Here is a 72,089-nt window from a genome sequence, read left to right as displayed (position 1 = left end):
GATAATCGCATAGTCAAAATACAAGCGCAAACGAAGCAACAATTTCAGAAATTGCGAACAGAGTTGTTGCAGCCCGCATCTCGTGGTCGTGTGGTAGCGTTCTCGCTTCCCACGCCCGGGTTCCCGGGTTCGATTCCCGGCGGGGTCAGGGATTTTCTCTGCCTCGTGATGGCTGGGTGTTGTGTGCTGTCCTTAGGTTAGTTAGGTTTAAGTAGTTCTAAGTTCTAGGGGACTGATGACCATAGGTGTTAAGTCCCATAGTGCTCAGAGCCATTTGAACCATTTAGAGTTGTTGCAAACCATTGAAGAGGGTAGTGAACAGGATCGAACAAGCACTGAGTCTGCAAACACATCCGTATCTGTAACAGCACCGGAAAAACAAGCAATTAACGAAGATATCATGCATTTGCGATTCCAATCACAGGCGGAAAGTAACATACGTGAAATCAGACAGCCTGCACCGCAACAAACACGTTTCGAAACTCTTGATGAACAAACGGCACAACAAACACGTGCGGAACCACAAATGTATGTTTCAAGACAGTTTGGATCGTGCAATGAAGCGGCAAGGTTAGCCAGACAAGATATCGAACCAATACGTGACAATGGAAAACCAGGTCGCGAAGAGTTCACAACCGATGGAAGAAAAGTATTGCGTACCACTTCAACGATACCACGCAAGCGTAGGCGAAAGTTACTGTGGACAATATCCAATGGATCTACCACAACCGGAAAGAACGACGGGAGAAATGATCAGAAACAAAAGTGGCGAAGAATCGCGAATTTCATATGGAACCATGACGAAGTACGACAACGATAATTTCCTTACAGTCAGAAAATTTCAACACTTTCGAGAAGGAAACTCATTACATCCACGAACTTTTATTGATCAATTCCGAGTAGGGTTACCAGAACACTGGATGCTAGCACACAAATTAAACTTTATATGTGCACACATGTCAGGAACAGTCGCAGAAACCATGCAGAATGTTGCAGCGACATGCCGATCGTACGAAGATTTCAGAGAGAAGTTTCTCTCACGATAATGGTCCAGCGAAGCACAGAACTGAGTGAAGTACGAATTATTACAGTACCCACATTTTGAAAATTCAGGAGAAAAGAGTCCCGTGAAATTTTTCGAAGTAATGGCAAAGAAAAATCAATGCTTAGATGTACCACACAGTGACGGAGAGTTGATTAAATTATGCCCGATGAAGCTACCATTGAAATACCAGCAATCATTAGTAGGTCGCGGAGGCAATGACGTCGAAGCATTTAAAGGAATTCTAAGGGAACTAGAGTTTATATTTTCGGAAGATGACGCAAGAAAAAGACGTAGCGCACGTGAAAACGAAAGCAAAAAGCAGTGGAATCCACAAGACACAGTACGAAGAAACAATAATTACGAACCACGTGATAACTTCGCATCCAGAAACGACAACAGATTTCAACAAATAAACGGTTATGGATTTAGAAGAGAGTATGGCAATAACTATAATTCACCCAGGAACGGCAACAACTACACTCCTGGAAATTGAAATAAGAACACCGTGAATTCATTGTCCCAGGAAGGGGAAACTTTATTGACACATTCCTGGGGTCAGATACATCACATGATCACACTGACAGAACCACAGGCACATAGACACAGGCAACAGAGCATGCACAATGTCGGCACTAGTACAGTGTATATCCACCTTTCGCAGCAATGCAGGCTGCTATTCTCCCATGGAGACGATCGTAGAGATGCTGGATGTAGTCCTGTGGAACGGCTTGCCATGCCATTTCCACCTGGCGCCTCAGTTGGACCAGCGTTCGTGCTGGACGTGCAGACCGCGTGAGACGACGCTTCATCCAGTCCCAAACATGCTCAATGGGGGACAGATCCGGAGATCTTGCTGGCCAGGGTAGTTGACTTACACCTTCTAGAGCACGTTGGGTGGCACGGGATACATGCGGACGTGCATTGTCCTGTTGGAACAGCAAGTTCCCTTGCCGGTCTAGGAATGGTAGAACGATGGGTTCGATGACGGTTTGGATGTACCGTGCACTATTCAGTGTCCCCTCGACGATCACCAGTGGTGTACGGCCAGTGTAGGAGATCGCTCCCCACACCATGATGCCGGGTGTTGGCCCTGTGTGCCTCGGTCGTATGCAGTCCTGATTGTGGCGCTCACCTGCACGGCGCCAAACACGCATACGACCATCATTGGCACCAAGGCAGAAGCGACTCTCATCGCTGAAGACGACACGTCTCCATTCGTCCCTCCATTCACGCCTGTCGCGACACCACTGGAGACGGGCTGCACGATGTTGGGGCGTGAGCGGAAGACGGCCTAACGGTGTGCGGGACCGTAGCCCAGCTTTATGGAGACGGTTGCGAATGGTCCTCGCCGATACCCCAGGAGCAACAGTGTCCATAATTTGCTGGGAAGTGGCGGTGCGGTCCCCTACGGCACTGCGTAGGATCCTACGGTCTTGGCGTGCATCCGTGCGTCGCTGCGGTCCGGTCCCAGGTCGACGGGCACGTGCACCTTCCGCCGACCACTGGCGACAACATCGATGTACTGTGGAGACCTCACGCCCCACGTGTTGAGCAATTCGGCGGTACGTCCACCCGGCCTCCCGCATGCCCACTATACGCCCTCGCTCAAAGTCCGTCAGCTGCACATACGGTTCACGTCCACGCTGTCGCGGCATGCTACCAGTGTTAAAGACTGCGATGGAGCTCCGTATGCCACGGCAAACTGGCTGACACTGACGGCGGCGGTGCATAAATGCTGCGCAGCTAGCGCCATTCGACGGCCAACACCGCGGTTCCTGGTGTGTCCGCTGTGCCGTGCGTGTGATCATTGCTTGTACAGCCCTCTCGCAGTGTCCGGAGCAAGTATGGTGGGTCTGACACTCCGGTGTCAATGTGTTCTTTTTTCCATTTCCAGGAGTGTATTACAGAGGGAATAATGACAACCGGAACTGGTACTGGAGAACCAATAGACCGACAAATTATCAACAAAGAAATCAATATCAACAAGCTGAACAAGAAAAGAGAATACAGATAGAAGAGGTGGAGGTAAGACTACCAAACCCCGATAAACGTTCGAATTGACAGCTAAACGTCCAAGCCAAAGAGAATGACGCACCGACCCAGGATAATTGCAGCACCTTGAACAGAAAAGTAAATACCCTGCCATGAGAAGAGAAGATGGAAGAAACAAAAACGCAGGGACCAGATGAAAACGAATACAGGAAAATAACAATATCGTGTTGGGACGTAATTAAGTGGGAGAATACTGACGACGAAGATGAATTACCAGAGGCATGCATAACGAATGTAGGCGGAATGGATGAAGTAATGAGTATTGCAGAGCTATTTGAAATGGAAACCAGGGAAAGTGAATTCAATGAGGATAATGCGCAGTCGACAGAAGTTGAAAATAAGTTACTAGTGGGCACACAACCCAACGTATATAATGAAGGAAGTTATGAAGCGATAATTAGAGCATTTAGATGCGATTATGTTGAAAATAAGTTACTAGTGGGCACACAACCCAACGTATATAATGAAGGAAGTTATGAAGCGATAATTAGAGCATTTAGATGCGATTATGTGGAAGTAGCGACAAAGAAGGAGAAGATAGACGAAGATGAGGAAAAGTAGAGAATGTTGAAGAAAGCGTAAATGAAGGAAGAAATAGAGAAGAGGAAATAGAAGAGAGAGAAGTAGCAGTCGAAGCTTATCCCACAGAAAGTTCGAATTCACAGGGGAAAGTGCTGAAAAGACTCATGTATGAGTCAGTGGAGGATTCGTTGATGCAAGAAGAAGAAGAACAGAACCAACTCTTTCAAATTCAACCAGTTGTGAAGGCCATGGTAAAACAGATCCCAGTCAACATTGTAATTGATAGCGGAAGTGAACTGACCGCGATCTCAGAAAATTTATTCATGCAGTGTAATGCCAATGAGGAATTGCCAGTTCTGAAAACACGTAAGAAAAAGTAAGAGGTCCTATTAGAAACAATGCTACGGAAGTTACGAGACAAACAAGGTTAACTCTTTCGTGCCAAGGTCAAAAGATCGAAGCGAACTTCGTGATTATAACTATCCCTCCTAAAAAGTGTGTGACTTTACAGTTAATACCACCTGACTAATTCACTGGACTAATTCAGCCTCTGGATGTTTGTTTTTTCCGTTTCTGTCAAACATATTATCCCACTATCAGCAGCTACGCCTTAAGGATAGCTAGTTTCGCGATAAGCTCCATGACAAACTGTTTCGCATTGAGTTGCATGGCATCACATTCCATCAGCTCTCAACACTCCGTTACAACAATATGATTCTATATGTACTTCTTAAGAGTGCATACCTAGGTGAACGTCCCACACGGTTTGTAACTCCCAAGGAATTATCCTTCGCTCTTCATGATGCGAACCTTTGTGACCACAATGGCGCGCCATTTTAAATTTGGTGTTCATGGTCCCCCTTAGTGGTTTATTTAGTACATTTCCTGAATGTCGACGATGCCCATTTTGTGAAGTGTAGTGCATACTTCCCTTAGAAGATTGATCTCTGCACTTCCCGGACACTCATTTTATGTCGCCTCCTGATGCACATGGTGAGTCATTAGCAGCTAATATTTTTGCAGTCATAATTGTTACCACAACACTTTAAAATGAGCCCTACTAGAGGCTGCACTCGTGACCTCGCATTCAAGCGGTTCCTTGTTAGATTTTTCCATTCAAATGGTTCAAAGGGCTCTAAGCACTATGGGACTTAACAGCTGAGGTCATCAGTCCCCTAAACTTAGAACTACTTAAACCTAACTAACCTAAGGACATCACACGCACCCATTCCCGAGGCAGGATTCGAACCTGCGGCCGTAGCAGCAGCGCGGCTCCGGATTGGAGCCACTAGAACGGCACGGCCACCGCGGCCGGCGATTTTTCCGTCTCTGTTGTTTTCACTTGTCCTTCCCTAATAACGCTGCACCATTTCAGTTTCAACATGTTCGACCACCAAGAAAGAATTTCCTGAATTTGAGTAATATGCTGCATTGGCTGTCATAAAATGGATTAAAATATACTTTTATTTAGTATTCTACATTACTGCTCAGTTTCGGCTGCAAAACGCGTACCAGATGTACCATCGTTAAAGCACAGGGTGGGAGAAATAAAAGTAGCCCTGAGAACAGATTTTCAGGGTACAAAGGAGCACTGCAAGGAAATACAATACTAACCTGACTATAGCAAATGCTGAACATGACTACCATTCATCTTTTGGCACTTTTGGGCTCTGGTCATCAAGTTACTGAAGGTGGATCGAAGCTGGACTGCTGAAATTGCTGCAGTCTCATTCGAAATGTTCTGCTGCAGTTCTTGAAGACTGTCAGGGTTGTTGCGATAATCCTTAGATTTGAGGGCTGGCTCCTCACTCAAAGTAATCGCACACTGACAGATCAGGTGACCCGAGAGGCCAGTCAGGGCCGATACCAGACTGACCTCTGCTGACAACTCTGTCAGGCGCGAAGATTGCGTAAATGCGCTCCACAGTTCTGGCGGGTGTATGGGCAGTGTGTGGTCACATGCATACGTTCACACTGCACAGTCGCATCCACTCGTTCTGGCCACTTTTATTGCCGCACCCTGTACAAAGTTGCGCACAGCTAAAGATGAAATTAAATAAAAGTGAAGTATTTTTTATTCAGTTTGAGCCCTTCATTTTGCACGTTTTATAAATGAGCATTACTAATTATTTTCATGGACAGGAAAAATGATTAAAAACATTTCACTTATATTTATTGAAAATTATATTTTTTGCGACCGTAGACATCTGCAAAACTTCATGTATCTTGTCACATTTACCAACAACCCTTTAGAGCTGCGGCAATTTCTAGTAAGCAGAGCTGTCGGCAATGTTGAGAGTAACAGCAGAGAAAATATAATTTAAACTCTGTTTTGCGAATGTGCAAAACAGCGCAGTTAAGGGTTAATTTTCATTCTTTCGACTAAGGAACCAAAGCTGGTTTTGCATTTATATATCACCGTTCCCTCCCCCCCCCCCCCCCCCCCCCCCCGCCCCATGAACCATGGACCTTGCCGTTGGTGGGGAGGCTTGCGTGCCTCAGCGATACAGATAGCCGTACCGTAGGTGCAACCACAACGGAGGGGTATCTGTTGCGAGGCCACACAAACGCGTGGTTCCTGAAGAGAGGCAGCAGCCTTTTCAGTAGTTGCAGGGGCAACAGTCTGGATGATTGACTGATCTGGCCTTGTAACATTAACCAAAACGGCCTTGCTGTGCTGGTACTGCGAACGGTTGAAAGCAAGGGGAAACTACAGCCGTAATTTTTCCCGAGAGCATGCAGCTTTACTGCATCGTTAATGATGATGGCGTCCTCTTGGGTAAAATATTCCGGAGGTAAAATAGTCCCCCATTCGAATCTCCGGGCGGGGACTACTCAAGAGGACGTCGTTATCCGGAGAAAGAAAACTGGCGTTCTACGGATCGGAGCGTGGAATGTCAGATCCCTTAATCGGGCAGGTAGGTTACAAAAATTAAAAAGGGAAATGGATAGGTTAAAGTTAGATATAGCGGGAATTAGTGAAGTTCGGTGGCAGGAGGAACAAGACTTTTGGTCAGGCGAATACAGGATTATAAATACAAAGTCAAATAGGGGTAATGCAGGAGTAGGTTTAATAATGAATAAAAAAAATAGGAATGCAGGTAAGCTGCTACAAACAGCATAGTGAATGCATTATTGTGGCCAAGATAGACACGAAGCCCACACCTACTGCAGTAGTACAAGTTTATATGCCAACTAGCTCTGCAGATGACGAAGAAATTGAAGAATTGTATGATGAAATAAAAGAAATTATTCAGACACTGAAGGGAGACGAAAATTTAATAGTCATGGGTGACTGGAATTCGGTAGTAGGAAAAGGGAGAGTAGGAAGCGTAGTAGGTAAATATGGATTGGGGCTAAGAAATGAAAGAGGAAGCCGCCTGGTAGAATTTTGCACAGAGCACAACTTAATCATAGCTAACACTTGGTTCAAGAATCATGAAAGAAGGTTGTACACATGGAAGAAGCCTGGAGATACTGACAGATTTCAGATAGATTATATAATAGTAAGACACAGATTTAGAAACCAGGTTTTAAATTGTAAGACATTTCCAGGGGCAGATGTGGACTCTGACCACAATCTATTGTTTATGAACTGTAGATTAAAACTGAAGAAACTGCAAAAAGGTGGGAATTTAAGGAGATGGGACCTGGATAAACTGAAAGAACCAGAGGCTGTAGAGAGTTTCGGGAGAGCGTAAGTGAACAAATGACAGGAATGGGGAAAGAAATACAGTAGAAGATGAATGGGTAGCTCTGAGGGATGAAATAGTGAAGGCAGCAGAGGATCAAGTAGGTAAAAAGACGAGGGCTAGTAGAAATCCTTGGGCAACGGAAGAGATACTGAATTTAATTGATGTAAGGAGAAAATACAAAAATGCAGTAAATGAAGCAGGCAAAAAGGAATACAAACGTCTCAAAAATGATATCGACAGGAAGTGCCAAATGGCTAAGCAGGGATGGCTAGAGGACAAATGTAAGGATGTAGAGGCATATCTCACGAGGGGTAAGATAGATAATGCCTACAGGAAAATTAAAGAGACCCTTGGAGAAAAGAGAACCACTTGCATGAATATCAAGAGCTCAGATGGAAACCCAGTTCTAAGCAAAGAAGGGAAGGCAGGAAGGTGGAAGGAGTATATAGAGGGTTTATACAAGGGCGATGTACTTCAGGACAATATTATGGAAATAGAAGAGGATGTAGATGAAGACGAAATGGGAGGTAAGATACTGCGTGAAGAGTTTGACAGAGCACTGAAAGACCTGAGTCGAAACAAGGCCCCGGGAGTAGACAACATTCCATTAGAACTACTGATGGCCTTGGGAGAGCCAGTCATGACAAAACTCTACCATCTGGTGAGCAAGATGTATGAGACAGGCGAAATACCCACAGACTTCAAGAAGAATATAATAATTCCAATTCCAAAGAAAGCAGGTGTTGACAGATGTGAAAATTATCGAACTATCAGTTTAATAAGTCACAGTTGCAAAATACGAACGCGAATTCTTTACAGACGAATGGAAAAACTGGTAGAAGCGGACCTCGGGGAAGATCAGTTTGGATTCCGTAGAAATGTTGGAACACGTGAGGCAATACTGACCCTACGGATTATCTTAGAAGAAAGATTAAGGAAGGGCAAACATACGTGTCTAGCATTTGTAGACTTAGATAAAGCTTTTGACAATGTCGACTGGAATACTCTCTTTCAAATTCTGAAAGTGGCAGGGGTAAAATACAGAGAGCGAAAGGCTATTTACAATTTGTACAGAAACCAGATGGCAGTTATAAGAGTCGAGGGGCATGAAAGGGAAGCAGTGGTTGGGAAGGGAGTGAGACAGGGTTGTAGCCTATCCCCGATGTTATTCAATCTGTATATTGAGCAAGCAGTGAAGGAAACAAAAGAAACATTCGGAGTAGGTATTAAAATACATGGAGAAGAAATAAAAACTTTGAGGTTTGCCGATGACATTGTAATTCTGTCAGAGACAGCAAAGGACTTGGAAGAGCAGTTGAACGGAATGGATGGTGTCTTGAAAGGAGGGTATAAGATAAACATCAACAAAAGCAAAACAAGGATAATGGAATGTAGTCGAATTAAGTCGGGTGATGCTGAGGGAATTAGATTAGGAAATGAAACACTTAAAGTAATAAAGGAGTTTTGCTATTTGGGGCGCCAATTAACTGATGATGGTCGAAGTAGAGAGGATATAAAATGTAGACTGGCAATGGCAAGGAACGCGTTTCTGAAGAAGAGAAATTTGTTAACATCGTGTATTGATTTAAGTGTCAGGAAGTCGTTTCTGAAAGTATTTGTATGGAGTGTAGCCATGTATTTAAGTGAAACATGGACGATAAATAGTTAAGACAAGAAGAGAATAGAAGCTTTCGAAATGTGGTGCTACAGAAGAATGCTGAAGATTAAATGGGTAGATCACGTAACTAATGAGGAGGTATTGAATAGAATTGGGGAGAAGAGGAGTTTGTGGCACAACTTGACGAGAAGAAGGGATCGGTTGGTAGGACATGTTCTGAGGCATGCAGGTATCATCAATTTAGTATTGGAGGGCAGCGTGGAGGGTAAAAATTGTAGAGGGAGACCAAGAGATGAATACACCAAGCAGATTCAGAAGGATGTAGGTTGCAGTAGGTACTGGGAGATGAAGAAGTTTGCACAGGATAGAGAAGCATGGAGAGCTGCATCAAACCAGTCTCAGGACTGAAGACCACATCAACAACAACAACATATCGCCGTTTGTAAAACCTGCAACACATCTCATTACATTAAAATTTATTCCAGAGATTAGGAACGTGACAATGCCAAATGATTAGAACTACAGAACTGTACGTGCAGTTTAACCGTGAGAATCGACTGCAGTGTGAAGCCGGCGTGTGCTGCCATCAGAGGCATGCAACGTGGCATGGAATCAAAGAAGGACTAGATATACTGCTTTAACGTGGTTTGTAAGAGCGTCCACAAAGCATAGAAAGTGGTTGCGGGAGGACCAGCACAAACAAGCTGCTGACCGACAATATCCCGGACATTTTCCACGAGTGACAAGTCAGGCGAACGTGCAAGCCGGAGAAGCAGGGATCTTCAGCTGTCGCAATGTCCCACAGATCGACAAGAGTTGCATTCTGTATTCTATACAGAAGCGCCAAAGAAAGTGGTATAGGCATACGAATTCAAATACAGAGATATGTTAACACGCAGAATTTGGCGCTGCGGTCGGCAACGCCTATACAGGGTGTTACAAAAAGGTACGGCCAAACTTTCAGGAAACATTCCTCACACACAAATAAAGAAAAGATGTTATGCGGACATGTGTCGGGAAACGCTTAATTTCCATGTAAGAGCTCATTTTAGTTTTGTCAGTATGTTCTGTACTTCCTCGATTCACCGCCATGATTTCATACGGGATACTCTACCTGTGCTGCTAGAACATGTGCCTTTACAAGTACGACACAACATGTGGTTCATGCACGATGGAGCTCCTGCACATTTCAGTCGAAGTGTTCGTACGCTTCTCAACAACAGATTCGGTGACCAATGGATTGGTAGAGGCGGACCAATTCCAGGGCCTCCACGCTCTCCTGACCTCAACCCTCTTGACTTTCATTTATGGGAGCATTTGAAAGCTCTTGTCTACGCAACCCTGGTTCCAAATGTAGAGACTCTTCGTGCTCGTATTGTGGACGGCTGTGATACAATACGCCATTCTCCAGGGCTGCATCAGCGCATCAGAGATTCCATGCGACGGAGGGTGGATGCATGTATCCTCGCTAACGGAGGACATTTTGAACATTTCCTGTAACAAAGTGTTTGAAGTCACGCTGGTACGTTCTGTTGCTGTGTGTCTCCATTTCATGATTAATGTGATTTGAAGAGAAGTAATAAAATGAGCTCTAACATGGAAAGTAAGCGTTTCCGGACACATGTCAACATAACATATTTTATTTCTTTGTGTGTGTGAAATGTTTCCTGAAAGTTTGGCCGTACCTTTTTGTAACACCCTGTATAAGACAACTGTCTGGCACAGTTGTTAGATCGGTTACTGCTGCTACAATGGCTGGTAAGCAAGATTTAAGTGAGCTTGAACGTGGTGTAATATCTGGCGCACGAGCGACGGGACACAGCATCTCCGAGGTAGCGATGAAGTGTGGACCGTGACGTGTATCAAAAGTCATTAAAGAAAAGGAATATTTGCGTTTAAAGAAGACGGCTCGAGCAGGAAATTTTCAGTCGTGGATACTTTATTGCGTGACGAGGGACTACATTTCTGTGAATTAGTAGACTAGCTGAACATAACGCGTTCGATATGATCATGTACCTAACACCGCTACCTGAAGCCGTGTGCCACACTCAAAGTGATTAAAATGGTGAAAATGGTACTCAGATTCAGTAGCATACGGTTTCAAATCCCAGGATCGCCGATCCTGTGTTTTCCGAAATTTATGTCATTTTGACCTTTATAAGGCGTCATTGTGTACGTCGGAGAGAGAGAGAGCAAGTTATGTTACTGTTAAACAATCTTAGGTCTTGTAGTGGCACAATCATTGCCCTCTACGCAGTCTGATACATTCTTAGTTGAAGTGTAGCAGGTGATGGATGTATTCAGTAGTGCTTTGTTGACTTGTAACTGTATCTGTTAGATGAAGAAAGATTTATTATAAAGGGTAGAAAGGATGAATATGATGCATTGTGTGGTGTCACCGCCAGACACCACACTTGCTAGGTGGTAGCCTTTAAATCGGCCGCGGTCCGTTAGTATACGTCGGACCCGCGTGTCGCCACTATCAGTGATTGCAGACCGAGCGCCGCGACACGGCAGGTCTAGAGAGACTTCCTAGCACTCGCCCCAGTTGTACAGCCGACTTTGCTAGCGATGGTTCACTGACAAATTACGCTGTCATTTGCCGAGACGATAGTTAGCGAAGCCTTCAGCTACGTCATTTGCTACGACCTAGCAAGGCGCCATTATCATTTGCTATTTATCTTGTGATACATGTACCGTCAGACCGATGTTCACCAATTATGAATTGAAGTTAAGTATTCCAGTAGTTACTTACGTTCTTTGCTACTATAAATTCCCTTACCTGTTCCAGACCTCATGCCAGCCTGCGTGAGCTTAAACGCGTGCTTTTCGGCTTCCTCTCCTAGTGGCTTGGCTGTCTTGCCAAGTCACAACACATTGAAAGGCAAAAAGACAGTGCAGCTAGTTTGTCGGAATGATAATTGTCAGCTAGTTAACTTCGTTCACTTGGTCAGAGCACAGAAAGGCTACCCCACTTCCCTGATTCACGCATTAACATATCAACTGATTGAGCTGTTTGGTTTTGAGATAAATTCTCTGTTAATATTGTACCCTTTTTAAATTATTGTTCACATTGTTAATCATAGTACTGTTCAGACCAATGTTCTGTGTGAAGATCACACGAAGTTTTACTCTGCCTTTTTGAGTACATACTTCATTCTAGACTTGTTGTCTTGGAATATCATTTCATGAAAATAGTTGCTCTCCCTATCCCACTGTTTAAAGAACGTTTATCATTAAGCATTACAACATTGCAATACATAGTATGCAACAGTTTTAATACTGATTGGAAATTTTATTTAAAAATCAAAGATAGCTTAGCCGGTTGTTTGCTGGTGTGCTTTCGAGAAATCTGCGACAATGTTGTCAAGACGAGAGGTAAGTGGAAATTTTGATTAGGGCTAAATAATTGTTTTACTTCAGCTGCGCATTTGACATAAAGACAAGTTCTATTCAGTCCAGTTACAGTTCAATTCAAATTAGGCTCTGTTTAGTCAAAGGTTAGCATACGAGTTTAAGTTGGATAACAGCTACGATTCGCTGATGACATTGCTATCCTGAGTGAAAGTGAAGAAGAATTAAATGATCTGCTGAACGGAATGAACAGTCTAATGAGTACACAGTATGGATTGAGAGTAAATCGGAGGAAGACGAAGGTAATGAGAAGTAGTAGAAATGAGAACAGCGAGAAACTTAACAACAGGATTGATGGTCACGAAGTCAATGAAGTTAAGGAATTCTGCTACCTAGGCAGTAAAATAACCAATGACGGACGGAGCAAGGAGGACATCAAAAGCAGACTCGCTATGGCAAAAAAGGCATTTCTGGCCAAGAGAAGTCTACTAATATCAAATACCGGCCTTAATTTGAGGAAGAAATTTCTGAGGATGTACGTCTGGAGTACAGCATTGTATGGTAGTGAAACATGGACTGTGGGAAAACCGGAACAGAAGAGAATCGAAGCATTTGAGATGTGGTGCTATAGACGAATGTTGAAAATTAGGTGGACTGATAAGGTAAGGAATGAGGAGGTTCTACGCAGAATCGGAGAGGAAAGGAATATGTGGAAAACACTGATAAGGAGAAGGGACAGGATGATAGGACATCTGCTAAGACATGAGGGAATGACTTCCATGGTACTAGAGGGAGCTGTAGAGGGCAAAAACTGTAGAGGAAGACAGATATTGGAATACGTCAAGCAAATAATTGAGGACGTAGGTTGCAAGTGCTACTCTGAGATGAAGAGGTTAGCACAGGAAAGGAATTTTTGGCGGGCCGCATCAAACCAGTCAGTAGACTGATGACCAAAAAAAAAAATACATAGCTTTGGTAATACGTAGACTTTGTAACGTATTACTATATTTACAACATTTCTCATCGAGCCATATACGTTATCTCACATTTCTAGCTGCTTCTTTCACACAAATAATGATAAAAATTCAGAAATTCAGCGTCGCCACCAGCCCAAGCCCTTCCTAAGCATTTATAGAAAGACGGAGCTGGAAAATTATTAGTTTAATTAATTTAATAATTTAATTACAAGTATGCAAATTTCTTTATGTAGCCAGATAAATAGCACTCCATGTTGTGCATGAAGCAACTTGATTAATTCAGGATTGGAGATTGCAGTAAGTGGGTAAGATGAACACCTCAGAATTTATCTTTCACGTAGATTATTTATTGTATCTAAGTGTTTGGTTGCACATCCTAACTACACATAACTGGTGCCTGACTAGAAAGATTTAAGAATTACGTGAGAATGTAACAGAGCACAATTTAACTACAGCGAGAAAAAACACAGAAAACGGGGGTGGGAGACAATGGTACTATCATATCCTTTGCTTTCATACCATAAAAATATCTCAGTGAGATTCGCATTACGATTCTACACATGTACTAATCTGGTCAGAGGTTCAACCAATGCACGATTGCAAACGGGCGAACTAGAGAACGTGGTGCATTCCGAATCGAACTGTTGTGCTGCTTTGTAGAAAGCTCACGAAAAAACAGATATTCTTGCAGAAATTATAGCTCATTAAACAAGCAAACTGTTAAAATAAAGCCTATTGCGGTGCCGTGGTGGACCAGAAGGGTCATTGATTACCAAACACGTGGCACAAAATCGATACACAAAGACAAAAGCAATTTCCACAAAATATAAGATTAAAAATCATTAAAAAAAAAACTCGCTTCACACGCTTCAGTTAAGGCGAAGTTCTTAAGTATTTCACCAGTTAAACATAACGAAGTCCTATCTCAACCTGATTCCTATCACCTGAAACCTCTCTTAAGAGCTACGATCCGTACTCAACAAGCGTTCACCGAAGAGTGCCCCTTTCTCTTTAAAGATTACCTAGCTCCCCGTGCAGCGGAAGCTACCAGAGGGGTAGCCCTCCGTCACCAACCTCACACACAAAGACAGCCTTCGACACAGCCTTCGACTAAGATGGGTAAACCTCTCTGTTCAGGTGTTGGAAACCTAAGTTGGTCATCCTGTGCTCTCGTTTGAACGAGAAGCAACATCGTCTGCTCCCAGGAGACGATGATCAATTCAGCGATTCCCACAAAACAAAACCGAAACCCATATTAAAACACACATATAATAATCAATTGGCCTTATTTGAGTGCTCAGTCTTTCTGGAAGAGTTCATGAATTGAGCTAAAATCAGGTAGAAAAATGAATAGGTTGTACCGAATGCGACAAGCGTCTTATGAAACGACTTCACAGAGACGTTTCATCTTTCTATAAAGTGGGAGTAAATTTGGACTAAATTTTACACGAAAAAACATAGTGCGGAACTTATATGCATGACTAATTCTTCACAGATATGAGCATCTTCATATTTTCGAGGCCGAGGTGACAGACGCTCCAGTACTTGCTCCGTCCTTTAAAACCCACGGACCGCGATACTGCGCATGCAGTCATAGATAGAAAGAAGCAATTGAAATTCGGTTGGAGCCGAATTTAATTAATAGAGACAGCGGTTTCAGCTTGGACAGATCATGCAATTCGGCACTTTCTATGACACTTACAAAGACGTCGCGATGGTGCAGCTCGTAGTGATACATTGATATCACCATGCGGATCGACCGTATATGTTGCACCTGTTTGCTGCCGGTCAACGTCGCTGGCGGCTTGTGTATCAGTGTCGTAGAGAAGTGGGTGAAGGAAGAGCGGCTCTCCGGCAGGAGGAAGCATGCACCAGAGGACCAAGCCGCCGCAGACTACTTCGCAAACCTTAGGAAGTAGCGTGATGACTTTTCTGACGCAACGCCACCGAACCACCCAAGAGGTCAAAAGAGGAACAGCAGCCATGCTGCTTACCCTCGATCATCACCGGACTATACCAGTCCGCTCATTTGTGCAATGCAGTGGAGCGTCAGTCACCTCGGCTCAGTCTGAAGATGGCTGGGCGATATGCAGCTGAAATATTAGAAGAAGAACTTAAATTTATGCGACTGCACGCCCGAAATTTTATCTTCACAGCTAATCCATATCACATTCCGTAACAAACTACACCATAGTTCCAGCTGCAGATAACTCGTGTGGATGCCACTTCCGTTTAGTAATAAATTTGATTACACTATCTCACAACTGGTTATAAGATATATTTTGCTTTTGCATAGCTTTTGAATGTGAGCAATTTAAACGAGCATCTTAAACGAGCTGCGCCCAGAAGGACCCGACCGATTCACTGAAAACTGGGTGTATGTGTTGCACACCATCAGATATGTCAACGATTACAATTGCACAATCCGCCGCATACTCGGGGAGTGTGGGTAGTGTCCTGAAGTCGTGCCCAGTGATTAATATTATAGGGCCCCAAATGGCTGTACCCGCCATAACGGCAACATGTTGAGTCACAAGGTGTACACGTGAATGTGCGCTGTGCCCAGGCTACTTGTCTGACAACGTGTTGCCCAGCTAGACGAGTTCGACAGGAACTTCGTCCTGGGCTGCGGGAGTCTGGCTGCTCCCATCGTCGTATTGCGCGCCACATCGGTCGGACGGACGCCACCGCTGCGCGTTGTTGGCGGCAACGGATACAGGAAGACACGCTTGCACAACGTGTAGGATCTGGACGTCCAACACGCACTACAGGGAGAGAGGACGACGGACTGTCCGCCAAGTGCGAACAGATCGAACGGCAACGACAGTCTCGATCGTCGGGCTGTCCTGTCTTCTATCCGACATCCGGAAAGCGTTGGTACTATTGGCAGGCGGTTAAACGACGTAGGGCTAGCCAAACGCCGACCGTCACGACATCTGTCACACACTCCCGCAGCATCGTCGCCGACTCGCCTGGTGATGGCAACGACCATGGAGGTAAGAATAAGGGGAGATGGCGCTACGTATCCCAGCCGTACTACGTTTTGAAGCCATGGGGGCGTGGCTCGCTGCCATGACACTCTGACCAAAACATTGCCAGTGTGCTATAGCGCTGCGTGTATTACAGTCGCTAATTGCACCATATACGCATGTAATGTCATCAGATTGGTTGTTTCAAAGTTTTTGTTCAAAATAAAATCTCGTAAAGGCGAAATTCCGCGTTTCTTCTGATTAAAAATAGCTTTTAATGTAATATTACGAACAGCTAGCCTTCAATGTAAACGATACAATTTTGTTAATTCAGTAATAAACGTGTATCACAAACTAAATAATAGAAACTGGAAACTAAGTTAGCTATACCCTCTCTCCAAAGCCCCATAAATACATCTTGTTTGTAATACGTACTGGGACATTTCAGTTACGTTACACTACTGGGAAACACTGTTCATTACTACCAATATTTACTTCAATACGGTACATAGAATGGAAAATCTACACAGTGTCCTGTTTAGGCCTATACTTTACGCCAGTTAATGTAGTGTTAGCTTTTAATTTGGTACATGATGAAGACAAAGTGAGTTACTCAACACTTCGATTATCGACGATACGTACGTATTATACTGAAATGTGAACTTGAAAACTAAGAATTTAATTCTTTGATTTAACATACCTTTTGCAAATGTTTTGGGTGTGTAGGGAAAACTGATGGTACAGCATTTCCTCGAAGTCTTACTGTTGAAAGGGACGTTCGGTCTATGTCTGTTCTCGGAAATGCTGAGAACATATAGTGCTCCATTTAGACGCACGCCAATTCTTCCTCCTCACGGCATTCTCACACAGAGCTTTCCGACTTTCATTTTTAGGAAATCTAAAATCATACAGGAGAAAAGCACGCTATAGTACCAGTACCGATGTAGCACACGTTCATTCACAATGAAGTTGTAAAATCACACTTAACGAGACAACTTACACATGAAATGTTATTCCCTTCGATTTCGCATCACAATCAGAACGATTCGTACATCCGAACACCACAGAAGTCACCATAATAGCGCAAAATCCTTCCAAAAGCGAGCGACAATCCTATGCACACAAGCTTACAGCAGCAATGTTTTGGTCGGATTGAGATGGCTACCCTCGGCTTCACATAGATTCAAAGCTGTGACGTCACGGCGTCTCCCTCTATTCTTACCTCCATGGCAACGACCGAGATGGGCTCTGCAGACTGTCTGCGTGAGATCTTTAGTAGCGAGTCCCACTCCTGCCTTGGAGGTGACCATCACAGCGTCCGTGGCTCGGGGCGCAGTGAAGAGTGGATTGGTTCCCATCGCACATCCTGCCAACCTGGTGTGATGGTGTAGGCAGCAATATCCTATGGTGCCTGTTCATTGTCAGTGTCCATAATGGATTCTGTGACCGCTGCGCAGTACCTACAGGACGCCCTGCAACTGGTGGCTGTGCCGTTGGTGGACGATCACACCTATGCCTTATTTCAACAGGAGAGCACATGATTTGAAACTGTGCAGTAAGGTAAAACAAAGTTTCTTCTACTAATTTTAATCTGTGGAGTTTGAAATTCCATTTGAAAGCTGTAATCACGCTGCTGGAGAAAAATGATACACCCATTTAGAGATTTCCAGTTCTCTCAAGATTTATTGTCTCAACAGTGTAAACGTTTTATACTGAAACAGGATCCTTGGCTTTTTAAACTTACTGGACTAACGGATGCTAATGCAAATAAGCGCTCTGATATTTTCTTTTATAGTAAATTATTTAGGGTCGCCACCTAACGAAGTTGGGAATAAATTAATTACAATTAATTAAAGAAATTATTAGCTTGTTGCACAGTACCAATTAAGATGTCAGTACTCTCATCAAATGAACACTTAAATAATTTTACTCAAAAGCTTGATCATACTGAATGAAAGCAGTTAGTTAAATTAAAACATAATTCTTTAGACTCTAATTAAAATTCAGAATTTGGGGCTGCAAGGATACTGCGCTTTGGTGACGACAGGTTGGATGTGCTAAGATCGATTTCGGAAGGGGCTGCTGCGTTGATGGACACTCATGAAGAATAAACACAATTTATTTTAAGCAAAATCACAACTTAAACACTATACAATAAACAGATTGTAATAATGCTTGCCGTTGCCTGAATTAAATTTAACACTGTTTCAAATGGTTGAATGCTGACGGACCACATGAAGGGGAAGGTATGAGAAAATTCTGGGAAGAGGATAGGATAAATGCACGTACTTGCGCAAGATCCCTATTAAAGAACAAAGCTCAAGACACATTACGCCTTCACAAAGAGCCAGGGAAAGAGATTCGTGCTTTCGAAGTAGTAATCTTTCGACAAATGCAGTTGTTTAAAATATTCTCACATAAATAAAACCGATGCATGGGGGACGGGGGGGGGGGGGGGCGGGAGGGAGGCCACGTGGATACCAGATTTTAAAAAAAGGTAGCACATTTTCTAGGTGCCTGAATATTTTCACAAAGAGAAATTTATCCCTCGATGGACACAGAAAATTGAGGCCTCAAATGGCTCGTCCAAGCACGTACTTCAGACTAACAAAGCAAGCACGCTAACCATTTGAAATTTCGCACGGTAAAATACACTAAAATCTATAATTACACAGAACTTTCAACACGACCTGAATTCACTCAAGGGATCACGATTGATCACCGCTGAACGACAAGAAGGCAAGTTCGCGCCATGTGGTGCGAAGCATAAGGGCAATTTTATCAAATCGCGGGTGAAACCGAAAGAATGTAAACTGTAATAATAAATGAAAACTTTCACACGAGAATGTAACCATGTACGCCTATACATTTAGGAAAACCTACTGTAACGTAACGTCAGCATCACTAGACGGGAAGCCTTTGCACACTAGAAGTTCTGGTAGCGCAAAGAAAGTGCCAGAGGACGTTTATTAAAATTGGTAAACTGCACCATGGCCTATCCTGCGTAAACTGTGTATCGTATAATGAACCTATCGCTGTAATAAAAACTGAACTATACTACTTCAGAAATCCTGAAGATGTACACATATCGCTCAATCTTAAGCTATCGACCACAGTCATCGACAGCCCAGCGTCCAGTGCTTAAGCACCCCCAAGAACAACGAATCTCCACAGGTGGCCAGAATAGACCAAAGGGGTTGCTTACGGTTACCAACCTACCCACTGTCGATAAAGACAACGTAGAAGGCACAAACCTCTTTGCTTTGACTGAACACCCAAAGTTGGCCAGACGGACCGCAGCAGACATCAAGTTCCATACTAGTAGCTACCAATGGAAACACGAAAAATACATTCACATGCACTTTCACACGGGCGGTAATGAGAAGGATGGAAATCTAGGAGCATAAAATATATTCAATGCAAATCTAATTGAGGGCTTGCATGTGAACAATTAGGTAATTTAAAAGCTTTTCTAGCGATGCAGTACTCGGAGACCTTTCAAGTGTTTATGGAGAACATAAAATGATTACATTTAGATATCGATAGCATAAGCGGTTCTGAGGTACCAGGTATCGACTCAAAGTGAAACACCAAAATTAGCGGCCGCCTGCTTACCTGGGTGGTAGCGTGCTCGCCTCCCATACAAGCAGGCCTGGGTTCGATTCCCGGCCGCGCTGGAGATTTTCTTCGATCGGGGACTGGGTGTTGTGTTATTGTCATCATCATTTCATCCTCATCATCGGCGCGCAAGTCGCCCAATGTGGCGTCGAATGAAAAAAGACTTGCACTTGGCGGCCGAACTTCCTCGAATAGGGGCCTCCCGGCCAACGATGCCATACGTTCACTTCCATTTTTACCCATATTAATACGTGGTGTAGCCCCCACAAGTGGCAATGTAGCAACACCGACTCCAAGGAAGGCCTCGGCGCTTGTTGGTGACGTCACGTCAGCTAGGCACGGCCAACGCCAATTCTGTTGCGGGCAGAAACGCCTGGGCGTGCTTATCACTATAAATCTCTTATTTTTGGACAAACTGTTTGGTATTGTTTTCGATTCGGCAGTTTTATTTAGATGAAAGATTTTCTTACTACTTAAAGCTACAAATGAAGATCATAGTTCTGTATTACTGAATCCTGTCGAAACAAATGTAGATCAAAATGAGAAAATGCTTTGCCCCATTGCAAACTTCGGAAATTTTACATTCAAGAAACTATATTTACTTGCTCCATTTTGCTATCGAAACTTACCCCTGCCCCCTTACAATGAACTCGTTTCTTTTATTTATTTATTTATTTTCGTTTGACATCGTCACTGGAAATGTGAACTAATTTACATGTGTAAAAGTCCAACTGTTGCCAGGCATTAGATTACAGTCGTTTTCAACGAAAGGAATTCAAAACAGGAAACAAAATAGCTTCATACATCGAAAATACTGCTGAGCTTAAAGTTTTTTAAACATGCACATTAGAAAAGATAAATATTCCCCTCTTGCAACTAAAAGGAGAAACTTTATAAGACAACAAAATTTTATTTCATAAAACAAGTATCTCTCTTTTGCTTCTTCTTCTTCTTCTGTCCGCCACCCCCTCCCCCAACGTGTACAATCGCAAGATATTTCATTAACATTCAGTGCTCCTCACCCCATAGTAAACCAAGATACCTAAAGAACAGCAACAATATGTTCACACTTTCTTGTAAAAGCAACCCACTACAAACGCAACTTCCTCAGATTTACAAATAAGGTAAAGAAGCACGAATTCTGTTGCTGGTGGACCATGAAGTTGTTTTTGTATGTCAATCCTTAAAACAGGTGGAAATTTAAGTTCATGAGTACACTATTTGTTAAGAAGTCTAATGAATTGCACAATTAATTAATTGCAGAAATCTCTCAGAACAATGTGTGCTGGTCAACTACCGCCAATAGTTTCACATTTTCCTGTGTCAGAGAGGGAGAGACCACCATTATGAGTATGCCTGCAACAGACCTGGCGTTCGCCGTGCCTAACTGACGTGACGTCACGAACAAGCGCCGAGGCCTTCCTTTGAGTCGGTGTTGAATGTAGGCATCCAGTCGAACGTACAGATGACGAATACTGTTCTGCTATGCGTTATACCACGTCTGCTCTACTTGTTCACGTAGTTCGCTAAGAGCTATTGATTGACAAGTCCCACGAATCGCTTATCATATCCCACACATGCTCGATTGGAGACAAGTCTGGATATCTGCTGGAAACGGAAGTTGAGCGCGTTGAGTTTTGCCGGCAGTGTGTGGGGGGAGCACTATAATTTGGAACAACACATCAGCTTCCTGTTGCAAGAATGGTAAAAGAACGAATTTAACAAAATTCTACACGTACTAAGTGCTGGTTAGCGTCCGCTCCAGAAGCACCAAAGATGAACGAGGGTTGTAGCTTATTGCACCACTGACTAGGTCTGGGGTGGATCCTGTGTGTCTTGCACGAATGCACCCTACGAGACAACACTCACCAGGACTATGTCGTACGCGCAATCGACCATCACTTGGGTGCAGGCAGAATCTGCTTCCATCACTGAAGACCAGGGCGCGCTACTTCATCTTCTAAGTGATCCTCTGATGGCACCAGTCGAGCCGTGCGCATCGACACTGGTGCGAGTGGAAGACGGGCTATGCCGGCCGCTGTAGCCGAGCGGTTCTAGGCGCTTCAGTATGCAACTGCGCGACCGCTACGGTCGCAGGTTCGAATCCTGCCTCGGGCATGGATGTGTGTGATGTCCTTAGGTTAGTTAGGTTTAAGTAGTTCTAAGTTCTAGGGGACTGATGACCTCTGATGTTAAGTCCCATAGTGCTCAGAGCCATTTGAACCATTTTGAAGACGGGCTATAAGTATGCGTACCCGTACTCCTACGGCTAATAAGTGGTTCACAACAGATCGTGTTGACACCTATGGGCTCCCAAGCCTTCTTCCCTGTGATGTGGTAGCTGTACGACTGCCACAGCTGCCCTTACAATACGGTCATGCTGGCGGGTGCCTGTGCTGCGTGGACGTCTAGAACCTGGTCTACTGGTATCTGAATGTTCATGTGACCAGTGATAGCAGCATCGTTGCACAATTGGCACAGCACGCCCAATTTCTGTCGAAATTCTCCGAAAGGACCATCCCGCCACTCGGAAGGCCACAGTTTGAGCTCTTCAAAACTCGTTCAATTGGCTGTAGGAAGCAGGAGCGAGTGTCCATGGTGTCGTTGCCTGCGTGCTTCACACGTTTACCCCTCAATGAGCCTTCTGGCTGTTAGCATTCCTTGTTAAGACACATATGGCGCTCTGGTAGCTAGAACACTGCGATATCTGTTGGTGGACGAGGCTGAAACCATTATCAGTACATCTACAACCCCCGATATCCTATAAAAATCGACGTCGTCTTCCCAGGTGTACTAATATTTCTCCGGCAGTCTGTGTACTATAATTGTTCAGCGCGAGGTGATCCAGCGTGTTTGTCCTAAACTGTACTAACGGCGTTGAGGGCCATTACTTGTCCTCATGATGTAGCAGCTGAAAGAAAGCAGTTTGTAAATAAATAAGAAATGCGCACATGAAAGTTAGGGCAACGGCCTTGCCGCAATGGATATACCGGTTTCCGTGAGATCACCGAAGCTAAGCGCTGTTGGGCGTGGCCGGCACTTGGATGGGTGACCATCCAGCCGCCATGCGCTGTTGCCATTTTTCGGGGTGCACTCAGCCTCGTGATGCCAATTGAGGAGCTACTCGACCGAATAGAAGCGGCTTCGGTCAAGAATACCATCATAACGACCGGGAGAGCGGTGTACTGACCCCACGCCCCTCCTATCCGCATCCTCCACTGAGGATGACACGGCGGTCGGATGGTCCCGGTAGGCCACTCGTGGCCTGAAGACGGTGTGAACATGAAAGTTAATGTCTTGTCTGTGCCATTGCAAAGAAAATAAATGGTCACGTCAAGTCAGAGGTTGACCTAAGGATCACTCATCTGCATCTAAATCTACATCTACATGGATACTTTGCAAATCACATTTAAGTGTCTGGCAGGGGGTTCATCGAACCACCTTTATAAAAGTTCTCTATTATTCCAATCTGGTACAGCTCGCGGTGGAAACGAACACCTATATCGTTCCGTGCGAGCTCTGATTTCCCTTTTTTTTTTTTTTTTATTGCGGTGGTCGTTTCCCCCTATATAGATCGGCTTCAACAAAATATTTTCGTATTCGGAGGAGAAAGTTGATGATGAAATTTTATGAGAAGACTCCGCCGCAACGAAAAACGCCTTTCTTTTGATGATGTCCAGCCTAAATCCTTTATCATTTCAGTGACAGTCTCCCCTATTTCGCGATAATAAAAAACGTGCTGCCTTTCTTTGAACTTTCTCAATGTGCTCCATCAATCTTATCTGGTAAGGATCCCACACCGCTTGGTAGTGTTCTAAAAGAGGACGAAGAGGCGTAGTGTAGGCAGTCTCTTTAGTAGATCTGTTACATTTTCTAAGTGTCCTGCCAATAAGCACAATCTTTGACTAGGCTTCCCCACAACATTTTCTGTGTGTTCTTTTCAATTTAAGTTGTTCGTAATTGTAATTCCTAGGTATTTAGTTGAATCTCCGGCCTTTAGATTCGACTGATTTACCGTGTAACCAAACTTTAACGGATTCCATTTAGCACTCATGTAGATGACCTCACACTTCTCGTTATTTAGGGTTACTTTCCAATTTTTGCACCGTACAGGTATCTCTTCTAAATCATTTTGCAATTTGTTTTGATCTTCTGATGACTTTACTAGCTGATAAACGACAGCGTCATCTACAAACAAGTTAAGACGGCTGCTCATATTGTCTCCTAAATCATTTTTAAAAATAAGGAACCTCAAAGGGCCTATAACATTACCTTGGAGAACGCCAGAAATCACTTTTGTTTTACTTGATGACTTTCTGCCAATTACTACGAACTGTGATCTCTCTGACAGTAAATCACGAATCCAGTAACATAACTGAGACGATATTCCATAAGCACGCAGTTTCACTACAAGCCGCTTGTGAGGTACAGTGTCAAAAGGCTTCTAGAAATCTAGAAATACGGAATGAATTTGAAATCACTTGTCAATAGCACTCAACATTTCGTGTGAGTAAAGAGCTAGTTGTGTTTCACGAGAACGATGTTTTTTAAACCCATATTGACTGCGTGTTAATAGATTGTTTTCTTCGAGATAATTCGTAATGTTCGGACGCAATATATGTTCCAAAATCCTGCTGCGTATCGACGTTAATGATATGGGCCTGTAATTTATTGGATTACTCCTACTACCTTTCTAGAATATTGGTGTGACCTTTTAAGTAGGCTGTTTAGTTTTTCTTATTGGTAACGCCACGTAGCGCTCTGTATGAAAATCACTGGCTGTGCTGTGTGCAGTCTGTGGCTAGTTTGCATTGTTGTCTGCCATTGTAGTGTTGGGCACCTGGATGTTAACAGCGCGTAGCGTTGCGCAGTTGGAGGTGAGCCGCCAGCAGTGGTGGATGTGGGGAGAGAGATGGCGGAATTTTGAGAGCGGACGATCTGGACGTGTCTCACTAAGAAAGAGTAAATTTGTAAGACTGGATGTCATGAACTGATATATATAATATGACTTTTGAACAGTATTAAGGTAAATATATTGTTTGTTCTCTATCAAAATCTTTCTTTTGCTAACTGTGCCTATCAGTAGTTAGTGCCTTCAGTAGTTTGAATCTTTTATTTAGCTGGCAGTAGTGGCGCTCGCTGTATTGCAGTAGTTCGAGTAACGAAGATTTTTGTGAGGTAAGTGATTTGTGAAACGTATAGGTTAATGTTAGTCAGGGCCATTCTTTTGTAGGGATTTTTGAAAGCCAGATTGCGTTGCGCTAAAAAATATTGTGTGTCAGTTTAAGCACAGTCATGTATAATTGTTCAAAGGGGACATTTCAACCTGTGGAACTTTCCAGCCTTTGGATACGGATCTTTCGTCAAGCGAACGGTTGTATATGATTGTTAAGTATGGAACTATTTTATCAGCATACTCTGAAAGGAACCTAACTGGTATACGGTCTGAAGAATGAGTGAAGTGGCTGGTGGTCTTAACTGAGATATAGTAAAGGACATAGGTTTGAAGTTTCCTGCAAAACAGATTCACACTCGTCATACCCTTTGGTACAGAAAGGATTCTAAATTTACGGCAGTGTAATAATTTTACCCCAAGCTTCACACCAATATTCTTTCGTAGGCGCATTAACATATCGAATGTCTTCTTACGATTGTTTGAGCATAAAAAATGTAGGATTAACTTTCCTAAGCAAACTTTTACACCTCTGGGTATTTTATTTTGCAACGTATTCGTCAAAGGTTATAGTAATGAAGACGCTGACGCGTGTACTTGCACTCAACGGTAATAAATCATAGAATATAATATCACCGCACTTTCTTACCCTTTATCAATAATAAAACAAGAAGTTACACTGACGAAAAATCACCTTCCTCCTATTCTTCTTTACTGAATCGTTACGATACCTTCTCATTTTTCAGCCAACAGTATCTACAGAGAAACTGTCACTTTATAGATTTTTGAAATTATTCTTTTATATTAACAGATTCACAGATGTTTAGTGAACCACTTCATAACAATAATCGTTTCATCATTAAAACATTGATATCTAGGCTTCGTAGAGAGGAGTATATGCATCGTAACGTTTGCATACACTTTCTACTCTATTAATATTCGAATCTCTTTGCCTTTTGAAATATGTCCTATATGAACAAAGTTATCCTGTATTTTCTTGCCTGCACAACGTCAGTAGCATTAAAACAGTTAATACTAATGTAGGAATCCGACTCTAAGAATTCCCATTTATATCGCAGGAATCGAAGGTAAGCAATGAAAACTCTTTAAATTTAGACCTAATATTAACCGCAGTTTTTTCATCAAACCCTGTTCGTCAAACTATGTCTTATCAGCAACTTTATTTGATGTCATGAGTAACAATCCTGGCTTTATTAACAGTAACGTTCTCGTACTAATTCCTAAAATGTTATCTTCATTACTACCGTCATAAAAAAATAACTTACGCAACTTTTTAGCAACAGTGCCAAGCGTCTGATATCTCTAACGAAATTTCATTTCAGTTGATTCGTAAATGAGACATCAGTAACGAAGGTGAAATGGTTCGCCTTAGATATAATTAAACCGACGGAAAATACATTAGCGAAACCCTCCATCTCCAGAAGCGTTTAGTACTTCCTTTCAAAACTAGGAAGAAGTCGACTTACACTAGTAATCAACCGTGTTGAAACGTCTTTCTGAGGAGAGCTCGCTTCAAACGACTCCAAAAGTAAGAAAGACTGGATGACGGCAACTGATACATGTGCTCATTGTCATGAGCTACATCGAATTACTGAGATACAATAATTCGACAGCTCTAGTGTGGTGCATTGTCTTTCTGAATGTGCACGTTTCGAATGGGGAGCTGCAGGCAGAATGTGGCACTCATGAGTTACTACCAGATCCAGCATCGCTCGCGTGTGTAGGATCATAAGGAGGCGCGTTCGCTATACGAGAATTCCACAATCGTACAGCGATGGATGACAAATGGCTGATGATAATGATTACACAGGCAGGAGATAATCCTATATCGTTATCTGCTGCTGTTGCTCAACGATTCTGTGTAACTTGCTCTGCGACACTTCTTTCTATGTTACAATCCGTGCCACATGAATGACTGCGTCCATTCCGAGCTGAAGTGCGCTCTGTGTACAACGCCGGGCATCTAAGCGCCGTCAGGTTGTGACAGTGGGCTAGAATTAATGCACCGATTTGCCTTCATGTGTACTCGAAAACATTTCCAGAATCCCATAAAAGAGGCAGAACATGGCCGGCAAACATACTGAACAGTAAATCATCTGGCTTCTTCCTTTGGTTTTTGTATGTTCATCCTTCTGACTGGAGGTTTGAGGGACTTCGGCCGTTCACTTACGTAATAAAGTGGAACAACTATATCCGTCCTTACGATGTTATTTATTATTTGGGTACCAGTTTCGGTGCTTCAGTACACCATCTTCAGGCCTTAAAATGACGCTGATGGGGTTAATTCCAATCGTATACACGATTCATCAGTGGCCAACACCTAAGAACTGGTTTTCGCAGCGTACTGGTAACAGCGGTGTTGTGTCCCCAACCATGGGAGACACGAAATCGTTGTTACGGGTAGTCTGCGACAACCGGTTCATAGATGTTGAGCACTGCCGAGTCATGTAGACGACTGTCAGTTAAGACCTGAAGATGGTGTACTGAAGCACCGAAACTGGTAGCCAAATAATATATAACATCGATAACATCATAAGGACGGCGGTAAGTATTCCATTTTATTACATCTTCCTCTGGTGTTCCCTCAAAGAAAAAAAAGCAGAGAAATTTAGAATTCGCAGCTCGATGACGACGAAGGCGAGAAAAAATTCAGCCACGTCCCTTTAAAATGATTTACCTAATGGATTTCACCAAACAACGGAAAATTTAAATCTACATGGCCGATTAAAGATGTGATAGTTGCTTCTAACGAACGCAGGAAAAGTCCCTTACCCACTGCACAACCTCCCTCTATTCCTCAAAGAAAATGGGTCCCCCAGAAACTGGAAAATGCAATGTGACTTATTATTTATTTATTTATCATGTGGTGTTACAAGAACATAAAAGTATCTACAGTCAAATGGAAATGTCCAAATGTGATAATCAGTCAAGAGCACTTTGAGTGACTTGATGTAAAGTCCTCAGATCACGGCCAGATGCTCGAAATGGGCGCTCCTGAACAAGTTCATTTACTGTTTGCTTCTCTGCTTCCCAGTCGCAGTCAGCAGATGGACGGAAACCCCACTTCTTCATGGTGTAACCACATCTTCCTTAGACAGTCCTTTGCGCTTCAGCCTCGACGAGATTTGGCAATGTGACTGATGAAAATGTCAGAGTGACATCATCAGTTCATCTACGTGACGTCAAGAACATGTGAGACAAAAATGGTGAAAATGTTTATCACACCAAAGTGTATTTCGAAGCAGTATTGTTTCCATTAGGTGTGAATTCTGCTCCTACATTCTCGTAGTCCAGTTGAAATGTGCATTTCATGGAACAAATCGAGTGAGGTTACTTTCGGCCCCTTCTGTCAGAAAAGAAATCGGGTTGAGGAATTAACGATTGATGGACAGAGGTCGGATAAAATAAGGAAACAGCAAAAACACGTTACTATTCCCAATACGGTGTAGGACAATTACTGGCTTTTAAAATTGCTTTCAGTGGTCTCGGAATGGATAACTGTTGTTGTTGTTGTGGTCTTCAGTCCTGAGACTGGTTTGATGCAGCTCTCCATGCTACTCTATCCTGTGCAGGCTTCTTCATCTCCCAGTACCTTCTGCAGCCTACATCCTTCTGAATCTGCTTAATGTATTCATTTCTTGGTCTCCCTCTACGATTTTTACCCTCCACGGTGCCCTCCAGTACTAAATTGGTGATCCCTTGATGCCTCAGAACATGTCCTACCAACCGATCCCTTCTTCTAGTCAAGTTGTGCCACAAACTCCTCTTCTCCCCAAATCTATTCAATACCTCCTCATTAGTTACATGATCTACCCATCTAATCTTCAGCATTCTTCTGTAGCACCACATTTCGAAAGCTTCTATTCTCTTCTTGTCTTAACTATTTATCGTCCATGTTTCACTTAAATACATGGCTACACCCCATACAAATACTTTCAGAAACGACTTCCTGACACTTAAATCAATGGTCTGAAGAGGAATATTACACCATTCGTACAACGAAATAAGATTAGTAGCACGTTAACCGTGTGGTGCCTGAATTTGCGGCATCAGGACTGATTGAAAATGCCAAAGAAGCGACCATTAACAGCTGTCCGCTGTAGTGGACATTATGCGCCACAGGATTAAGGCAACGATGATGGAGGCGTATAGCGGTCATGCACCCATTCTTCATAGTAGTTCACAAAGACTAAATAATATTGGGATCTGGTGACTGTGGTGACCAGGAGATACGTGACAGGTCATCCTCGCCCTCACAGCACCAGCCGTGGATGATGCGAGCTGTGTGAACTGGGGCCCTGTCGTCTCGGAACACACCAACTCCACTGGGGAACAAACATTGTACTGTGGGTGAACTATCAGGTAAAATGGTCACATAACCCTTGGTAACAATGCGACCTTGCAGCGACAGTGTAATCCTAGGGCCCATGGAATACCACGATATGATTGGCCAAGTATTCGCCAAAACCCCGCCATGTTACACTCTTGTGACGTTAACTTGACCCCAAGTTGGAAACAGTGGAAACAATAACTCATCTGACAAAATGACTTTCTTCCATAGCTCCACAGTCCAGGTTTTATGGCTTTGGCAGCCCATTTTCCTGTTAGGGACATGTGCAGCACTGATAAGTGCCTATGGATGAAATGTCCCCTTTTGAAAAATTATACACGACTGTGCTTAAACTGACACACAATATTTTTTTAGCGCAACGCAATCTGACTTTCAGAAATCCCTACAAAAGAATGGCCCTGACTAACATTAACCTATACCTTTCAAAAATCACTTACCTCACAAAAATCTTCGTTACTCAAGCTACTGCAGTACAGCGAGCGCCACTACTGCCAGCTAAATAAAAGATTCAAACTACTGAAGGCACTAACTACTGATACGCATAGTTAGCAAATGAAAGATTTTGATAGAGAAGAAACAATGTATTTCCCTTAATAGTGTTCAAAGGTCATAATATATATAGCAGTTCATGACATCCAGTCTTACAAATTTCGAAACTCCGCCATTTCTCTCCCCACATCCACCACTGCTGGCGGCTCACCTCCAACTGCGCAGCGCTACGCGCTGTTAACATCCAACTGCCCAACACTACAATGGCGAATATTACAACAATGCAAACCAGCCATAGACTGCACACAGCACAGCCAGTGATTTTCATAAAGAGCGCTATGTGGCGTTACTGATAAAAAAACTAAACAGTCTACTTACATAGCCCCAATGCTCCCCACAAAAAATTTTACAAATTGTTTTGGGCAGTGGCCAGTACAGATTTGAAAAAAATTTTCATCATTACAGTAAGAAAGATATCAAATGCACACACATATTGATACAGTGTTGGTCAAAAGCTAAAATTTTCTCACAGCCTATTAAGACAGTCCTGATCATTCATCACAGTAAAATTGCAGTGTTTTTCTCAAAGTCTGAGCAGTAAAAGAAAATGCACACTGAAGTAGTGGATTTCCATGCAGTCTTGAAGAAGTAGTGTTGTCCTTCCAACGGAAAGACAGTGCTGACTCTTCACATGCAGACAGGTATTGGTCCACAACAGAGCAAATCCACAGCAGAGTCAGTCGAAATTTTGAAGAGTATTGGTAGGTAGGACATCACAGAGCAGACCCACTGTAGACCTGGTAGAGATTATGGTATTGGTGGGCCACCAGAGGTGCAGACCCACTGTAGTCCTGGTAGAGATTGTGGTATTGGTGGACCACCAGAGGTGCAGACCCATTGCAGTCCTTGTAGAAATAATGGTACTGGTGAGTCAGCAAAGGTGTAGACCCACTGTAGTCCTTGTAGAAATAATGGTATTAGTGGGTCATCAAAGATGCAGACCCACTGTAGTCCTTGTAGAGATGGCCAGCAGCCATCTGTTGTGACTATGCAGGTGCACAATCACCATTGAAGAGTCTTGCGGATAATATAGCAAGTCCATAACCACCACTTGTGCACTCACAAAGTTATTGGAATTGTCCTTAGAACCAGCAAAGTTGTTATCCAGTCCCTTGCTGAATTAGTAACACACATGCAAACACTAACTACTTCTCACATATTGTCATTACTATGACCAACAGAAATGTGTGCAGTGAAATGTAACTTAATTTGAAGAACTGGTGTCTATGCAATTACAACATAAGAATATAATTACAAAGGTACAAAATACATCATTAAAGAACATAACAGTACAGATAACATTTGTAGTAACACAGACTTTACAAAAGAATAGAAATAAACATATACATCAGTGTTACAGGAATTATGAAATAAGTAAATAAATAAAATAATGAGAATAGTTTTCGAAACATTAAATTCACACATGATAATTGAAGCAGAACAGAATTAATAATATCTAAACATCTTTACAAAGAAAATAACATATTATAAATGCAAATTATATTTGAGGATAACAGTATTCCTCATCAGAGTGAATGTAGCTGAGTATTAGAGAACTTCTACAACATAAATCTTATTAGCTAAACACATAAAGACAGGAAGAACACAAATACCAAATACACAAGGGTACACAAACACATAGCAGAATAACACAGGGGGAAAAACAGGGATTGTTTTCAGTGCAACATTTGGTACTGCAGTATTTTGCAAACAAAACTTTCTTTACTTCTCGGAGATCTCTCTTCGTTCTTCATTATTTCCAAAAGTCCTATCTATACCTGCTCTCTGTACTTTTCTCGTATAGCCTCTCAGTGCATTTCTTCAAATTCATCGCAACACATTCTCTTATAGGCTACCCCCTCTCAAGCTAACTTAAATCTACTGAGCTCAGATGCTAAACTAAGGGACGAGACAATGCAGCAGCACAAAACAATTAACACAAACAGCAATGACAAAAAACTGCAGAGTGCAAAGCAAGCAGCAGTAAATCTAAATTAACAGATAAAATGCAAAATTAAAAATAATATGAGCCAATGTGCAGCAACAAGAAAAATAAATCAGTAGTAAAACTGGCTTAACAGAGTAATACAAAGTGAAATTTAGTAGCACTATGCCTGGCAAACAGCAGCAGCAAATGCAATAACTTATACCTAAACATGACAAAGCTCAAGCAGAAAAAATATTACACTAAAGACAACAATGCAGATAAGGGAAATATATATTCACATCTTAATGTCTATGTAATTAAAGTGGTGCACCACAAGAAGTTATTCTACCAAAAAAATTACCAAGTAGTTGAAAAGAAAATTCTGTATGCAATTCCTGTGAAGGGAAATGTCTTTTTATGCTCCTTCGTTTTTTTGAATAGATCATAAAATTATTTACTGGATCTGTAGGCATAAAATATTTATATTAGTACATCTATTAAATTTTATTTTAACCAATGCTGCTGCAGCTAGAAACTTGATATTAAAAAAAATGAGTAAATAAATACATAAAGCAAGCCATATGGCATTTCTCTCAACTAGCAAGACAATAGCCATGAAATGTTTCTCATTGTTTCATTAGGCATTTTAGTAAATATCATAAATTAGGATCTCCACAGTATAATCATATGTTTTCAAGTTTGAGCGGGTCGTATTTGCGATGCTTTCTACAAAGGAATGTCAATAGCGAGGGTAATGGAATTTTTTTTTTTTTTTTTTACCTGTGCCTCTGAAAGGCACACACTAATGGCTTTTTCTCCAGGCGACTGGCACACCTGGGCGCCACCTGGGTCACATAGCTTCCTTACCGAAATATTTACGACAGCAGTTTGCGCTACAGTGACAGTCTCATATACAAAATTTCACAGGTCGAGAATTTGCGTTGCAAATGTGTAGAAACAAAATCCTATGAATATAACAGTGTTCAAAAGTTTTTGTCGGCATTGTGATACATTCATGCATTTACACACATTTCATAACTCTTAAAGTACGATTCTTGGTTTCCAACATCCTTTTTCACAAGTCAGAGTCCCTAACCACTACTCATTATTCATATACTTATTCGTCGACACTTCTTCAATATTTCATCAAAATAAATACGTAGCATAATCAAATTCCTCATTTATGGTAGCATCATCTTATTGATCATAAACATACTTCAACAGCATAATACACATTGTCATCGTAATAATATCATAACATCTCAGTCAAATCTCAAAAACGTCGTAGCTTACTCCAACAATTTCAAAACCTAAAAAAATTCTCTGCTCATTTCAATAGTGTCGTCTACCTCAAACGTACTTTAAAAATCATGATCCCATACCAAATACATCATTCAAAGCCCTCATAGTGTCACAATGGTTCCAAAACATATGAAGGGTTCACACATTACAAACAAAATACAATTTCATAAGTGTGAAGTTATCTAGCTGTGTAATTGCGTAAATATCTGTCAATGACGTAGAAAAAAAATGTTTGTCTCTCACAGTTAAATGATCAGATAGCTGTGTAATTCTGTCTTAGAGAAATATGGTACCGATGTGTAAAGTTGTATAAGCAAATACCATATTAGCTAGGGCTCCTTGTGCTTGCCAAACACATGGTACACAAAGTAGGTGTGTACCCCCTGAGGATTAATGTAATTATACCCTCAGGTGTTACAGATTACAGCAATGGAATGAAATGTATCACGGAAAACTTTGTTTGTAATTCAAAAATCTTGAAAAATAAATGGTTTACGTACAAAATTAATCACTCAAATGCGTGTCCTGTAGCCCTAATGTGCGTCTTCCTGTAAGATAATTCTGTGGAACTGTCGTAGTTATCGTCCTCTGTAAGCAAAGTTCTGCTGAAGTCAATGCACTTACCTCATCATAAACGAAAGTGAAATGCTTTGCGTAAAGATAGCGTAGTTATTATGTTCCTTACCATGATCAAGAAAGCACTATAATGTAACGTATTGTTGTGCTATGAAAAAGGCTGTCTCATTGTAGCTATACCACAAAAGTTACTACTAAAACAAGTTTTACTTTCCAGAATAATACAGAAAAACTGAGCAGATATAAAACAGATACAGCGCAAAAGTAACATTGTAAAATGTCACTCATTAGTAGCGTTGTGATAAAATCGTGTAGCTGTCACATAAACTAACCTCTGTGTCATCTGGTATCTCACAGAAAGTACTTTAAATCCAGAATGTATTTTCAAGTAAACCAAAATGTTGCATTAAAATCTCATTAGCAGTACTGGTAAATGTTCTAAGTATGTGAGCCTTATAGTCATTACGTAATCGTGCAACTAACAAGCAAGAATGTACACACACAATAACACTGCGTCGTCTGTTCACAATAACAATGCATTAGTAATTTCTGTTTAAATAAGTTCTCTTGGTTCTTGACTGGATATTTAACTTCAAACATTGTTGCATGTTAACAAATTCTAAGTCTGACAAAGCATACTAACAATGTAAAGTGAAAAGTTATATGGCCAAGACAAAGTTAAAAAGCAGATTATCTTTCAATAAATGGTTTTACATGTGAAATGTGGTGTAAACCTTTACTCTTCCTAGTACGCAGAGTTTCAACTTCAACGCAATTATCATGTGGCATACATCGGATTCTGTAAGGTCCATTGTAAACTAGAAAGAATTTGTGACTCAAGTGTTTCTTCTTATGTGACAATGAATGAGCTTTAATGAGAACTTTCTGGCCAATATATAATTTCTCTGCATTTGCTTTACCGTGTAGTTTTCTCCTTTTGTCTGCTGCAGATTTTATATTTATAATAGCCAAATCAGTTATGTCTTTGTGTCGAAGTTTACGCCTATTCGGGAAAGGTACAAGCTCTCTGATTCTGTTCAGTGACTCTTCATTCTTCAGTACAAGAGTAGGTGGTAAAGCAGTGGAGTCATGAGGCATTTCATTCAGCATGTTTTGAAATAAGTGTAAATATCTGTCCCAATGCTGATGCTTTCTGTGACAATAAAGTCTGCAAAGCTTATTGATTTCTTTCATAATCCGTTCGGAGGGGTTACAATGTGGTGAGTACAATGAAATAAAAAACAGGTTTGATTTTATGATTCCGAAGCATGCGTGATCAAACAGCAGATCTGAATTGCGGTCCGTTATCTGAAATGACTTTACTAATGTGTCCAACTTCATGTAAGAAATTTTTAACAAAGGCGTTGGATACAGACCGTCCAGTGGCTTTACGTAACGGTGTGAAAGAAACAAATTTTGAAGTAAGTTCAACAACGACTAGAACGTACGAAAATCCATTAGATGTTCTGACAAGCGGTCCCAAGAGATCAACAGCAGCAAATTCTTTTAATTTAGAAGGAATGATAGGAAACAACGGAGCACGATGTGAGACAGTAGATGGTTTCGCCTTTTGACAAAGTTTACAAATAGACAAGACTCTTCGAATTCTCTTTTCCATATTGTTAAAATAACAAGTCGTTCGAAGAATATGATAACATTTTCGTGGGCCAAAATGTGCATAGCTGAAATGAATGTACCAAATGAGCTTATTAACAAAATCGTCAGGAATGCAAAGTACCCATACCTTGCCATCAACAGTGCAGTGTTTGAACAGTATGTTGTTTCTAACCAGATAATAATGCCGAATCTGTGTGTGTGTCTTTTCATGCCATTTACTCTTGATGTCTTTCCAAATCGGATCTTTATGTTGTTCATGAGCAATGTCCTTTAAAGATGTGGTGATGAAGTTTTCAAAGGCGACTTTCTGAACGTAAAGAATACTGAAATTTTTCTCGAGGTTGCCTTCTGTGTTACTTTTCTCAAGCCCAGCCGGTGTGCGTGACAGTGCGTCCGCAACAATGTTCTCCTTCCCGGGAATGTAGACTATTGTGAAGTGGAATTCTTGCAGAAACAATGCCCAACGTTTTAACATGCCATGATTTAACTTTGAAGACATAAGAAATTGTAATGCACAATGATCACTGTATACTTTTACGGGCTTACCAGAAAGAAAGAAACGGAACTTGTTAAATGCCCAAATGATAGCTAAAGCTTCTAATTCAGTAACGGAATAATTTTTTTCAGATTTTGTTAGCACTCAGCTAGCAAAAGCATTGGTTTTCTGAACGGTAGTGTTATTTTCTATGGCTTCTTGAAATAAATGGGCACCAAGACCGACTTTAGAAGAATCTGTGCTAAGGCAGAAATCTTGTGACAGATCTGGATGAGCTAGTATTGTCACGTTAAGTAGGGATTCTTTCAAAGAATTGAATTCCAACTGTGCTTGTTCGTCCCAGTTCCAAATAGTATTTTTTCTAGTGAGAGAACAAAGTTTTGGTGTAACAAGAATTTACATATTCAGAAAACGACGGTAAAAGTTTACGAGACCTAGAAAACTGCGGACTTGTGTTTTTGTGGATGGAACTGGAATGGCTCTGATTGCTTCTAACTTTTCAGGATCCGGCTGAATGCCTTCGGAAGAAATAATATGTCCCAAAAACCTCACCTTTGACCTACCGAATTCAGACTTTTCCAAGTTAACTGTAATTCCAGATTCTGCAAAAATACGTAACAAACTGTTGAGGATGCGATTATGTTGTTCCCATGAAGCTTCTGCTATTAGAATATCGTCCACATATAAGGTGATGTAACGTTTTAAGAACTCAGGTAATATGGAATTTAGCCCGCGAATGAATGCTGCCGAAGAAATGTTCAAACCAAAAGGAAGTTTCCGAAACTGATAACAAACGCCGAAACAAAGGAAATCTGTGTATTTTCTACATTCTGGATTAAGTTCAATCTGATAAAAGCTGGATCAGAGATCAATGGAAGACAACACTTTTACACCATTAAAATTTTGAAGAAGTTCTTTCAACGTTTGCGGCCTGTCTGTTTCAGGAATAATGATAGTATTGATTTGTCTCGAATCTAAGACAATCCTGATCGATCCGTTTTTCTTCTCAACAACGTGTAATGGATTGTTGTATGAGCTTACTGCAGGCTCAATAATGCCCTCGTCAAGCATAGATTGTATTTCTGTTCTAACACGGTCCCTATAATGTGCTGGATTTACATATGGTCTAACACAAAATTTAGTATGCTCACGAACACGAAATTGGTATTGAAATCCCTTGATTGTTCCTGTTTTGTGAGTAAAAACTGTGGAATGCGCTTGTAAAATCTCAAAAAGGTCCTGCCTATCAGTGTCATTACAATTCTCAATTGTTTGAATTTTATTCTGAATTAACTCATTAGTTTCAAATATGCCGTCGATATCATCCCTGTCAGTACTTGCAGAGTGATTGTTAGTGTCTAGTTCCGTAGAAAATTCCGAACTGTTGTCTAACAGAAGGTAAAGCTGATTAATTTCCTCGTCATGGTTTGAGAGCCAACCCTCAAATTTCAAAGCTATTGACATACCTTCTCTCTCAAACTTATTTCAGCATCGTGAAAGTTTAAGATTGCTTTGTATTCATTCAAAAAGTCTACTCCCAGTATAATTTCCGTCGACAATAATGGAACAATAAGAAAGCTCATAGAGAAGCTGTGGCTTTGACAAAAGAATTCTAAGTTGGTTTGTTGGCGTACATCTACACTTTTTCCAATGATTGCACCTTGTAATTTAATCTTACGTAACGGAAGTGTGGGGCAATCGTTCGATTTGTTGCATTTGCTAAAAGCTGTTTCACTAATTACTGAGATGGGACTGCCAGAGTCAAGTACTGCCGTAAATTTTACGTCATTTACAGTAATGTGAATCACAGGATATGCAATGTCGTTATGTTTTACGTCGTGTTCCTGGAGTAAGATGTCCCTAATGTCTTCCATTTTTACGTAATTACTAGCTATGGCAGCTGCGTCGTCAGTTTCATAAGCACGTTTTGTGGCTGCCAGCGGTATGAGTCATTGCCTATTGTGTCTTTGTTGGCGCGCGTCGTTATTGGGATTTGGAGACCTAACTTCTACAAATTCACCTTGTCGAGAGGGCCCTGCTCTGTTTGAATCCCGACAGTTCTGATGCAATTCAGGTCTGTCGTTACGATCATATCGTCTGTCGTCATGTTAGTAGATTCCATAGTTTCTTTCTTGTCAGTCACGTGGTGGAGGATTGCTCCCTGAATCGTAAATGCGCGTTGGACCGTTGCATCTAAAGTTATTCTGTCTCCCTTGATAATAATTATTTTGGTTCCCATATTGTCTGTTTCTCTGATTGTCTCAGTGATAGTCATTACCGCGGAGAGGTGATCTTTCCCTGTAATTATTACTACTCTGCCAACGGTTGTCATACGGGTGGTGGCTGTTTTGGTCACGATTTGTGTTGTGAGAATAGCCTTGTCGTGTCCAGTTATTATTTCTTTCATCGCGGAATTGCGACGGATGTGACGTGTAATTGTTGTGTTCCTGTTTTCGCGTTCCGCGATTGTCAGCGTCAATTTCTAATTCTTGTAAGAATCCCTGAAAAGCTTCAATGTCGTCTTTGCAACTTCCTGCCAAAATAATATGTCGTAAATGTTCAGGCAATTTGATTAATCAATGAGAGAATTGATGAAGCCATGCTTGTGGATGAATGTCGTTGTCAGAATTCTTAAATGTTTTGAATTTACGTGTAGCAATGAACAGCTTATAGTCAAAATCATCGTGTCGGCGAGTCGCACATCGCTCATTGTTACTTCGTTTCGGCGGTTCCATCTCAAAATCAAATGCGCCTTGCCAGTTCCTTTCATAATTTCCGAAGTGTCCTGTGTTATTATTTTGTGGTTGTTCCGTATTGCTAAGTCCCTCTTCCCGTGTTGGAGCGCGAGTGTCCTCTGAAATATGTAATTTTTGTAATACTTGTGCCAACTGATCTTGCACTTCCCGGATTTCTCTTTTGTGTTGCGTATTAATTTGATTTTGATTTTGTTTGAATTTCTTAATTTGTTCATACTCTTCTGTGTGAGTGATGGCTACAGGTCTTGCGTCATTCAGGTCATCATCTACCTTTGTAGATAAGTTAGTGAACTGATCTGAAAGTTCGGCTACTTTATCCGTTAGTGAAATTATTTCCTCTGTGTGTTTTTCTGAACCAAGTTTCAGAGTGTCCATTTGTATTGAAATCGTATCTACTGTGTCCTTTAAGTTTTCCTGAGTTTTTGCAAGTTGCGTAACCGAATCGGTAGATGCAACTGAGTCAATTTTAGCTTGCAAGGTGTCGTGATTTTCATGAACAATAGTTTGCAGTTCTTTTATGGCTGCTTCGTGATTCTGTAATGCATTTTCATGACGCGAAAAAATAGGTTGTAAATGCTCACAAATTTGTGTTTTTACGTCATTACAGACTTTTTGACATTTCGATTCAATGTCATGTAACTCAGTAGTTAAATCTTCACGTGTTTGTTCAAGTGTGGTGTCTAACTTCCGAAGATTTTGTTCCATTGTGTCTAACTGTTGCTTTGTTTGTCTCTGGTATTGTTCCATTGTGTCTAACTTTTGAAAATTTTGTTCCATTGCGTCTAAATTTTGAAGCTTTTGCTGTGTTTGTCTCTGATTTTGTTCCAATGTGTCTAACTTTTGAAGCTTTTGTCTCATTTGTTGCATTAATTGTAATAACAATGTACTGGTGTCTGAAACATGTTCCTCAGTGCTTTTCGGCAGTGAATTTGCATCGGCAACATTCACATTTTGACAAGCGGAAAATGTGTCTTGACTCATTTGAGAAAACGGTGAGAACCCAAAACCTGAGTCTACAGTTTTTGCAATATTGTGATCTGTCATTCCCGATTCCTGAGGCGAGCTGTTGCCGACCGATCGATCGATGATACTTCCCTGTTCACTACCTGTTTCACTGTCTACACCATTATTTGACGCCCGCTCCATTTCCCTATGCACAGTTACCAAATTACTACTTTGAATATTAGTTAATTCATTACATGGTGGCGCTAACACACTGCTTTCGTCTTCACTGTCATTTCTCAGTTTACTTTGGAGCTTAGTATTACGTTTTTCACACGCCATTATTGTTACAATATTTCACACGACAATACAGAAAAACACAACTTGAAGAGCAAAAATTAGAGAACACATTTACATAGCACTGAAAATAATATCTAATTAATTGCAAGCGCAGCTGGAAATAATTGGTGCAAATTTACATGCGTGCCACACCTGTTTTACTTACAACAATGAAAGACTGCAACTACAAAGGAGATTCTCTCTACAATTACGCGCTAGCAATAAACAAAATCTACACTAATTACACAAACTACAAGAAAAAAGATCAGAAGATTCCAGTGAGGTATCCTCGGCTAAGGGTCGACATATGAAACGTCCCCTTTTGAAAAATTATACATGACTGTGCTTAAACCGACACACAATATTTTTTTAGCGCAACGCAATCTGACTTTCAGAAATCCCTACAAAAGAATGGCCCTGACTAACATTAACCTATACCTTTCACAAATCACTTACCTCACAAAAGTCTTCGTTACTCAAGCTACTGCAATACAGCGAGCGCCACTACTGCCAGTTAAATAAAAGATTCAAACTTCTGAAGGCACTAACTACTGATAGGCATAGTTAGCAAATGAAATATTTAGTAGAGAAGAAACAATGTATTTACCTTAATAGTGTTCAAAGGTCATAATATATGTAGCAGTTCATGACATTCAGTCTTACAAATTTCGAAACTCCGCCATTTCTCTCCCCACATCCACCACTGCTGGCGGCTCACCTCCAACTGCGCAGCGCTACGCGCTGTTAACATCCAACTGCCCAACACTACAATGGCGAATATTACAACAATGCAAACCAGCCGCAGACTGCACACAGCAAAGCCAGTGATTTTCATAAAGAGCGCTACGTGGCGTTACCAATAAAAAAACTAAACAGTCTACTTACAGTTATAGCTCGCCCTGCAATTCCTTGCTTTTGGAGTTCCCTTCGTATTATTTTGGTGCTGACAGGGTTCGCACGTGCCACATTTAGTTTTGCAGACTTTTGCAGCTGTCGTCCTCTTATTTTTCGTCGCAGTCCTCTTCAATGACTGTCCCTCAACACACTCTTCCACCCAAGTTGTGAATTAGCGGATTATGATTTTTCTCTTTCCCTGTATGCGGTCTAAATCTTCGATACGTTGCCTCTTCAAACACCAAATATTTCGACTCTCTCGAAATCAGAAGTCCCCATCACACTAGTAGGAACAATTTTCCCACGTCCGATTTCTCTTGCTGCTGATATAGTGCACTCACAACTACACAGAGCGCTGTTCTGACCTCTACGGACACTTCTATAAGTGTTGAGGGCATTAGACAGCAATCGTTTTATTTTATTTATTTTTTCTTTTGGCTCGCAAGCAGTTTAAAATTACAGGTATATAACATTATTAATACTATATATAACAGGAAAATACAAAACTACATATAAAACTAACTAAATGTCAATATCTAGGTTCCTAATCCATATAAGAGCTGTCATCCATCTCTGGTCTGGTTCAGAGCCCGACAGTCACAAAACGGAGACTGTGTAGCACTCCATTTGTAAAGAAAGTCTGCGCATCGCACATGACCAGTGCGAGCTCTGTTCAATTTGACCCACAGTTTCTTGTCGAGTTCTGTGCCAGCAGTATCGCAGTTATACTTTCGGAACCACTCACGCTCTTCAGGATATTCAGTAAGTTGACAGCTCTGGTCCCACAGGTCTCTCACCCCGGTATTACTGGCATCTAGTTGGCTTGGCTCTGAACACTATGCGACTTAACTTCTGAGGTCATCAGTCACCTAGAATTTAGAACTAATTAAACCTAACTAACCTAAGGACATCACACACATCCATGCCCGAGGCAGGATTCGAACCTTCGACCGCAGCGGTCACGCGGTTCCAGACTGAAGCGCCTTTAACCGCACGGCCACACCTGCCGGCTGGCATCTAGTTGTTCTGCTTGCTTCTCGCTTCCCACGCCCGGGTTCCCGGATTCGATTCCCGGCGGGGTTAGGGATTTTCTCTGCCTCGTGATGGCTGGGTGTTGTGTGATGTCCTTAGGTTAGTTAGGTTTAAGTAGTTCTAAGTTCTAGGGGACTGATGACCATAGATGTTAAGTCCCATAGTGCTCAGAGCCATTTTTTTTCTGCTTGCCGTAATGGTGGGATTCTTGAACGGAATCTGTTTCGTCGTAAGCTTGATATGTGTTCATGTATGGGTAATTCGAGGTTCTCCTGTAGTTTGCGGTATTCCCTAAGGCAAGCAATGTCTCGCTTCCGCGGAATGCGGATGGATAGATGTTGGTCAGCAGAGGAAGCCAATAAATCGGTCTTGGTCGGACTTTCCCAGTTATTAAACGCGTAGTGTGGTACAATTGGACGTCGATGAACTTGGCGTGGCAGCTGTTTAGCCACACCGAGGCACAATACTCAGTTGCTGAGAAGACTAGCGCAATGGATGATGTGCGCAAGGTATCTTCTGAGGCTGCCCATGTCGTTCCGCACAATTTTTGTAATTTATGTATAATATTCATACGAGTCAATAAAATTCTTCTGGGTTTGGGGCCGCATTGTCAATTATAAAATTCCGTCGTTTCGGCGGCTATTACAAGACGCCTTCCTCAGGGTGTATTGCAGTTTTATAATGCGGCCCCAAACCCAGAAGAATTTTTTTGTCTATGACAAAAGCCGAGGAAGGCTACGTTTACAATGTTGTTACGAGTTTTTGTCTTGGCAGCAGTATTTTCAAGACGTTTTCTATATGAAAGGGTCCGGTCAAGGGACTCAGGGTACTTGTTATAGCAAAGAGTGTTTCCATTAAGTCTCACTCTGCGTTCCGCGTTAGCTTGTTTGTTTGTCAGATGTAATGTACATACTTCAGTTTTACTTGCACTGGTTTTAAGCCGCCAATTTGTATAATAGGCGCTCATAATGGCTAGATCTTCTGTGAAAATTGTCTCCACTCGTCCAACATCCTTGGTTCTACAAGCAAGAGCAAGAACGAATGGGCAGCCACACCAAATATTGGATTTCCTGGCTACAAACATGCAGACAATTAAAATAGCTTTAAAAAATGGATCTTTTCAGGACCAACTGATTAAAAAGACTTGGCCATTCAATCCGAGTATGCCATTTAAACATACAAGGCCTTAGCTGGGCTAAAAGCGAGCACTTATCTAAACTCTTTGTAGACAGTGATATTGACGTAGTTCCATTCCAGAAAACACGTGCTCCAACTACGGAAGACCTGCGTAAAAGAGGTAGGGTTCAAAGCTATGATCTTACGGGTGCTACACATCACAGTGTGTATGGTGTTGCCACCTACGTAAGGAAAAATATCGAGCATGTTCGTCTCATTTCGACAAATACAGAAAATGAGATCCAGTATGTCTCTACACCAGTGAAGAAGACCATTGTAAATAATATTTACAATTCACCAAATGAGCTGTGGCCAATGGTTGTTTTGCCAATTACGGCCCACCCATCGATTTGTGCGGGAGATTTTAATAGTCACCACTGTCATTGGAACTATGCACGGGAATCGTTAATAGTGGAATACTACAGCGTTACACCTGTAAGTCAGAGGTGTAATGAAAATTGGGAATTAAAGGCCAAAGTAGATCGCAGGAGGTTCACGTAGGCTGCAAACGAGAAACGGATGACTGAAGATTACCAGACGAGATGACTAAAGTGCAACGAATTATGTGCCCGCCTTTTACAAATAAATTACAAAAGGAAAGGTAAGAATTATAACTAGAATTAGAACTTAGAAGCGTCCAGTAATTCAGATACGATAAAGGGGTGACTGAAGTATACCAACTAAAATAAAGGAGCTAAGCACGAATGAGGACTGAAGGCTGTCAAGATTAAGGATGCAATCGAAGGCTATTATGCGAAGAACCACTGTAACGTAATGTGGTGTGGACTGTATTTGTGAAGGATTAAGCTGCAGTCGGACTGACTGTAACAGACTTATGGGAAACGGTGATGATGACGCTTGAAAGATAATTGAAGTTTGTAAAAGAGGATCGATTGGCGCCACCGAATCCACGGATTACGGACGTGTTGCAAAGCAAACGACAATACGCCAGGTGTCCGGATCCCTGGACAATGCATCCGCACTGTGGCACCGCGGATTTGCATTTTACACGGTCACCTCTGGCGATCGCCAAGCGCAGCGCAGCGCCGCCATATGAATATTATTACGTCCTTCATATTATTCAAGGCGCGTTCGTCCCCGGCCAACCGGTCCTCGAGTTGTTATTTCACACACATACACACACACACACACACACGCTCACTCACGCACGCATACAAAAAATACAGAAAAAGTGAAGCGGGCAGGAGGATTACTAAAGTTTTTATATATATCTCAACACGGACAATCTGTTGAGGCTAAGATATGGACAATGAGCCGTGGCGCGCCGCAGGTACAGGGGATTATTTCTCTCTTTCGCCATTTTTGTTTTCCGCCGTCCGCGGCCGGCCGAGCAGGTCCTAACTGCACAATAGCTGTCCGGCCGGTCTTGATTAATTAACCCGGCCGCTGCCCCCCGCCTCCCCTTCACCAGGCAACTCCTCCACAGCGATTAGCGTTGCGTTGCTCAGCCGTTGCTCGCCCGCTGGTCTTCCCACAAATCCGCGGATAACTTAACGTCCGCGTTTCCGTGAGTAACCGTCATATATACAGCTGGTGACGTCATAGACGGCTCCAGCATCGCAGGGCCTTCTGCGAAGAACAATGTGCGTCATGTCGAATTCACTGGACGGAGGTTCTTGCGCGACCTGTGCGCAAACTGGTCTCGGGATTTATCTGTTTTCTAGACAGTAATCTTATTTCGCATCTGTAAAACTTCATGTAGGTACGTAAAAAATACCGAGTCGTGTAATACTTCGGAAATCATGTTCAGTAGGAGGTCGCTACATAAAATGAATGGGAATATTGAGAAACCACATAGTCAAAAAATTTAAACTTTTCATGAGTCACAACAAACATTGCAATTCTTAAAATTAGGCTCAGATTCCTGTTTTCTAATTTTTCGTTAAAATGTATGTAGAAAGAAGACTGCCGATGCAGTGTAGACGACCGCAGTACAGTTTCTTGACGGTAAGATAAAATTCATGTTGTAAACATATTTTGTAGTAAATAAGCATAAATCGTTGCTTAACTCATATTTTACTGCTAATATAAACGAAAATAAACCCAATTATGACTATTTTCCATCCTGCTTGGAATTATACACCACACATGGTTCATTCCTTGACGCATGTTGACCAATAGTATACGTCAATATAAAAGTTCTGGACGATTTCTTCCTTTGGAAGGACTTGGAGAAATCACCAAGGTCGTCCATTCTCTTGTCATTTACAGGTTCATATCGACTATGCTCTCTGTTTAAAACATTGCAGACAAAATAAACTTCTGAGAAAGCTCATATCTTTTGTAAATGTGGAGGTTTCTCTTCGATTTAGTTGATACAATGGCTGTATAACGACACAGAAAATGCCAGAACATATGCTTAAAGTCCAAAATCATAGGTAACTCAGTATTGTCAAAAAATGGACATGTATGGTTTCTCAATATTTCCATTCAAATATTCGTTGACCTCATTACCACTGGGTCCTAAGTTTACTGTCCGAATTTTTTCGAAAAAGATGTTCCTGAATTGAATGTGTTTTAGGAAATATTTAATGACGAACCACTGCCCTCGCTGTTCCTGACAGTCAAAAGCTTTCACTTGCTCAATATTACTTCTAAGAGCACAATTTCCTATGCCAAACTTGTATTTCGTCTCCTCTATCAGCTCCTCCAATTCGTTCTCAGTCTTTGGAATCGCCCAGTACTGTGAGATACACTCTAGACAAACTTTGTACATTTAAAATTAGCAAACATTTAGTGTAATAAGGGCAGGAGTAGATTATTTAGGAGGTATAGAAAGTGCATCATCGCATATTTACAAAACAATGCTGTTCTACAGCTACATCCATACTCTGCAAGCCACCGTATGCTGCCTGGGAGAGGGTACCCTGTACCACTGCCAGCCATTTTCTTCCCTGTTTCACTCGCAAACAGATCGAGGACAAAACGACTATCTATATGCCTATATCTCTCTGCAGAAGCCCATACCTCTACTATCTTATCTTCCTGGTCCTTGAGCAAAATATACTTTGGCGGCAGTAGGATCGTTCTGCAGTCAGCCTCAGATGCCTGTTCTCTAAATTTTCTCAATAGCGCTCCTCGAAAAGAACGTCGCATTCCCCCTAGTGATTCCCATTTGAGTTCCTTAAGCATATCCGAAATACTTGCGTATTGTTCGAACCTAACGTCCTCATTCCACTTCATACGGCACACCTGGATGTTTAATCGATGTGACTGTTTCAAGCAGCACGCTACTAGTGATGTATTCGAACATTATAGGCATTAAAACGATAAATGGATAAATATAGCAATGAGACAAGTATGCCGTAAACTCTAAAGTAGTGTTTTATCTGTCGAGTAGACAAAACAATCCCGGAAAATTTTTCTTTTGAAATCAGCCAACAGGGCTAAATCAACTTCCCAATAATTTATTCATGATAAAGAAACTGGAACGGAAAATTATTATGTAAAGGCGTAGTTCATGATTCATTCTTCCAAAACTGTGTAAAGGAAGAATACTTCAGCAAGGTCGTTGCTCAGACGCAGAGGTAACAAATGTAGAGACTGAAGATTTCAGAGTGAATGTCTTTTAAAGTGTACCGATGGCGGGAGCTCATTGGACCTTGTGGAACGTCTATCGGATTCTGTATTGACTGTGTAACACAGCTAGAGCTTCTTGTACCAGTAGACGTAAAACCGTGGAAGCGATATGTTGTACAACAATTAAACACATTTTACACTTTCTGAAGATGAAGAGTCCCCAGGATGGATTCAGCTAGCTGAGGTTGTGGGAAATTCTGTTGGCGCCATTCGTTCAACGTATCCAGAAGACCGCAGGTTGCTTCTCTCAGGTCAATACTTTCAATCTCGACCTCTGTAAAGCACCCGATACGCTTCCATACAATAACTTAGTAACAAAAGACGTAACGCCACACAAGTGTGCGATTATAGTGAATCTTCTTGTGTACAGAACTCAATACGATGTGCCCAACGGAAACTAGCGTCTGTTGCGCTTCGCGACACACGTAAATGAACTTGTGGTTAGCGCTGTTGGCTGACTGATACTGTTCACAGACAACTCTGAGATGCATAAAGTTCATTACGTAGGAAAATTTTGTAAAATGCAGGAAGAATTAAAGACGATAAGGATTGGTGCCAGTGTGCTGAACCGTGAACTGCCTTTGTTCTGCTCATGGAGCCTGTGCGATTGTATCTAGTTGTTTGGCCTATGTTTTAAAAGTAAAATTTTGTGTTGCTGAGGATGACAGGATTCATTGTTAAATATAACATTATTTTACAGATTAATAGCAAAATTTGAATATGTATTTGTGATTATTGCCGAAAACTGTTAGTTCGCTAAAGTTCAAATATGTATACGGCAAATATACAACAATAAATGTATGTCAGTTGCAGCTTTAGGCTCTCAACTATATTATCGCTTTATCTGGCTCGTTGTAAAGTTCTATTTGTTTATTCTGTTGTTTTGGGTATAATGTTTAACAAACTAGTTTTAAGGTCATTAAAATAAACATCAGCCTGGAAACAAACTTGACTCCTTTCTGTTGGTATACCTTTCTTCCCTATGCGCAACTCGTTATAGAAGGAGTAGTAACTAACCAGTATATCACCTTTAGTGTATAGAGTGAGTGAGGAGGAGAAATACATGCTCTGAGGGCAGTAAGTATTAGTGATTCTGAACGAAATACGTCATATGAATATGTGCCCTGTTCTCAACAGTTTCCGAGGAAACTCATCAAAATATTTGGGAATAGGACAAATGCAGGCGATAATAAATGAAAGATTGTGATCTGATGTTTTGCTGAATTTAGGTTTTCCGTGATTTCCCTAAATTGCTTCAGTTAAATGCCGGGATGGTTCTTCTGAAAGGGCACAACCGACATCCTTCCGCATCCTTTCCTAACACGATGGATCTGATGACCTCACTGTTTGGTCCCCTCCCCCGAACCAACCAACCAAACAAACAAAACAATAATAAATATATGGGCAGTCCGATCAAAAGTGCGCATCTTTGCACATGTGAAAAATCCACGTCTGCCGCTGGGTACATAATATTTTGTTTTGTGTTTCTCTACCCTGCGCTTTATTACTTACTTGGATCTTCTTTGGCATGTTGTCACAAGGTGGTCGAGATTTTGCTCGTCAAGCCTGTTTCACTCTTCGGCGACGCCCCTCCTGAAGACATCCACTGTGTGAGGTGTATACCTGCAACGATATTCCACAAGTTTCGGTTGGTCGCTAACCATGATCAATAAGGTTCATGTTTTCACATACTCCAAACCACTTCCTTCTGCAGATCCCTATCTCCTGTTTACAAGTTGGGCATTGTGTGCTCATGTATTAAATCTTAAAAGACAAATGCATCTTCAAAATCCTTATTCTAGTGCTGCAAAATAGGTTGGAGGGTCAAATCCCTACACTGTACAATTACCGTCCTTAGCGATGGGAGATGGCTTACTTCACCCCATGGTACTGGCACAAAACGTTGATCACAGCGCATGCCTAATAAAGAAGTGGGCCGTCATATCTGAGGCGTACTTTGGTAACTGTCACCTATTCCAGTCTGGTCTCTGACAAATCCTGCACTCGACGATGAAAAGACCTCGACGCCACTGGCTCTGGTCCCATTTCAAGTGTTCTCACGCGTACCACAATGTTGGAGGGTCTGTACTGTTGTTGGTAAAGGAATCCTAGAGACCAGATTGATCCTATGAAGATGGATACGTACTGCTAGAGCAGTAAAAGATCTCTGGTTTGTCTCCTTGAAGATGCGGCGCGGGTCTATTACATTCTACTCGGGATATTTCATCATCACCATAAAGCGTTCCGCCTATTGGCAGGTTCATGACACCGTTACTGTCTCCATCCGATTCCGGCCCAGGTCTCCTGCATCGCAGTCTTTCATTTTTCACTTCATTCAGCATTTTTACTCTTAATCATTCCTCTTTTTCTGTACTTCCACTATACGACAGCCTCCCTTTCTGTACACGTCCCACCCAGTTTGCTCTCCTTTTCTTAGCTATGTTCTGGAGAGTTCTTTGACGCTTACTTCACTGTTTTCACTTTATCCTCCATGTTTATTTTCTCTATTCTCTTCCAAAACCTGATCTCGAATGCTTCAGTTTCACCTGTATCTCTCTTCTTCTTTCATAGCAGTACAGAGAAACGCTGCGTACGAAGCATTTAACTAACATTTTACTAAAGTCCCAGCCTAATTTTCTTTTTCTGGTAAACTTGATTTGTCGCTGGAAATCTTGATCTTATATCTTTTTTATCCGTCCAGTTACCTGTTAGCAAGTCCACCTAATGTTTGTACTGTTTAATATGTTCATTTTGATCTTTTGTTGTTTTCACTTTGATATCTTATTTGTAGTTACTCTCATCACCTTAGTTTTGTTTGTGTTGATTTTCATTCCGTGCCCTTGCAGTTCCTTTTCTAGTTTGGACGGTGTTCTTTGAAGAGATGCAGTTTTATTTCCAAGTAAATGTGAAGTGAGCAAACGAATCAGTTGTCCTGACTGTTACAATTTCTCTGCAAGCGAGTAAAAGAATTCATACGTGCCTTCGCTGACTATTGAGACATCGGACTCCTTTTCGTACTGCATGCACTTCCGTCACTAGAATAAACGGTAGTAAAAGGGGACAGAGGGGAAGATAACAACAAGTAACAGATAAAGAGTTAAACGATTCAGTGTACATTGACAATCAAGAAGGTAATCGATTTATATTGTGGAATGACATCAACCCACAATTCTAGATTATTCGTCTGTAAGCCGTTCTTCTGTACGGAAAGATAATAATACAGGAACACTACGCTATAAACGAAAAAATAGTAGCTTGTCCAGTCCCTAGCGAGTAATATTAAGTGAAACGAGATGAACTATTGGGAATAACTAATAAGAGAGAATGTGGCTGGCCATGAGAATAACAGGATACGGACACAAAGGGGACAAGCGTGACAGTATTTACACTTCAGTATAGGTGGTTGTGTGGTACCGGCAGTTCACGGCGCAGCCTACTTACTCGTGTTATAAAGGTGGGCGAAATGTGCACGACCATACTATAGAGACACTACGTATCGGATGCTGATCTGTATTTATACAAGACGGGTTCCGAGATGACGGGAGCGTGTTCATGTCAAATAAAGGTGGCGGCAACTTCTGCAGTGTTGCCGTAAGATCGGTAACGAAGTGATACTAGCTAAGCCCGGCAGCGGGACGGGGATCGGAGATGCAGAGACTCTCCCGGGTTTTATAGAGTCGGAGACAGCAGAGTAGTGCCGGTTCCGAGAGACTATAACGATGGCTAGGAAGGGAAAGGGGGGTGGGTGGAGGGCAGCGAAAAAAGGTTCCTGCTGCTTTTGACCGGTGTGCCTGTCATGGCACCAGTAGAACGACGACACAAGAAAACCTTATAAGTCAGCGACGGCATATCTGCAGTCCAAACATGAATGCAAAGGTTCCGAAGTGTACTGATTTAAGCCAGCTTGTGGCTTTTTAAAAAATTTAGCTGATCAACAAATAATCGAATGTTCTTGTGTCCAGGCAACACAATGGGTGATCTATGTGGTCGAGGAAAACTGATATTAATGTATGAATTTGCTGTTTAAGTTTATCGACTTGTGAATTAACTGCGCAGGAGGCCTATGATTACTTTCACTGGAATCGTAATTAAGAATACTGTACTACATAGTAGTTGGAAACATAGTTATTACGTAATTAAACACTATTTTGAGGGAGCTGGATTGCACAGCTGCTGAGGTTTCTCCAAGCATATATGATACGTCACGGAAAAGTCTCAGGTTTATATCATGTCATCCACATCATCAGCAAATCTTATGCAATTTATTTTCCAGCCTTATATGCCTGCTCTTCACTTTTAGTGTCTTCATTATCAAGTCTTCGATATGTGTGGCAAAGAGAGTTGGTGATTACAAAAACCTTGTCTCTCTCTCTCTCTCCTGTTTTAATTTCAGAAAGTCTGTCACATTATTTCTTCAACGTTTTAGCTGCGTTTGGTCTGAGACTCCATGCTTGTTAATTCGTGTTAGGAGCTTCTAGGTTTCTAGAAAATATATTTTCTTACGGTTTTAAACATGGCTGTTTCTCAGCAACCGGAATAATTTTCAAACATCGGAATTATAACTGTTTTGTACACTGACCTAAGTTTCGATACCAACTAAGCGTGTCTTCATCAGAATGAAATTTTGAGAAAATGTAAAATTACATTGCGAGAAAGCAATGGTCAGAATTAATAGCAGCTATGCTCAAGTCAAAAATAAAATGAAACAACGTTCCAGCTTTTGGGACGTATGCCTAGCTCGGTACAACAATAGACGGGACCGTGTTTTATTTTGTTTTTGACTTGATCATAACTGCTCTAAATTTCACCATTGCTTTCTAGCAATGTAATTTTACGGTTTCTCAAAATTTCATTCTGATGAAGACGCCCTTAGTAGGTGTCGAAACCTATGTCATTGTACCAAACAGTTATTTGCAACCGGTTGGCTGATAATTCCTGTGTTTGAAGAATATATTTTCTCTTTCCTCAAGTGTAATCAGCATAGCAAAACAGCATGCCAAACACTGGTGGCAAAACGTGAGGAAGCCGGCCCGTGTAACCGAGCGGTTCTAGGCTCTTCAGTCCGGAACCGCGCTGCTGCTGCGGTCGCAGGTTCGAATCCTGCCTCGGGCAAGCGGCCGACGCAGCTGATTTCCTTGTGTGTGTTGTTGAAGCTGCATGTTGAGCTGGCGTAAACTTGATATGACAGGAGCTCGTTTTACGATATTGAGAATAAACTGTCTGTTACCACTTTTTTCCGATTTTAAAGCTTTAGTGTGTTTTAATTGTTTTCCTTCGAGCGCTACTAAGAGTCTTTGCATGCTGGGACACGACTTGACTGCAGCGTCTGAGGCTTTACGCATCAGTTTGTACCCTTCCGTGTATTGGGTGAAGGAAAGCAAGCTAAAAACAGTAAGCAGTTTTGGAATAAAAAGTAGCACGTTTCTGTGTGCCTTTGGATATTTAAATGCCTCTTATTTCAGTTTCGAAGTTTAAGCTCCTCTGAAGACTAATACTAGTTCATAGCGCTAATATTATCAGAGGTGTTTGAGTTGCTGCCTTTCGATTAGGAATTCATCACAGGGTACGTAACTATTCATTATGTGAAACCGCTCTCATTGATTTATTGTGCCGCTAAGGAAAGATATTTTTGAAGTGCATTACTGTTATGTATCTTATATGCTGGTAAGTATCACTAATAGGTAATTCAAGGTGCAGCTTGCACTTAGGCCAACTCTAGTTGATACATTTTCACTTAATTCCACCATAAGTGTTGTTAATAAACCATTGTCACAGTAATGATCAAAGATAAGGAGTAAATTTTAAAGCTGCTTTATTTCCATTATTTGTAGCTTGCTTTAGCTGACTTTTTTTGAAACCTACCCGTTCTACTCTCTATTTCGTATCTAATCTGATAGTAAACAATTATTATATGTTAATACACATGCGTCTAGGCATACGCCGGTTATTTCCAGGCTTGATAAAGTGTGTACTGTTGTTGTGTTTTGGCCTGTCTAAATACTGGATTTCGATTTGCAATCACGGCAGACGTTCACTGCTGCTGGCCAGTTTGGCCCAACATCTTGATGTTTGGGCACAGTCAGCAAATGTATTAGAAGAGTCAGCCATCATTACAGGTGGCTTGTGCAGCTTGTATTCTGCAAATTAGAATATTATGGCTGCCCTGCTGTCACGACCAAAAGAGGAGTTAAGTGTTTTTCTAATTGTAATTTTTCGACTGTTTGTGTGGTTCTTTCATTTGTTTCAGTCTTAAAGCCTGCTTTTCTCAATGGATTAGTATTTTAATTATTTCATCCTGTTAATTTATTTTACTGTGGTTTTACCTTGGATGCAGATATTGTTTTATGTAATTTAGGGTTGCTGTATATTTGAGGCCGTCTGTTGTTAACTTGGACAGTTAAAAGTTGGCTCATGTAATTTCAGGACTCTACTGTTTGATTCTACTCACTGTTTTCCTGGACATTAAGTGTTTTTCTTAACTTTGTTAGAGTCCGAAATGGTTATTGTCAATCCTTTTAAATTCTGATTGTGAAATAAAAGTTTTGTTCCTTTTAATAGCGAATGATGTTTTAAATTACCCGAGGTGCAGTCCCTCCACACACGGCATTTGGTGACGCCAACTTAGGCGCAATTACCAGCATTGCTCTCAGTAGATACTAAAAGTATGGAGACTAACTAAATGCAGCGAAGTCAGAAGTCTGCGCATTCCGCCTAAACAACAGAGATGCAAACCAACAGTTCGATGTGAACATCTGTCAACAGTGGTTTAGACACAGTCTCCAGAGTAAATACCTTGGTGTCATACTGGATTGGTCTTTAAAGTACAAATAACACCTGGAAAACACTAGCCAAAATGGTTGGCAGAACATGCGGAGCTGAAGGATCCACTCTACGCACTACAGCTTTGACACTGCTATACCCACCAGCTGAATGCTGTACCCCAGTAAGGCAAAACAGTGATCATACAAAGAAAAGAGATACTCATCTGAATTATGGGTGCACTGAAAACGACACTGATCCCTTGGCTCCACATCATCGGCAACGTTCCACCACCTGAATTGCGACGGCAAGAAGCAACCAATCGTGAATTGGGGAAGCTGCATACCCGACTGCCTCCAAGACCTCCCGCTTCATTCAGCATTAAATGACGCTTCTTCAGACCGCCACTCCAATATGAAATAATGGAAGAAAAGACAAGGGGATTAAAAAAAGTGGCACAGGATATGGAACGATGCAACAATAAAACGTCCATGTGTTCAAGGATTTGATCTGAAGAGAAGTGAGTGGCCAGCACTTAACAGGATAAGAACAGATCACGCCAGCTGAAATGCTATGATGCACAAGTGGGGACGCCGAAAGCCTCCAGGCTGCGATTGTGGGCACCAAGAACAAACTGTTCAGCATATTTCCAGAGACCGCTCTCAAAGTATCCAGGACCATTCAGTGACTTTATTAATGCTGCTCCCTCTGCTATCAATTGGCTTCATTCGCTTTATGCTGAATTCTAATTAAATGTATCTTTTTTAATTGAAATCCCTTATTTTGTGGCTTAAATGTTATCCTTTTAAGTATTGTTAAACTGTTAATTTTCACAATTTAAACGTATTAGCTTTGTGTCTAAATCCTTAAATTTGTAACTGCAAATGATATGAATTTCTTAATATTTACTGTTATCACAATACGATATATAAAAGAAAAATAAGTAAATAAATTCCATGTTTCGCGTCTAACGATAGCGGTAGAATGGCCCGTACCCATCTGTGTGGAGTACGGCGATTCGTCGGGCAACGTTCAGCACTGACAACCTTTCGAGCTGTAAAGCGACAATATGGGCACGCTCTGAACTTTAAATGATACTTCCAGCGTGTTGACAGGGAGCACACTGTACACAAGCTGCGCTGACCCGTTCGCCAATGGAGGCGCAGCGCGTTGTACTGAACTGCATTAAGGGTTCATTCTCAGTACGTTATTTACTGGTTCGTGGAAAACATTTTCTAATGTTTTCAAGAAATTCAGTCATCACTGAGGGCCCTCCACCCCCTCCCAATCTGCGGAGTTAGATATGCTCTGTCCTAAAAAGGGTGTGTCGAGTGATGAAAGTCCTGCAGTCTGCAAAGTCTTACCCGAAATCAAAAAACCAAAAATTTGCTTACTCTGTAGGATATTGCGCACGGAGTAATAGCACAGTCTTTTTTTTTTTAAATTTGATTAAATAATAAAAAGTGGACAACGTTTGAAACAAGGATTAGTTTTACCGTCTGTTTTGGTCACTTTTTTGCAGTAACTAATAAATAAATTAAAATAAAAACTAGGGTACCACTCCTTGCGGACATTGCCAAGGAATAATTCAACCAAATTTCTGAAAGATATCTTTATTAGCGTGCCCGCAATCAATTCCGCCAGCTTGTGATACATTGTGTTTCTGAATGAGAAATTGGCGACATCGTCTTTCCTCCGTACTTTGTGTTGTTGCGCTGATACGCTAATAATTTGCATATCGAAGCGTGTAGTGCACTTCCTACCACTTGACGTGTGTTACGTGCTGCCTACGTGGTACTGTTTTAGGGCCTAGCGGTGTAGCTACGAAATTTTTTACGATGCCCCCAGCTTACCGGGCGAACTAGGCCCCTGTGTATCTGAAAGTGTTACAGCTGCCTGAAAATAGATTTGCACTAACGGAGGGGAGTTATGAGAGCTCCGTTAGCTTAAATAGTACAGGCTGGAACGTGAACGGAGCTTTTCTATCGAGCGTTGGCGTGGGAAATGTCGCTTCCATGCTTTCACAGGGCGCACATAGGCTGCACGCGCTCGCAAAAGCCGGTGACTAATGATCGCGTAAAGCCCGCAGCTAAAGTGAAGGCCCGTACGTGTCGGCTCACTTTCTACCGTCTTACTCCGCGCAGTGACGCCGTCGTGCAAGTAGCGAGCTCTCCCGTGTTACGAAATCTGTAACATATGAGTCAGCAGCACACAGCACCAGCCACCTTTCAACAATGAAGTAACAAGAGAAATTTTAGGGAAGCAGTACTGAGAATAGTTTCAATTACTTCGGACTTTAAATCAGATGAACAGGGACGTGTCTCACAACAAATCTGACTTTCGTAAATTATTGGGCATCTTCCAACGTGTTATCCGATACCTGAACGGAACAAAAAGGAAATAATACACATGTCGGTCTCACTGTGAATTGAAACCCCTGTAAGTTGGATATTCCGCATCTGCGATATAAAGATATGACGTTCACTGAAGGATAGTCTCGCTAAACTTCTTAGGGAAGAATACTTCTAAATTTATCCAAATGTTATTCGGATACGAATACAAATAATAAGCATGTTTTGCTAAAAAATGTGTGTAATTTAAATTGCTGGACGTCTAAAGATAAGTACTGTGGATAAGGTTTCTAAGACTTTTGTCCGTCCATACTAATAACTATTTATTTTTAGTTTAGAACGAATTGAGCATAGTATCCCTTCTACAGACACATAGCGTAATACCATTATTATCAATCTGTGTACATACTGCAGTGTAAGTGTTATGCTGGTATTCTCCTGTAATACAGCATTTCCTCACACGATGAGCGACTAGGTAGTGTAATGGTGACTCTTCGATCCAGATAACCCAATTAGACCGTAGCATCTTTTGCGAAAGCTATTCATGTGGTGGTGTATTTTTAATGCTATTGATCATGGAGAGCTAATTTGTATTAATTACGCTTTTTATTAACAAATTTCACTAGTTGCAGAGAAATGGACCATACTTTAATGTGAGAGGTATTCATAATCGCCGATGAAGGAAAACGAAAGCATCCTACACCATTTGTCGCTCGAAAGATGGTATCATTAGACTCAAAAAATTAATTTCGCCAGCTAATGTTGTATGAAAGTACACAATTCTCTCGCTTCAAAATGTTCACCCTATGGTGCTGCATTAACGCATAGTGCTTCATTGTTCAGGACGTTAGCAAACGTAGTATCTTTCCCTCCAGCTGGTATTACATTTCACAGATGTTCGAGTAACTAGCAGGTATTACACGTTTGTTCTTCATTTAAACGGTTTGTAAAAGCCAAACAAAATATGTGTAATTTCACCAAATATCACATAGCAAATAAACGAAAACAATATTTGTTGGAAACGTTGAGATTTCTATTTCATGGAATTAGATAAGAAAAGTGGTGATAGTTGGTGCAGTCTAAGGTATATATCAGTAACTCCTAACCATGAACTAACTACTTTTAAAAAAGTACAATGTATTTATTTATTTTATGCAACGTTGAATGATACCTTTTCATTGAGGTTTATTTGAAAGTAAAAATCGTATATTTTGCTTAAATCCATGGAACTTTGCCACATGGTATTCTTTTGTCGTAAACACGTCATGACTCGAGTTTAAATCCAACAGGGAATTTGGGTATGTGGATGACTGGACCCTAGCTGAACAACATCAATTCACCGCTAGCTGAAGAGTCACTAACAAACAATCTGGCTGTTCAAGGGACTGCGTCAGAAAGTGGAAAATAAGCTCTAACACGGCAACAATGAAAATGTGATGGTTCCATCCATGCAACAGGCGAATATAATCTGTTTAGTTAACGGCATACCCCCCCCACTATCACAGTCACACAAAATGGCTGGGTGTCACACTGGACAGATCTCGAAAGTACTTTGGTCACCATTTATGGACTGCAGCTCCGTAAAAAGTACAATACTTTAAATAAATCCGTTCTACTCGCAGTAGACAAACTATGTTCAAACATTACAAGGACTGCAGGAAAGGGACTGCAAAACTATTAACAAAATATGCATTTAAGAAACACTTTTTGCCAATATGAATAACAAAATTCAAATTTACGTAGATTCTCATTACTATTTACCTGCTGTTTAAAACTCGTATAAAGGGAACCCACTGTAATGAAGCAACTCGACGGAAACATGTATGAGTAATTGTGTAAAGAAAGAAAGAAAGAAGGAAAGAGAAACTGTAATTTCCTAGGTGCAGAGTCCTCAGAATATCTTAATTGAGGAAAATTCACTTCACATTCTGTGAGTACCGGCAGACCCAGAAAAAAATTGTAGATTTGTTCAAGGACACGATATTTGCTTGGAAAATTGAAGAAGTGAGGTTATATATTTCACGATAAATTATTGAAGCTTAGAGCTACAGGAAAAAGTAAATCATAATTTAAATCTCCTTGTCAATAACAGTTCGTTACAGTACTGAGACGGTATATTTGCATACAACAGTTTCGTATATAAAAGCTGTCATAGGTCTCAAATTATTCGAGGGAATCCGGAAAACATTTGATTACTCTTTCAACGATCAAGACTCGATTTGTGGGATGCGAATCGGTATGAACTAAAAGTGAATAATGAACATTCATACGAGTGGAACAGTGACAGACAGTACGGATAATTACAACATTTTTGTAACAAATAATGTGTCTTATGTCATAAAATTCTGCTGCATTTTTTGAACAGAGTTATACCCTTTTCATCACAGTCTCTTCACACGGTATTCAACACGAGAACTCTCATCCGCAGTTCTGTGGCTGAACTGTTTCACGAGTCAAGTTGAACCGTCTCTCACTTCGTAACTCACTTTTCTGGTGCTACTACATCTTACAAATTCCTGGTTGTCATATACTCAGTGCATTTGTTAGGAATGATTTCTTTAATAAATCATAAAGGTTCTCGAGAAAGTAGTTCTCCGCACGTCAATTGCTGAGCAAGTAAATTGCTTCTGGAGCCATAAATTTTGAAGTTGGCGTACATGCAGCATGCACTTCTACACAGACAGGAGCAGGTTATGTCAGTCTCTGACAAGATGTATGTAGCTGCCCGCTGTGTGCTTTAGGATAAAAAACTGATACCATCTGACAGGCTAATCTTCAATGTGTAGTCTCTGGTCATTATCAGTTCACCATGAAGTCTTCTACTTAGGGAACAGCGGCTGTCATAAACGAATATTGCCCAGGTATGTTGTCGAACGATATTTACCTCCACACTTGTTACAGTTACTCAAGCTGAAGCTGTTTGAAAAGTATGAATGGTAAAATATAAAATGGTCCTCAAGCTGAAGATTCTCTGGAAAAAGCTGTATTTTGCTAGACATGGTACTATTGGAGGTGGTAAGCTTTTGCCTTCCTCTGATCTTCGAACTGACTTACCCTGCCAGTTACAGGAGGACGTATAGCTTAACGTTCGCTACCGATGTTGCTTTATCCAATCCTACACGAAAGAACAATGTTGTTGGCCATTTCGGTCTGGAGATGTGAAACACATTCTCAAAATGCCGCAGAGTAAGTGGTAAGATGTACGAAGACATCTTAAACGTACTGTACATTACTGCGGCGAGTCACATATTAATCTTCTCAGTAGGCTATATACTGGGCAGATGTTACTTCCATGCTTCTGCTGTTAATTTCATTGCTTCTGAAGCTGAAACACACTTTATAAGGCAATGTTTCTGAACTATTTACGAAAGGTTAAGTAATGGAATAAACTTACAGACCCTGTATGACGACATAGCTAAAAGATTGGAAACCCTTCGGGAGGTATGCCAGAAGTAAGGTATATCTTGGTCCAGACTTACCTATTAACTCATGACCACTATTCACTTGTACTTTTTACTGCGTGCTTCCGTTTGCTAACAGTCTGCCAAAGCTCCGAGAGGGAACTTATGTTGATTACGTGGCTGTTGCCTGTCTGGGTACTGTTCCTGATACAGGCGTAGCGCAGGTTGCATAAAACGACGCCGGTAGGGGCAGGTGAACCACTCTGCATATAAGCTTCTGCCAGAGGTGGATGTGAACGATAAGCAACAGACAAAAATCGTGGAACTCACTCACGATTGAATTCAAGATCCCTAGATTTGTAGTATGACATCTAGTTAGCCACCAAGTTACGTCTGAATGGGCGAGGATAAAATGTAGAACAGCATATTTCAGCTCCATGGGCTGCTAACCATTTTCCTTGCAGTGATGAATTAAGTAAGAATCTTTCAATGGTTAAGGTACTTTTAGAGGAGCTCGTGTTTTATTATTATAGCCAGTATGCCAATGGCAGCTATGCCGACTTTTTAAAGAAATCAAAGATAAGTATAAAGAGACGTTGATATCCTCGCTGCAGATATTTATGTGTTCGAAACAGTTCAAGAAGTGCGTTGAAACGTCTCATCGGTGGTTTGTTTTTGTGGAGTCTACAGTACAGCCCGTTACCTGGATATTAACTGTCTGTACACTCCATGTTTGCTAAAATAAAGTGCTGTTGTGCATTTGGTACGATATTTCAGAGTAAGAACATTTATTATTCTGAAATCAGAGTTACTTATCTGCGACAGCCCAATCACGGCGATACTCAGTATTACAAAGGACATCGAAATACTAAATAGTGTCTGAAGGAAGCATAATATCTCCAACATTCTTCAACTTAAAAATGGAGAAGAAAATTATAACGATGTTTGGCTAACAAGACACAGAGTTACCCCTATTTCTCAACCTAAAGGGCTCACTATAGATAGCTCATTTTCATTCTAGTTGGGACATGGACCGTTTCCTGACTGGATACGCCCCGTGTTCCATGCACCTTTGTCACATGAATCTCAAACAGGAGGCAGTAGGCCCATTTTGGGAAGTCCGTTTCCCACAACGTATGCCCCTATAACAGCACGACGACTTTAAATAGTTGAAGAATCCGTCGTAGTAGCAAAATTAAATATAATAACAGTAACGGTAGCTAGAGAACTATGCAAAGTAGATAGGCACAGACAAGAATATGTAGATACAACGGATGAATTTGAATGGTGCCTTCAGTTGCAATCTCTTTATTTCATGTACGATTGTAAAATTTCAGCCTTAGGCTATTTTCAAATATCTAAAACGGAAGCGTTATACATTGGATACATTAGTGACGCTTGTGATTTCGATATAGAAACAAGTCATAGCTGTAGGTATACTAGACCCATTATAACTTAATTTATGGATGATTTTTTAGTAGTAAATTATGCCATGTATGTCGTTGTTCCTATGATTCCATGTAATGTTCATAAAATAAATCAGAGATGTTTTACGCTATTTTAGGAGCATGTTACTTTCGAGCAGTTGTTGCAAGGCCCATGTTTAACGTACTTAACACTAGGAATTATTTTAAAGAAATTCGCTAATTAACCAGAATATGCTTTTGTTCTCAATTATATTTGATTATAGTTCATCATTGGTGTAAATATGATGTAAATAATTTGTTTAAAATAAATATTTGTTCTTTTATTGTGGGACCGCGTCATTTTTGAATGGTTGGTACAAAGATCTTATATATGAAATCAATCACCATACTCTAATGAAACAGTATTGAAAACTATGACAGTCAAGTAAACACTGCTTTATGGTTGCGTGATGTTTCGCATTACAGTCATATTAATTAATGAGTGTAGCGATAATTTTACAATTTCCCATTTCGCAAGACTTTTTGCTTACTTAATACTCTCACTTATCTTTTAGATGGATGTAAATTTCAATTTCTTCCATTACATCCAGGATTTTTCTTTTCTGTAGATTATATAATATCTGAAGTGGTCCATCTATATTAGGTATTTTGCGGTTGATGTCTTTTAAGCGTGCAGCAAATGTGGAAGGGTTATTGTCGCTAATTGTCGTGTGTTCTTTAAGTCGTGTGTTCTTCAAGTCGTGTACTAACTTTTCTTCCTGTTTGTCCAATACAAAATTGTGGACATTTTTCACAGTTAATTTTGCAGATTCCTGATCGCGAAAGCGGTTCTGATTTACTTGGTATGTGTCTCAATTATCGTTATAGATTGTTAGTGGTTATGTAACTGGTGTATAATTTCGTATTCTTGAAATATGGAAGTCTGTCGAAAATAATGCCTAGATATGGCCGTACAAGAACTTTATTTTCCTGTGTTTCGTTTTTGTCTCTGGTTAAAGTTATTTCATCTATGGGACTGGCATGTGTTTGAATGGTTTTCTTTTTGAATAGTGTTTTTAGGATAACCATTACTTAGAGCTACATTTCGGAAAAGATCTAGTTCTTTCTCAATTTTTTTCAGTGGTATGTTTTTTAGTCTATGTATCATGGAATGAAAATGTGCGAGCTTGTGTACTCTTGTGTGATATGAATGGTTGTGGATGATTATGTCTGTTGTCATTTTTTTATGAAAAATATCGAATATGCGTTCAGATTTTTCGTTTGAAATTTTTAATTCCAGAAAGTTAATGCTCTTATTTTTTTCTCTTTCGACAGTGACATTAAGTTTTGGATGGAGACTGTTGAATTTGAATGCATGAAATTACTCTCATCTAATGTACCATCAAATAGGATTAAATTGTCATAGACATATCTGTAGTAATAAAGGATTTTTTGGGTGTTTGAGTGAACTTGTTAAAAAAATTTCTTCTAAAGTATATACGAAAATATCAGCCAATGTACCTGCTAGGCATGAGCCCGTTGCTACCCCATCTTTTTGGAGATAAATAAATATAATAATTAAATACAAATGAGAATGAAAGCATATGCAGGTTAAGTAACAAAGTTCTGTAATATAATTATGTTCCTAGGTTTAAGTACTTTGAAATATGGGCCATATATATATACACTCCTGGAAATTGAAATAAGAACACCGTGAATTCATTGTCCCAGGAAGGGGAAACTTTATTGACACATTCCTGGGGTCAGATACATCACATGATCACACTGACAGAACCACAGGCACATAGACACAGGCAACAGAGCATGCACAATGTCGGCAATAGTACAGTGTATATCCACCTTTCGCAGCAATGCAGGCTGCTATTCTCCCATGGAGACGATCGTAGAGATGCTGGATGTAGTCCTGTGGAACGGCTTGCCATGCCATTTCCACCTGGCGCCTCAGTTGGACCAGCGTTCGTGCTGGACGTGCAGACCGCGTGAGACGACGCTTCATCCAGTCCCAAACATGCTCAATGGGGGACAGATCCGGAGATCTTGCTGGCCAGGGTAGTTGACTTACACCTTCTAGAGCACGTTGGGTGGCACGGGATACATGCGAACGTGCATTGTCCTGTTGGAACAGCAAGTTCCCTTGCCGGTCTAGGAATGGTAGAACGATGGGTTCGATGACGGTTTGGATGTACCGTGCACTATTCAGTGTCCCCTCGATGATCACCAGTGGTGTACGGCCAGTGTAGGAGATCGCTCCCCACACCATGATGCCGGGTGTTGGCCCTGTGTGCCTCGATCGTATGCAGTCCTGATTGTGGCGCTCACCTGCACGGCGCCAAACACGCATACGACCATCATTGGCACCAAGGCAGAAGCGACTCTCATCGCTGAAGACGACACGTCTCCATTCGTCCCTCCATTCACGCCTGTCGCGACACCACTGGAGGCGGGCTGCACGATGTTGGGGCGTGAGCGGAAGACGGCCTAACGGTGTGCGGGACCGTAGCCCAGCTTCATGGAGACGGTTGCGAATGGTCCTCGCCGATACCCCAGGAGCAACAGTGTCCCTAATTTGCTGGGAAGTGGCGGTGCGGTCCCCTACGGCACTGCGTAGGATCCTACGGTCTTGGCGTGCATCCGTGCGTCGCTGCGGTCCGGTCCCAGGTCGACGGGCACGTGCACCTTCCGTCGACCACTGGCGACAACATCGATGTACTGTGGAGACCTCACGCCCCACGTGTTGAGCAATTCGGCGGTACGTCTACCCGGCCTCCCGCATGCCCACTATACGCCCTCGCTCAAAGTCCGTCAACTGCACATACGGTTCACGTCAACGCTGTCGCGGCGTGCTACCAGTGTTAAAGACTGCGATGGAGCTCCGTATGCCACGGCAAACTGGCTGACACTGACGGCGGCGGTGCACAAATGCTGCGCAGCTAGCGCCATTCGACGGCCAACACCGCGGTTCCTGGTGTGTCCGCTGTGCCGTGCGTGTGATCATTGCTTGTACAGCCCTCTCGCAGTGTCCGGAGCAAGTATGGTGGGTCTGACACACCGGTGTCAATGTGTTCTTTTTTCCATTTCCAGGAGTGTATATGAGCTTTGCAACAACTGCTCGAAAGTAACGATCTCCTAAAATAGCGTAAAACATCTCGGATTTATTTTGTGAGCATAACATGGAATCATAGGGGCAATGACATACGTGGCATAATTTATTACTAAAAAATCATCCATAAAGTTAAGTTATTAAGCGTGTAGTGTATCTACAGATACGACTTCTTCCTACACCAAAATCAAAAGTGTATCCAGCGCATAATGCTTCCGTTTTAGATACTTGAAAATGGCCTAACGCCGAAATTGTACACTCTGAAACGTCCCCTTTGAAAACTTACATGACTGCTTAAACTGACACACAATATTTTTTAGCGCAACACAATCTGACTTTCAATAATCCCCACAAAAGAACGGCCCTGACTAACATTTACCTATACCTTTCACAAATCACTTACCTCACAAAAATCTTCGTTACTCGAACTACTGCAATACAGCGAGCGCCACTACTGCTAGCTAAATAAAAGATTCGAACCACGGAAGGCAGTAACTACTGATAGGCATAGTTAGCAAATGAAAGATTTTAATAGAAAACAAGCAATGTATTTACCTTAATAGTCATAATATATATATATATATATCTATCTATATATATATATATATATATAGCAGTTCATGACATCCAGTCTTACAAATTTCAAAACTCCGCCATCTCTCTCCCCACATCCACCACTGCTGGCGGCTCACCTCCAACTGCGCAATGCTACGCGCTGTTCACATCCAGCTGCCGCTGCCCAACACTACAATGGCAGACAACAATGCAAACTAGCCACAGGCTGCACACAGCACAGCCAGTGATTTTCATACAGAGCGCTATGTAACGTTGCCAATAAGAAAACAGACAGCCTACTTACATAGCCCCCATGCTCCCCACAAAAAATTTTACAAATTGTTTTGGGCACTGGCCAATACAGATTTGAAAATATTTTTCGTAATTACAGTAAGAAAGATATCAAATGCACACACTTATTAATGCAATGTTGGTCAAAAGTTAAAATTTTCTCACAGTGCACAAAGACAGTCCTGATCAACCATCACAGTAAAACTGCCGTTTCTTTTCTCTAAGTCTGAGCAGTAAAAGACAATGCACACGAAAGTAGTGGATTTCCATGCAGTCTTGAAGAAGTAGTATTGTCCTTCCAACGGAAAGACAGTGCTGACTCTTGACATGCTGACAGGTAATGGGCCACAACAGAGCAAACCCACAGCAGTCATTCGAAGTTTTGAAGAATATTGGTAGGTAGGTCATCACAGAGCAGACCCACTGTAGTCCTGGTAGAGACTACGGTGTTGGTGGGCCACCAGGGTGCAGACCCACTGCAGTCCTTGTAGAAATAATGGTATTAGTGGGCCATCAAAGATGCAGACCCACTGTAGTCCATGTAGAGACGGCCGGCAGCCATCTGTTGCGACTGTGCAGGTGCACAATCACCATCGAAAAGTCTTGCGGAGAATATAGCAAGTCCATAAACCACCACTTGTGCACTCACAAAGTTTTTTTTTTTAATTGTCCTTAGAACCAGCAATGCTGTTAACCAGTCCCTTGCTGAATTATTAACACATGTGCAAACACTATCAGTCTCTACTTCTCACATATTGTCCATATACTATGACCCACAGAAATGTGTGCAATGAAATGTAACTTACAGGTTACTTAATTTGAAGAACTGGTGTCAATTACAATTTTATAACATAAGAATACAATAACAAAGGTACAAAATACATCATTAAAGAACTTAACAGTTCAGATAACATTTGTTTGTAATACAGGCTTTACAAAAGAATAGAAATAAACTTATACATCAGTGTTGCAGGAATTATGACATAAGCAAATACATAAGAGATCAGAATAACTTTTGAAACATAAACTTCACACACGAGCATTAAAACAAAACAGAATAAATAATGTCTAAACATCTTTACAAAGTAAATAACATATTATCAGAAAAATTCTGCAATGTAACTCTCATCAGATAAATACATAAAGACAGGAAGAACACAAATACCCAAGGGTACACAAACACATAGTGGGATAACACAAGGAAAGGACAGGGTTTGTTTTACTGCAGTATTTTGCAAACAAAACTTTCTTTACTTCTCAGAGATCTCCCTCCGTTCTTCATTATTTCCAAAAAGTCCTATCTATACTGCTTTCTGTATTTTTTTCGTATAACTTCTCAATGCATTTCCTCCAATTCATCGCAACTCATTCTCTTATATGGTCTACCCCCTCTTAAGCTAACTTAAATCTACTGAGCTCAGATGCATAAACAAAGGAACGAGGCAATGCAGCAGCACAAAACAATTAACACAAGCAGCAATAAAAAATACAAATGGCGAAGCAAGCAGCATAAATTAGGAAAGCAAATGCAATATTACAACTAAAATAAGGCAATGCGCAGCAAATAAGAAAAATAAATTCGTAGTAAAACTGGCTTAACAGAGTAATGTAAAGTGAAATTTAGTAGCACTATGCCTGGCAAACAGCAGCATCAAATGCAATAACTTATATCTAAAAATGACATAGCTCAAGCAGAAAAAATATTGCACTAAAAATGGCCATGTCTAATACCTATGTCACATCTTAACACTAGAGTGATGCATCACAAAAACTTACTCTGCAAGAAAGTTACCAAGTCATTAAAAAAATTATATATGCAATTCCTGTGAAGGGAAATATCTATTTGTGCTCTCTTTTCTAAGAAAGTATATGAGAAACGTATTCTTTACTGGGTCTGTAGACAGAAAATAGTGATATTAGTACATCTATTAAATTTTATAATAACCAATGCTGCAGTGCAGCTAGAAACTAGATATTAAAGAAAATAAGCAAATATGTGCAAAGGAAGGCATGAAACATCATTCATTAGCCATATGGCATTTCATAAGGTAGTAATAAAAATCTCTCAACTAGAAAGACAGTAGTCATAATCAGGTGTATAGACACAAAATATTTCTCGTCATTTCATTAGACATTTCAGTAAATATCATAAATTAAGAGCTCCACAGTGTTATCATATGTTTTCAAGTCTGAGCGTGTCGTATTTGTGATGCTTTCTACAAAGGAATGTCAAATAGTGAGGATAATGGCCCCTATTTTTTTTCCCCTGTGCCTCTGAAAGGCACACACAAATGGCTTTTTTCCAGGCGATTGTTGCGCAGCTGGGTGCCCACGACGCATTATGTGCAGGTGGTCACTTAACTTTCTTACCGAAATATTTACGACACCAGTTTGCACTACAGTGACAGTCTCATATATAAATAAAATTTCACAAGTCGAGAAATTACAGTAGAAAAGTGTAGAAACAAAATCCTATAAATATAACAGTGTCCAAAAAATTTTCGACAGCATTGTAATACATTCACGCATGTACACACATTTCATAATTCTTTAAGTACGATTCTTGGTTTCCAACATCCTTTTTCACATATCAGAGACCCTAACCACTATTCATTACTCCTTACTTTATAACACATATACATATTCATCAACACGTCTTCAATATTTCATCTTAATAAATACATAGCATAATCAGATTCCTCATATAGCATCATCTCATTGATAATAAACATACCTCAAGAACATAACACATATCGTCATTGTAATAATATCATGAAACCTCAGTCAAATCTCAAAAATGTCGTAGCTTTCTGCAATGATTTCAAAACCTAAAAAAAAATTCTCTGCTCATTTAAATAGTGTCATCTACCTCAAACGTACTATAAAAATCATGATCCCATATCAAATATATCATTCAAAGCTCTCATAGTATCACAATGGTTCCAAAAAAATATGAACAGTTCACAAAGTACAGGCAAAATACAATTTCATAAGTATGAAAGTATCCAACTGTGTAATTGCGTAAACATGTGTCACTGATGTAGTAAAAAAAATGTTTGTCTCTCAGTTAAATGATCAGATAGCTGTGTTGTTTATGTGTTAGAGAAATATGGTACCAAAGTGTAAAGTTGTATAAGCAAATACCATATTAGCTAGGGCTCCTTGTGCTTGCCAAACACATGGTACACAGAGTAAGCGTGTACCCCCCCGGAGGATTAATGTAATTTTACCCTCAGGTGTTACAGATTACAGAAATGGAATGAAATGTATCACGGAAAACTTTCATTGTAATTCAAAAACTTGCAAAATAAATGGTTTAAGTACAAAATTAATCACTCAAATGCGTCTCCTGTAGCGCTGAATGTGTGTCTTGCTGTAAGATAATTCTGTGGAACTGTCGTAGTTATCGTCCTCTGTAAGCAAAGTTCTGCTGAAGTCAATGTACTTACCTCATCATAAACGAAAGTGAAATGCTTTGCGTATAGATATTGTAGTTATTATGTACCTTACCATGATCAAGAAAGTACTATAACGTAACGTATTGTTGTGATACGAAAAAGGCTGTCTCACTGTAGTTATACCACAAAAGTTACTACTAAAACATGTTTTACTTTCCAGAAGAATTCAGAAAAACTGTGCAGATATAAAGCAGATACAGCACAAAAGCAACAATTGAAATTGTGTCACACATTAGTAGTGTCGTGATGTAATTGTATAGCTGTCAAAGAAACCAAATGCTAAGTCATCTGCAATCCCACAGAAAGTACTTCAAATAAAGAATGTCTTTTCAAGTAAACCAAAATGTTGCATTAAAATCTCATTAGCAGTACAAGTTCTAAGTATGTAAGCCTGATAGTCGTTACGTAATCGTGCAACTTGTTGCAAGAATGTACAACACTGTGTCGTCTGTTCACTATAACAATGCATTCGTAATTACTGTCTAAATAATTTGTCCAGGTTCTTGACTGGATATTTAACTTCAAACATTGTTGCATGGTAACAGTTTCTTAAGTCTGACAAAGCATACTAGAAATGTGAAGTGAAAAGTTTTATGGCAAAGACAAAGTTAAAAAGCAGATTATAAACGGTTTTACATGTGAAATGTGGTGTAAACCATTACTCTCCCTGGTACACAGAGTTTCAACTTCAACGCAATTATCATGTGTTATACGACGGTAAAGAATACCGGAATTTTTCTCAAGGTTAGCATCTATGTTATTTTTCTCTGAGCCAGCTGGCGCACACGGCTGCCTGCTGTGCGAGTCATTGTCTGTCTCTTTGTTGGCGCCCGTCGTTATTGGAATTAGGAGACCTAACTTCTACAAATTCACCTTGTCGAGAGTGCCCTGCTCTGTTTGAATCCCGCCAGTTCTGATGGAATTCAGGTCTGTCATTTTGTCAGTAGTTTACATAGTTTCTTGTTCGTCGGTCATGTGGTGGAGAATTTCTCCCGGAATCATAACTGCGTGCTGAACTGTTGCGTCTGAAGTTATTCTGTCTCCCTTGATAATAATTGTTTTTGTTCCCATACTGTCTGTTTCTATGGTAATCTCTGTCATATTCATTACTACGGAAATGCGATCTTTCTCTGTAACTAGTATTACTCTGCCAGTGGTTGTCATATGGGTGGTGTCTGTTTTGGTCACGATTTGCGTTGTAAGAATAGACTTGTCGTGTCCAGTTATTGTTTCTGTCGTCACGGAATTGTGACAGATGTGACCTGTAGTGATTATTTTCCTGTTTTCGCATCCCGCAACTGTCTGTGTCAATTTCTAATTCTTGTAAGAGTCCCTGAAAAGATTCAATGTCGTCTTTGCAACGTCCTGCCAAAATAATATTTTTTAAATGTTCAGGCAATTTCATTAAGCAAATGCGGATGAGTTCTGAAGGGCTGTATGGGTTTGAAAGATATTGATTCTTATGCAACATGTCTTCAAAATATTTCACAAGACTGGAAAATTCAGATTGTTCGAAATGTTTCATCATTATGATGCTATGTTTTACTCGGTCTTGTGTAGCTTGAGAGCAGTATGCTGAGAGGAAGGCATGATAAAATTCTCCTTCACTGTGGCAATCGTGAATGACCGATCGCATTCTTACAGCTGGTTCATTCTCTAAATAGCCACACATAAATTCTAATCTGTGCTCTAATGACCAGTTGGGAGGAAAACAATGAGAGAATTGATGGAGCCATGCTTGTGGATGAATGTCGTTGCCAGAATTCTTAAATGTTTTGAATTTACGTGTAGTAATGAACAGCTTATAGTCAAAATCATTATGTCGGCGAGTCGCATGTCGGTCATTCTTACGTCGGTTCGGCGGTTCCATCTCAAAAAACGGTGTACCTTGCCAATTTCTTTAATAATTTCCGAAGTGCCCTGAGTTATTATTTTGTGGCTGTTCCGTATTTCTATGTCCCTCTTCCCGTATTGGAGTGCGAGTGTCCTCTAAAATATGTAATTCCTGTATTACCTGTGTCAACTGATCTTGTACTTCCCGGATTTCTCTTTGGTGTTGCGTATTAATTTGATTCTGATTTTGTTTGAATTTCTTAATTTGTTTGCACTCGTCTGTGTCAGTAAAGACTACCGGTTTTGTGTCATTCAGATTATCATCTACCTTCGTAGATAAATTATTTAGCTGATCCGAAAGTTCAACTACTTTCTCTGATAATGAACTAATTTCCTCCATGTGGCTTTCTGAACCAATTTTCAGAGTATCTACTGTTTCCTTTAAGTTTTCCTGAGTTTTTGCAAGTTGCGTAACTGAATCGGTAGATGCAACTGAGTCAATTTTAGCTTGCAAGGTGTCGTGATTTTCATGAACTATAATTTGCAGTTCCTTTATGGCTGCTTCGTGATTCTGTAATGCATTTTCATGACGCGAAAAAATAGGTTGGAAATGCTCACACATTTGTGTTTTTACATCATTACAGACTTTTTGACATTTCGATTCGATTTTATGTACCTCAGTAGTTAAATCTTCAAGTGATTGTTCAAGTGTGGTGTCTAACTTTTGAAGATTTTGTTCCATTGTGTCTAACTTTTGAAGATTTTGTCCCATTTGTTTCCGATTTTGTTCAAGCGATGTGTCTAACTTTTGAAGATTTTGTTCCATTGTGTCTAACTTTTGAAGATTTTGTTCCATTGTGTCTAACTTTTGAAGATTTTGTTCAATTGTGTCTATCTTTTGTAGCCTTTGTCCCATTTGTTGCATCAACTGTAATAACAATGCACTGGTGTCTGAAACATGTTCCTCAGTGCTTTTCGGCAGTGAAGTTGCGCCGGCAACATTCACATTTTGACAAGCAGAAAATGTGTCTTGACTTATTTGAGAAAACGGTGAGGACCCAAACCTGAATCTGCAGTAGTTGCAAAATTGTGTCCTGTCATTCCCTATTCCTGAGGCGGGCTGTTGCCGACTGATCGATTGATAATGCTTCCCTGTTCACTAATTGTTTCACTGTCTACACCATTGTTTGCCGCCCACTCCATTTCCCTATGCACAATTACCAAATTACTACTTTGAACATTAGTTAATTCATTACACGGTAGCGCTAACACACTGCTTTCATCTTCACTGTCATTTCTCAGTTTACTTTGGAGCCTAGTATTAGGTTTTTCACACGCCATTATTGTCACAATATTTCACATGACAACACAGAAAACCACAATTTGAAGAGCAAAATAACAAAACATATTAACATAGCATTGAAAATGATATCTCGTTAATTGCAAGCGCGGCTGCGAAATACTTGGTGCAAATCTACATGCATGCCACAACTGTTTTACTGTACAACAATGAAAAACTACAACTACAAAGGAAATTCTCTCTACAATTACGCACTAGGAATAAACAAAAGCTACACTAATTACACAAACTACAAGAAAAAATCAGAAGATTCCAGTGAGGTATCCTCGGCTAAGGGTCGACATATGATACGTCCCCTTTGAAAAATTACATGACTGTGCTTAAACTGACACACAATATTTTTTAGCGCAACGCAATCTGACTTTCAATAATCCCTACAAAAGAATGGCCCTGACTAACACTAACCTATACCTTTCACAAATCACTTACCTCACAAAAATCTTCGTTACTCGAACTACTGCAATACAGCGAGCGCCACTACTGCCAGCTAAATAAAAGATTCAAACTACTGAAGGCACTAACTACTGATAGGCATAGTTAGCAAATGAAAGATTTTAATAGAGAACATGCAATGTATTTACCTTAATAGTCGTAATATATATATAGAGTTCATGACATCCAGTCTTACAAATTTCAAAACTCCGCCATCTCTCTCTCCACATCCACCACTGCGTGCGGCTCACCTCCAACTGCGCAACGCTACGCACTGTTCACATCCAGCTGCCGCTGCCCAACACTACAATGGCAGACAACAATGCAAATTAGACACAGACTGCACACAGCACAGCCAGTGATTTTCATATAGAGCGCTACGTAACGTTGCCAATAAGAAAACAAACAGCCTACTTACAACTCGTACATGAAATAAAGAGAATGGGAGCTGAAGGCATCACGAAATCTTTCAAAAGATTCATCACAGCTGCAGACCATATCGCATTGAAGATTATAGAATT

The sequence above is a fragment of the Schistocerca piceifrons genome, chromosome 7 (assembly GCF_021461385.2).
Source record: "Schistocerca piceifrons isolate TAMUIC-IGC-003096 chromosome 7, iqSchPice1.1, whole genome shotgun sequence".
Taxonomy (NCBI): Eukaryota; Metazoa; Arthropoda; class Insecta; order Orthoptera; family Acrididae; genus Schistocerca; species Schistocerca piceifrons.
Note: the sequence above shows the minus strand (reverse complement) of the source record.